The sequence below is a fragment of the Camponotus floridanus genome, unplaced genomic scaffold, assembly GCF_003227725.1.
Source record: "Camponotus floridanus strain SB8 unplaced genomic scaffold, Cflo_v7.5 scaffold126, whole genome shotgun sequence".
Taxonomy (NCBI): Eukaryota; Metazoa; Arthropoda; class Insecta; order Hymenoptera; family Formicidae; genus Camponotus; species Camponotus floridanus.
Window position 1 is genome coordinate 1 of NW_020229244.1, and position 50,512 is coordinate 50,512.

The 50,512-nt window shown below is 33.8% G+C and overlaps 5 protein-coding genes across 10 annotated transcripts; 2 read left to right on the forward strand and 3 right to left on the reverse strand.

The window, feature by feature from the left end:
• Positions 1-14,738: 14,738 nt before the first annotated feature.
• Positions 14,739-25,930, reverse strand: LOC105250521 (sodium-coupled monocarboxylate transporter 1-like). Of its 5 annotated transcripts, none has more exons than XM_025405906.1 (15): positions 25,858-25,930; positions 24,302-24,660; positions 22,909-23,123; positions 22,763-22,814; positions 22,576-22,643; positions 21,819-21,973; positions 21,209-21,349; positions 20,773-20,881; positions 20,603-20,712; positions 19,571-19,757; positions 19,415-19,501; positions 19,219-19,307; positions 18,996-19,106; positions 15,398-15,599; positions 14,739-15,096 (listed from the first exon to the last, which is right to left on the reverse strand). In XM_025405906.1, the coding sequence occupies exons 2-15, from the start codon at positions 24,564-24,566 to the stop codon at positions 15,013-15,015; spliced, it is 1,875 nt and encodes a 624-aa protein (XP_025261691.1). In that variant the 5' UTR covers positions 24,567-24,660; positions 25,858-25,930; the 3' UTR covers positions 14,739-15,012. The 5 variants fall into 5 exon arrangements, with proteins under 5 accessions (XP_025261691.1, XP_025261694.1, XP_025261690.1 ...); XM_025405909.1 differs by having other exon boundaries at positions 25,744-25,922; XM_025405905.1 differs by having other exon boundaries at positions 25,738-25,922.
• A 728-nt stretch (positions 25,931-26,658) lies between these two features.
• Positions 26,659-28,676, reverse strand: LOC105250486 (proteasome subunit beta type-6). The gene is made up of 5 exons (XM_011256624.3): positions 28,487-28,676; positions 27,652-27,719; positions 27,451-27,582; positions 26,970-27,244; positions 26,659-26,902 (listed from the first exon to the last, which is right to left on the reverse strand). Exons 1-5 carry the CDS (start codon positions 28,586-28,588, stop codon positions 26,775-26,777), a joined length of 705 nt encoding a protein of 234 aa, XP_011254926.1. The 5' UTR covers positions 28,589-28,676; the 3' UTR covers positions 26,659-26,774.
• A 1,193-nt stretch (positions 28,677-29,869) lies between these two features.
• Positions 29,870-37,316, forward strand: LOC105250493. 2 transcript variants are annotated; one of them, XM_011256636.3, is made up of 11 exons: positions 29,870-29,954; positions 30,121-30,291; positions 30,413-30,710; positions 30,787-32,587; positions 33,253-33,513; positions 34,675-34,795; positions 34,873-35,046; positions 35,116-35,383; positions 35,456-35,608; positions 35,683-35,825; positions 36,861-37,316. In XM_011256636.3, exons 2-11 carry the CDS (start codon positions 30,128-30,130, stop codon positions 37,066-37,068), a joined length of 3,591 nt encoding a protein of 1,196 aa, XP_011254938.1. In that variant the 5' UTR covers positions 29,870-29,954; positions 30,121-30,127; the 3' UTR covers positions 37,069-37,316. The 2 variants fall into 2 exon arrangements, with proteins under 2 accessions (XP_011254938.1, XP_011254943.1); XM_011256641.3 differs by having other exon boundaries at positions 30,790-32,587.
• A 3,473-nt stretch (positions 37,317-40,789) lies between these two features.
• On the reverse strand, positions 40,790-46,439 carry LOC105250504 (serine/threonine-protein kinase PINK1, mitochondrial). The gene is made up of 7 exons (XM_011256654.3): positions 46,125-46,439; positions 44,542-44,825; positions 43,899-44,437; positions 43,676-43,798; positions 42,269-42,686; positions 41,935-42,033; positions 40,790-41,857 (listed from the first exon to the last, which is right to left on the reverse strand). Exons 1-7 carry the CDS (start codon positions 46,252-46,254, stop codon positions 41,612-41,614), a joined length of 1,839 nt encoding a protein of 612 aa, XP_011254956.1. The 5' UTR covers positions 46,255-46,439; the 3' UTR covers positions 40,790-41,611.
• Positions 46,440-47,829: 1,390 nt separating this feature from the next.
• LOC105250513 (ribosome production factor 2 homolog) lies at positions 47,830-49,421 on the forward strand. Its single transcript, XM_011256665.3, has 5 exons — positions 47,830-48,024; positions 48,125-48,257; positions 48,420-48,859; positions 48,935-49,079; positions 49,163-49,421. The coding sequence occupies exons 1-5, from the start codon at positions 48,005-48,007 to the stop codon at positions 49,376-49,378; spliced, it is 954 nt and encodes a 317-aa protein (XP_011254967.1). The 5' UTR covers positions 47,830-48,004; the 3' UTR covers positions 49,379-49,421.
• The last annotated feature ends 1,091 nt before the right edge of the window (positions 49,422-50,512 follow it).

The window sequence follows — 50,512 nt, forward strand, 5'->3', positions numbered from 1 at the left end:
TATAATTTATTATAAAGTTTTAGTCTGCGAATTTTTTCGACAAATTGATAATTTTAATATAGCACATATTGATTATTATTATTATTACCCCTCACAATTTTTATTATTATTACATTACACATGGTCTATAATTAATTTTATCTCTTTTTTACGTTTCCGAAAAATATATACATTATTCGTGTCATATAGTGCTTAACTGTGCAATTATGTATAAATATTCCTATCGTATAAATATTCCTTACGTAATAATATTCCTATCGTACATTTAAAGAATTTGCACAAGTGACAAGATATTTACAACTTGCCTGCTTATCTAATCTAATTTATTATCATCTAGATATAAAATTGTGATTTGTCATGGAAAAAAATCATGATTAGATGGAAATTTTCCATCATGCATAAGCATATGCAACATGGCAAATAAAATATATATAAAGATGTTGCATTAGAAACTGGGCTTCTCACAATAATTAATAACCTATAAAAAGAAGACTATATAAACATTAGTCTATTTTTCAATCATGCTTGACAAATATAGATACAGTATCGGCCAAAATATACTTTATGTTTTTTGAGGGTACTTATTAATTCAAAATGTACTATAATATATTTAATCAATTTTTCTTGAGTTGCTGTTTTTATTATTGATGAAAAGTTTATTATTCAGTAATTTACATACTTAGTATTAAACATATTATCTAAATAGAAAATATATGCCCTTGTTAAATTAGTTATTTTCAAAAAGCATAAAGGTGATACAGTTTTTGACTGGTACTGTAAATTCGAAAATAAAAATAAATAAATGAAGAATTAATAAATAAATAAGTTGAAGTAATCACACTGACAATATACAAATTTTTTTCGAATTGTTCTTATTTTATCAAGATATAAATGTACTGTGACGTGGCCGTCCCGTCGCGTCTATCCGCCCCGGCAATTTTGACGGGGCGAGCCGAGTGGCCGCGCCAAGGTCAAGAGAGAGAGAGAGCTATCGTACTCCCCGGAGAGCGAGCGAGTAATACTAATGGCGTGTAATATTAATTCTTTTTTTTACTATTTTATTGTATCGAGTCTGGATTGAGGCACCTCACCACCGAACACCGAAGAACAGGGGAGAGCAGCATCGCCTCCCCGCGACAGCTAAAGAACAGCCGAGGGAAATTCATAAGAGCGAGGATCCTGTCCCAGAAGCCCTGCATCGTGAATCCGGACAGGGGAGCAGCATGGCCTCCTCGACAGCCGGGAACGACAGCCGCTGCGACAGCCATCCTCCAGGAGAGGATACGTCCGGGAAGGACCTCACCCGGGCCAACAAGGGCCCGCGCAGCGTTCAAGTTTGGCGCTATTTCGCGCGGGGCGCGATAATGCCTCGCGTGGCGCGCGAGGCGCCAGGACCTCGCGCGTGTCGGGCCGCTAATTGGCCGGGGGTCCGCGCATCCCCCTGCGCGGCCCAACGACCCCGCTATCGACCCTGGATCGCGAGATCCAGGGATCACTTTGCCGCGGCCGCTCGACGAAGCAACAAAAAATATTATCGTGTATCTGTCGCGTGAGTGGGCTCGGAACGAGACGGACCGGGAAGGACGAGACCGAGGATCATCCCCGCAGCCGGGGAGAAGCCTTCATCGGTGAGGTTGCCCACGTAATTTTGTACTCCGCGAGCGTGATTGTGTCCGCTCGCCGGCCGTTCTATCGCCGTCGTCATTACGGCGTTTATCGCGACCGCTCGAGCCTTCTGCTGAGTCGGTCGATTTTGGTGCATTTCGGGCGACAGGAGACAAGCGGCTGAGGAAGCGCGGACACTGGCGACGGAAGTGCGTATCGTAGGGTAATTCTCGTCTCTCTCCGGGTATCAGGGTGCGTAAGACGCATAGCATTCGACGTTGGGTATCGACCGCGTGCGTCGTAAATCGCGAGCGATGCGTAGTTCGCACGGGCTGTCGTTTGGTTGTCGAAGCCGCGTCTCGCACCTCTGAAATATGTCTCAGAGCGAGTCTGTGGAACGTAATTGGTCGTGATTAATGAGTCTTCGTGTAGTATCCATCGTCATTCGTGAATATTGCGTGAAACTGCGTATTATTGTCGCGTCCATTGTGTGCGTGCGAGTTGTTCGTCTCGAAAAAAGAAACTTAATTCCTCGAAATTGTCGCGGTGTGCGGGTATCGCACGATTCTAAGTATCGATATCTGAGATCAGGAAATTCCTGGCAAAATATTGCGGCTATCGAAGGAGGCACGGTGCGGGACTGTCGCCCGGCCTTCCTTATTACCTTGAGACCGAGAAGATAATTAATTCTCACGCTGTTGGAGGTATCGGGGGTGTGACACGACATTGTCGCATCGCCCAGATTGCCAGAAAAATTTAAGTTGCGAGCGTCGCAGAAAAAAGGCGGAAAAATCTTCGACCGCCGCCGGCTATCGAACTTCGCCGGTATCGTCCGCCAATCGTATGCGAGATCTCTCCTCGCGAAACTAATATCTTTTCGCTTATTGCGTACTAATCGGCTGTCTTATTTCTGGGTTGTCGACTTCGAGTACGCTCGGAGGAAATTGCGAGATACGCAATTAATTAGTAAGATCTCCGCGAGGCTGTCGAAGCTGCGAATGATAGACCGGTACTATCGCTCTCTCTCTCTCTATCGCGTATGGTACGACCGTTAGCAAGAATTCGAATTACCAAAATTCCGTTATAGAAATTATTGTTCTCAGGAGCTTCGACTTTAGGAAGCCTCCGTAATAGACGCTCTTTGTTAGACCGACTTAGAATATCGCGCGTTTTTCTAGCGTTTCGAGATTTATTGTCAGTTCGTGGCTAGTACATTATTTCTGTTTCCATTCTGTATCGAATGTTATTTCTTTTCTGTTAATACTTTCTTACTCTCTTAATAAATCTGTTATTTTTTTTATTAAAGCTCGCGTTCTTTATTTGGCTGGCGATCATCTGTGATTTCTGTGTCCGTCTTTGTCTGTCAATTTAGTAAGCTCGCTCAATCAATTAACTTTTTCTTTCAAACCCCGCCCCTCTACCGTTAGGCGAGCTAGCCAGCCCGTGGCGAAGCGGGCTGTCGTATTCTTTCGCGCTTCTCGAAAAATTCGTGAAAACTGGTACGTGAGAGACCGTGCCTGGCGCCCATTTCCGAGGTATCGAGACGGCCTTCGCTCCGCCGCGGCTCGCGCGCGGACACCCTCCATCCCTGTCCCGCCGATCGCGAGTACACCAAAACCCTTGTGTTTTTGACGGCGCTTCCGCTCCCCCGCGAGAATAAAAATTAGAATTGAAAAAGCGTCGCAAAAATTTGGCGCCCAACGTGGGGCCACGTTTCAAAGAAAATATCGCGCATAGGCCACGTAATTTTGTTTAACATAGGTCAGGTCGTGAAAGTTTAGCGTAGAGCCACGTTGCAAAATTCGACATAGAGCAACGTCGCAAAAATTTGGGCGTAGGTTTCGTTGCAAAAATAAATTAATTATTCTAACAGAGATTATTTTGCAAAATTTAACGTTTGAAAAAAAAAAACCAAGGACTTCGCGTTAAGTAAGAAAAAGTTCGAGGAGCTTGTGCGAGCTAAAATTATTTATTGAGTTAGTTCAAAGTCATTTTTTCTTATGATTGTGTATTCGTTTCGTGCGTGATTATTATTTTCGTTGGTCGTGTATTCGTTTCTGGTGTGATTTAGACTTTCGTTGGAAATTTCTGTTGCCAACCTTCACATATTTGTTGTCAATTCTAGGATATTCGAACAATAACGGCTTTGTCTCGTGTTCTTGAGCTGTCGACGGTTATTATAGTGTTGTCGAGGCCACATCTGGCCGAGTTCGAACATATTTATTTTGTTTCAAGTTTTTCTGTCGGTATCGTATGAGTCAAGTCGATCCAGAGGACGACTGGATTTTCGTATTAAATCGCGAACAATTATTCGAAAAATTAGAGCGGCGGAAACTTCCAACGGAAGGAAGTTATTCTATTCAGACCGCACGTTTGCTGCGTCGCGTACGTGAAGAGCGAAAATTTAAAGCGATTAAAATGTCGAACGAGGAACTTTTGGAAGTCCCCGTCGACGCGATAGCCAGACCGGATAGCCCCATGGACCAAGCAAGATTTCGCGCACCCTCAGGCTCTCGCGATACTCCTCGCTCTGAAAGTCGAGATTTTTCGCGCGACAATAATGGAAATTCCGCAATGACTGCGTATAACGTCATGCGGAAGTGGAACCTGAAGTTCTCGGGTACGAAAGGGGAGGACGCGGAGACGTTTTTGCTGCGCATTGAGGAAGGTCGCGAGTTAGTTCCTATATCGGATGAGGATATTTTGCGTTGCTTGCCATTTTTTCTAACGGGCATGGCTCTCTATTGGTTCCGCAGTAGGCGTAATAGGCTGTCGAACTGGGCTGTCTTTAAAGACGCGTGGAGAACGCGCTTTGGCGACCCAGATTTTCAGTACGCTCTGCGCGAGGAAATCATGAGAAAGACTCAGGGTGAACATGAGCCTGTCACCGATTATTTTACGTGTTTGAGAACCATGTTAGATCGATTATCGCCGCTGTGGACGGAATCGGAGCAAGTCAGCTGCGCGTTTAGGAACTTATTACCGCGACTCCAACAATCTCTTCGTCGAGATGAAGTACGAGAATTAGACGCCTTAGAAAATTTAGCGATTCGCGTCGAAGCCAGTTATTCGCTATCGCAACGATATCGGGCTCCTCCGACTCCGGAGAAATCGTTCCCCGATCTCGCTTATCACGCGCCGCGTAATACGAAGCCGGCGACCCGAGGCCGCGAGACCCTGGCCGCGTTAAGCACCTCGGAGGAGGGGACGGAGGCAAAATCAAAGTCGCGAAGAAATAAAAATCGCACAGCTCAGGCCGCGACCGAGGCCGCGCAGAGTGGTTCGTCGTCGTCAGGGGCGACAGCCGTAGAGTCGACAGTCGCGCGTAATTCTACAATTAAATGTTGGAATTGCGAGGGTGTCGGACACATCTCGCGAAATTGCAAAGCCGCTCCGCGGAAGCACTGCTATAGATGCGGTCGAGCGGAGGTAACTTTACGTACGTGTCCTGACTGTTCGGGAAAAGAATAAAGGAGTCGAATAATGGGGGGGACCCGACTGAAAACCCTCCTGAACAACCCCAACCCCCTGTTCGTGTCGTTAATTGTCGTGAATTTTCGTTCAGTGCTTTTAGTAGTCGGGACATTCCGTCAATGTTATTTGTTCGAATTAATTTATTAGGTAAAGAAATTGGCGCTTTAGTGGATTGTGGTTCGACTCGTACGTTTTTAGGCTCTAGCGTTATAGAATTGGTAAAGAAATCGAATACGAATTTTCGAAAGTCAGATGGCCGACGAGTCGTTACGGCAACCGGCCAGACGACACGGGTTAGGGGGGAGGTGAATCTTCCTTTTACATTAAATAGTAGAACTCATAATGTGAGAGCGTATGCGTTGCCGTCATTAGCTATTCCGTGTATAGTAGGGCTAGATTTTTTAAGTTTATTTAGTATGACGGTCAATTTTTCGCGACAAGAATGGTACTTCGAAAATGAACCAGCCAAGGTGTATCGCTTTGAGAATCAACCGTTAGATCCCGTTTTTCATTTGAATGTTATTGAGAATACGGCCACTCGTAATTTAAGTAGCTCTTTCGTGTCGATAGGTGAGAGAGTAGCGGAAACGAAATTAGATGTTGATAGGCCGGAAAATGGGCTGTCTGTCGCAAAAGCGACGCGTAATCGCAAGGCCAAGAAAATTCGGCTGTCGAAATCTGATCCGCTTATTTGTTGTGGTTTAAATGAATTATCGTCGCGCGAAGATCAGATATTGGCGAAATTTCTAAAGAAACATATAATAGGCGATCCGGATAAACCGGGAGCAACGAATTTGACGGAACATAGGATCGATGTAGCCGGACATCGTCCAATTAAACAGCGATATTATCCCGTTTCGCCGAAAATCCAAGAAGCTATCTACGCGGAGGTAGATAAAATGTTAGCGGCAAAAATAATAGAACCGTCGAAGAGCGAATGGTCTAGTCCGATAGTCATGATCAAAAAGCCGAATGGTAGCTATAGATTTTGTCTGGATTTCCGTAAGTTAAATAGCGTTTCGAAAAAGGATGTGTACCCGCTACCGTACATGAACGTCATCCTTGATAAATTGCGATCGGCCAGTTATATTTCGACGATCGATTTGAGCCAGGCTTATTTCTAGATTCCGCTGGAAAGAAATAGTCGCGAATTAACGGCATTCACGGTACCGGGGAAAGGGTTATTTCATTTCACCCGCATGCCGTACGGGCTCACCGGTGCCCCCGCGACATTTCAGCGATTGCTCGATCGACTTATAGGTCCCGAGATGGAACCTCACGCTTTCGCTTATTTAGACGACATCGTGGTCGTAACGCGCACTTTTGACGAACATTTAATTTGGTTGAAACGAGTATTAGAACGGATTAGAGAGGCAGGTCTAACGATAAACCCGGAAAAGAGCAAATTCTGTCGGTCTCAAGTTAAATATCTTGGGTTTCTAATTCAACAGGAAGGGCTTAAGGTAGACCCTGACAAAACCGCGCCGATAGTCGAGTATCCGCCGCCGAAAAATATAAAACAGTTAAGACGGTTTATTGGAATGGCGTCATGGTATCGCCGATTTATACCACAATGTGCAACTCAGTTAGAACCGCTAACCCGTCTCCTAAGAAAGAATTTCTCTTGGGAGTGGGGGGATGAACAAAAAAATGCATTCGAGACAATTAAATCCTGCATTACGTCCCCGCCTATGCTGTCGTGTCCGAATTTCGGACTGCCGTTCACCTTGCAGACGGATGCGAGCTCGGTTGGTTTAGGAGCGGTCTTAACGCAAGAATCGGAAGGCGTAGAACATGTCATCGCGTTCGCGAGTAGAGCGCTGTCGGAGGCCGAGAAGAAATACTCCACGACAGAACAGAAGTGTTTGGCTGTCGTTTGGTCCATCAAAAAGTTCCGACCGTACCTCGAAGGGTATAGTTTTAAAGTTATCACGGACCATAGTAGCTTGAGATGGCTTCACAACTTAAAGAATCCGACTGGCCGCTTAGCGCGATGGGCATTAGAACTCTTAGAGTACGATTATAAGATCGAACATCGGAAGGGAGCGTTGCACCATGTTCCAGACGCGTTGTCGCGCATGTACGAGGATACCGCTGAATTATGCGCTGTAGCGATTACCGGAGACGCTTGGTACGATGCACGCGTTCTAAACGTGGAAAACGAGCCACGCAACAATCCGGGCTGGAGAATTAATAACGACCAGCTTTATTACCGAACGCAGTCGTTTCACAGGTTGTCGACGATCTCGAGCAGTGGAAGTTGGTCCTGCCGAGAGAAGCGCGCGCGAACGTCATTAGAGAGGCTCACAATACTCCACAAGCCGGTCACCTCGGAGTGGAGAAAACCTATCAGAGGGTAGCGACGCGTTATTTCTGGCCGCGAATGTTCAAAGAAATTGCCGGTTATGTTCGACATTGCGATGTTTGCCAAAGAACAAAGGTAGAACAAAATTTGCCGATGGGTTTGATGGGGCGTAGGGCTGTCGAAACTCCGTGGACGGTGGTCGCCACGGATATTATGGGGCCGTTTCCGCCGAGTAAGAGCGGGAACGCGTACATCTTGGTCATACAAGACCTATTCACGAAGTGGATTGAATGTTGCCCCCTACGAAAAGCAACCGGCAAAAAGATCCGCGAACTCTTAACGGAATTGATCGTGAATCGGTGGGGCGCGCCGCGAGTACTTCTGACGGATAACGGCACGGAATTCATTAATCGCGAACTGCAGGCTTTTGCGGAGGAGCACGGCATAACTCATACGACCGTGCCATCCTCAGGCAAACCCTGTGGAACGCGTCAATAGGGTGATTAAGACTATGATAACGGCCTTTCTTGAAAGCGATCACCGCGAGTGGGATTTACACTTGGCTGAGTTCAGATTCGCGTATAACACTGCGTACCATACTTCGCTACAGGCAACCCCTGCGTTTTTAAATTTTGGTAGGGAACCGCAGCCGATAAATACCGTGCGTGGAAGGCATGAGCAGGCACGAGCTGTCGAGGTCGCGGAGACGAATCCCGCGAATTGGAAAGAACGCATGGAGAGGATAAAAGCTTTACACGAATGGATAATAGAAAATTTAGAAGCTGCGCATGAAAAACAGTCGCGATATTACAATCTGCGTAGGAGAGATCAACGTTTTGCGATTGGCGAGCGAGTTTTGAAGCGGCAACATATCTTGTCGTCGGCCGCTCAGAACGTATCGGCTAAATTAGCGACAAAATTCCACGGTCCCTACTATCGCGAAAATATTATAGCCCGTGGTTTATGAGTTGCATGATGACGCGGGTAGATCATTAGGCAAAGTACACATAAAGGATTTAAAATTGTATAATGTACCACCTCCTACCCTTCCCTTAGGCAATTAACGAAAAAGAGAAAGAGAAGCGACGATGTCTCGCAGGTTCCTGGAGCAATACCGGGACGTATTCGACGAGACGCGTCCAGGATTCGGGACGGCGCTGGCCGAGGAAGCGCGAGGGATAATAGAGAGCCGCACAACTACCAGAGGCGCGATAGTGCGCGATTTCCCGGCCCAACTTGAAATCGGGATACAGGCTGTCGTGGCGACAAGGGACGCTGAGTCCCAGGTGGCTGTCGGGAGCCGAAGTGAGGTGGCGGTGCAGGTGTCACCCAGATACCCCGAACCGGACTCTACGTCCCCGGATGTGCGGGAGATCTCCCCCGCCTGCCGGGAGAGCCTAAGTCCGACCGCCGGGCCCTCCCCCTCATCACCGGTTCCGCGTCGGCGTCGAGGCTGCTGGAACTGCGGTTCCAGGAGACATGTCGCCGGTGCGTGCCCGGCAGAGGAAAAGAGGCTCTTCTGTTTTCGTTGCGGGACTCCGGGGGTCACGATCAAAGCGTGCCCCCGTTGCCGTGAGGGATGGCGGGCGCAGGGCCCCTATAAAGAAGGAAAGGACCATGACCGGCCCCGCTCCTCGGGAAGTCGCAAGGCTCGGAAGAATGGCCGCCCGAGGCCCTATTGAAAACGGCTGTCGTCGGCTCGCCTAAGAGCTGCCTCCCGGGCTATCGACCCCCTGTCCAACAGGCGAGGATTATGTATCATTAGGCCTTATAGTTAGTTAGCCTAATAAATAATTGTAGTTTAATCTGTACTCGGCGTTACTTTATCTTTTCTTTCTCTCCTCCTTTCCCCCCCCCCCAAGTAGGTTAACACAGACCGCTGAATAGTAGCCCCGTAAAGATCGCGCGAAGTCAAACGCGGTAGGACGGGCCCAGAACCCCAACGAGAGACGAAATCGCGACGTACACTCGCAAGAAGCCGGTTGAACGGCTCGCCAAGTATCGTAGGCCTCAGTTTCTTAATTATCGTTAATTTTTTGTTTGTTTGTTTTTTTTTGTGTTTAATGTTTTATTTGACGTGTTTCCTCGGCTCCGGGGACTTCGGTCGCCCGAACCACGGCGGGCGGACGGAATAGTCCGCCTTAGCGGCTGTAATGGGTAGCCGAAGCCGGTGGGCTCTCTCCTGGCATGGGGGGATGTGACGTGGCCGTCACGTCGCGTACATTCGCCCCGGCAATTTTGACGGGCAAAGCCGAGTGGCCGCGCCCAAGGTCAAGAGAGAGAGAGAGCTATCGTACTCCCCGGAGAGCCGAGCGAGTAATACTAAATGGCGTGTAATATTAATTCTTTTTTTTTACTATCTTGTATTTGTATCGAGTCTGGATTGAGGCACCTCACCACCGAACACCGAAGAACAAGGGAGAGCAGCATCGCCTCCCCGCGACCGCTAAAAACGACAGCTGAGGGAAATTTATAAGAGCCGAGGATCCTGTCCCAGAGAGCCCTGCATCGTGAATCCGGACAGGGGAGAGCAGCATGGCCTCCCCCCGACAACCGGGAACGACAGCCGCTGCGACAGCCATCCTCCAGGAGAGGATACGTCCGGGAAGGACCTCACCCGGGCCATACAAGGGCCCGCGACAGCGTTTAGATTTGGCGCTATTTCGCGCGGGGCGCGATAATGCCTCGCATGGGGCGCGAGGCGCTAGGACCTCGCGCGTGTCGGCCGCTAATTGGCCGGGGGTCCGCGCATCCCCCTGCGCGGCCAACGACCCCGCTATCGACCCTGGATCGCGAGATCCAGGGATCACTTTGCCGCGGCCGCTCGACGGAAGCAGTCAAAATATATATCGTGTATTGTCGCGTGAGTGGGCTCGGGAACGAGACGGACCGGGAAGGACGAGACCGAGGATCATCCCCGCAGCCGGGAGAAGCCTTCATCGGTGAGGTTGCCCACGTAATTTTGTACTCCGCGAGCGTGATTGTGTCCGCTCGCCGGCCATTCTGTCGCCGTCGTCATTACGGCGTTTATCGCGACCGCTCGAGCCTTCTGCTGAGTCGGTCGATTTTGTGCATTTCGGGCGACAGGAGACAAGCGGCTGGGGAAGCGCGGACACTGGCGACGGAAGTGCGTATCATAGGGTAATTCTCGTCTCTCTCCGGGTATCAGGGTGCGTAAGACGCGTAGCGTTCGATCGTTGGGTATCGACCGCGTGCGTCGTAAATCGCGAGCGATGCGTAGTTCGCACGGGCTGTCGTTTGGTTGTCGAAGCCGCGTCTCGCACCTCTGAAATATGTCTCAGAGCGAGTCTGTGGAACGTAATTGGTCGTGATTAATGAGTCTTCGTGTAGTATCATCGTCGTTCGTGAATATTGCGTGAAACTGCGTATTATTGTCGCGTCCATTGTGTGCGTGCGAGTTGTTCGTCTCGAAAAAAAGAAACTTAATTCCTCGAAATTGTCGCGGTGTGCGGGTATCGCACGATTCTAAGTATCGATATCTGAGATCAGGAAATTCCTGGCAAATATTGCGGCTATCGAAGGAGGCACGGTGCGGGAAGGTCGCCCGGCCTTCCTTATTACCTTGAGACCGAGAAGATAATTAATTCTCACGCTGTTGAAGGTATCGGGGGTGTGACACGACATTGTCGCATCGCCCAGATTGCCAGAAAAATTTAAGTTGCGAGCGTCGCAGAAAAAGGCGGAAAAATCTTCGACCGCCGCCGGCTATCGAACTTCGCCGGTATCGTCCGCCAATCGTATGCGAGATCTCTCCTCGCGAAACTAATATCTTTTCGCTTATTGCGTCACTAATCGGCTGTCTTATTTCTGGGTTGTCGACTTCGAGTACGCTCGGAGGAAATTGCGAGATACGCAATTAATTAGTAAGATCTCCGCGAGGCTGTCGAAGCTGCGAATGATAGACCGGTACTATCGCTCTCTCTCTCTATCGCGTATGGTACGACCGTTAGCAAGAATTCGAATTACCAAAATTCCGTTATAGAAATTATTGTTCTCAGGAGCTTCGACTTTAGGAAGCCTCCGTAATAGACGCTCTTTGTTAGATCGACTTAGAATATCGCGCGTTTTTCTAGCGTTTCGAGATTTATTGTCAGTTCGTGGCTAGTACATTATTTCTGTTTCCATTCTGTATCGAATGTTATTTCTTTTCTGTTAATACTTTCTTACTCTCTTAATAAATCTGTTATTTTTTTTATTAAAGCTCGCGTTCTTTATTTGGCTGGCGATCATCTGTGATTTCTGTGTCCGTCTTTGTCTGTCAATTTAGTAAGCTCGCTCAATCAATTAACTTTTTCTTTCAAACCCCGTCCCTCTACCGTTAGGCGAGCTAGCCAGCCCGTGGCGAAGCGGGCTGTCGTATTCTTTCGCGCTTTTCGAAAAATTCGTGAAAACTGGTACGTGAGAGACCGTGCCTGGCGCCCATTTCCGAGGTATCGAGACGGCCTTCGCTCCGCCGCGGCTCGCGCGCGGACACCCTCCATCCCTGTCCCGCCGATCGCGAGTACACCAAAACCCTTGTGTTTTTGACGGCGCTTCCGCTCCCCCGCGAGAATAAAAATTAGAATTGAAAAAGCGTCGCAGTACATTATACACATGTTCTGATATTTTTTATCTCTAATGATCGCAGCAGAGAATAAAATTAATAGAATACGAAAATGTAGCTCTATCCGATATGAAGCTCGTTATCAGGCTAAGGTTGACCGGAAACGTCTTCATGTTCGTTCCGCCGACCAGGTACTCGTCTTCACCCGAGGACTTTTTTATAAAGCCGAAGTAGATGCTGACGATGCCACAGGCAACTAGCATTATCGCGAACATGGTATAATTCAATGTACCAAAATTCTGCATCGACTCGCTGATTTCTTATACGGTGGGCATTTCCGGCAACCAGTTAGCCAAGCCTAGATCATCCGACGTACCGTCCGAAGTCTTTTTGTTGCAAAACGGAATCTCGTCGATCTTATAGAGTACCGCAGTGGAAAAATGTATATTGTTGTCGAGAATAAAATCTTCCGATCGTTCTAATCTAAATTCATCGCTTTTTATTATCGTCACGAAAATAGCAGTGGACGGTCACGCAATGATTTATCATGAAGAATAGGGGTAAACAGTATAGTGATTGGCCACTTAAGCAAGATCGCAAAACAAAAATTGAATTATTAACCTGAATTTAATAATTTAGAAAAAAAAATTACTACTAATAGTTGTAAAAAATAATAATGATTCATAATAAAATAAAAACCATCATAAAAATTTAGGAATTAATAAAAATTATGTAAAAAACACTTATCCTATCAAAAAAGTTAGTCATTGGCCATATTAACACAGTTATTGTCTAACAGTTTGACAGTGATTATCCTCTATCCATGCAAGAATGAGTACATAATTAAACAGTGACAAAGAAATTATTTGGCATCAAAAAACTAAAATTATTAAATCAATATATATTTTATTACATATATTTAACATAAGAGATAAACATTATTATTAATTGTATATTAATTATAATATAAACAAGAGAAACAAATTTTGTTTAACAAGTATTATTTTTAATTAGACGAACTTTTTTTGGAAATATTTCATTTTTCAAAATTTTTGGTTTTAAAATTGCTTTCTTTCTTTTTCCTTGTTCTTTTTGGTTTTCCATCAGTATTTTCTTTATTGTCAATTTTTTCTTTTTTAACTTTTTGTGACATCATTTTTTTTCCTGTTGTTTTTGTAATCTTGCTAATTTTTTTTGTTCTTTTAATTTTTCAGCAAGTTTTTTCTTTTCTAATATTGTTACAGCTGAAAAATATATCTTTTTAGTAATAACAAATATAACTTACTGTCTTATCTGTCACTCGATGTAAGAGGTCAATAACTATAACATAGTTTCCATAACCACAAAACAATAATTGGCCGAATGGCCAATTACTGTTGTAAAACGTATGTTAGTCGTTGGCATAACATAATTTTTAAAATATATATGTTATTTTCACCGATATGAATTTTTTTTACAAAATTTAAACTTTATTAATGCATGTCTATCACGAAAACAAAAATTATATGTCATAAAAACATTAAACAATTTGCAAATTGTTGGTTCCACTCTTAGGGTTTTTTAATTGAATGGCGACAATTTTCAAGTATGTTACCAAAGTCATTTTAATCCTTATTTATATAAATTATAATATATAGAAAATAATTAAATATTAATTGTATTTGAAGCAGAAAAATGTATTAAATATTTTTTTGTAATTAAAAACATTTTAATAGTATTTCCTTTTAATCTTTAATTTTTTAAAATGTGGCCAATCATTGTAGAGTGGCTAATAACTGTACTGTTTACCCCTACGGGTTAGCGAAAAAATCTGCGGGTTGCGCTATTGCAATTTAATAATCTATACAATAGAATTCCTCGATGTTAATTGGTATTAAAATTTTGTTAATATTTAAAAGTGTTTAAATTATTATTTATTTGCTACCCAGGTAACACATATTCGTTTCAAAAACGTCACAAATGTTTCTTCGAAGCGTTTCATAACTGACTCTTGAAAATGTTTCTACATGATTAAAATGTCCACTTGAAAAACGTTAAGAAATACGTTTCTTTTCTGATAAAAAAACGTTTAAAAACCATTTAAAAAACGTTTAAAATATGTGTTCTTTTTTACGTTAACCGTTTGTTGTACGTTCGTTATACGTTTAAAATACATTTTTTACGTTTGTTTTCTAGTTGAATTAATAAAACAATGCATTCATACACACTCTAAAAATGAATCAATATATCATCAGTGAAAACAGTAAATAGAGTCACTGATACAACAGTTATAAGTAATTATAGCACTGTAAATCAATAATATTTCACTAAAAGAATTAATAATATTGACTGTTTTAATCAGTATATATTATCAGTACTTATCTCTTCTGTTATTTATCATAAAAATGTAAGAATAACATTTTCTTTTAATTAAATTCAACATTATAAATATATTAATTTAACATAAACTTTATTTCCAAATAAAGTTTAAGTGTTACACTTTTTGTATTAATTTTTAAACATATTACTTGTGTTATTTATTTACATACTTGCCTTCTGTTAAATTAACTTTAAAATTAGAGTGGATAAATTGAGACATGTGAAATATGTTAATTTTAACACAAAATTTTTTATTGTGTAGACTTGTTTTTAATAATTCAAAATTCAAATTCTTTACTTTCAAATTCTATTTATTTTTGAAAAATACAGCATCAATTATCATATTTATATTTTCCAGTATTTCTTTGAATCATTGTACAATTTAAAATAAAAAATTAATGAAATCTATTATTAATTAGTAAAACTATACACTCTCGTTGTATCCTTATTTATTACAGCGTTTAAGTAAAAACAATATGCACAACGACCTATAACAATTTTTACAATATACATGTTACAACACTATCAAGAATATATAGTATCACATGTATAAACTTCATATACAAAGCTTCTGTTAGTATAATTCTACACTTTAGTACACAAAACGATATGCCACATTAGTGTCGAATTACACACTATCTTTTTAATACATTCAGGAATTCGGAAATTCAATAATACAATTAATGTAACTTAATTATATTACACATCATGTCAAAGTCGCTTCTAAAAATTTATCATCTTCGTTGATAGCGCGAGATGCCATCTTCTCATCCTTTTCAGATTTTGTAATCTATAATAGAAACAATAAATCAAATGTATTAAAAAATTATTTTTTTATTTTTTATTAATATTAATATATTTAAAAAAATATTTTATTAATAGAAAAACATTTTAATATATTTATATATTAAAACACACAATGCATATTCCCAATAGTAAATAAACTACCAATATATTCCTAGTAATATATTGATAATTCAGCAGAATTTTTGAACAGAAAGTAGACTGACATGAAACCATGGTTATTTTTAATAGGAAAAGATTCAATTAAAAATGATAAAATGAATTAATTTAAAAAAATAATAAAATACCTTGATCTGAAGTTCTTCAGACAGAACATCTTTGCTCGAAGTCTTCAAGTATTTTCTCATAAACGGCGCCAGGAGCATTGGATCTAACTTTTCAACATTTTGGGAAGTAATGAGAGTTACGATAAGCCCGACTGTTATAGTCGTCAAGGCACCGGTCATGGTATACCAAAGATAACTGAGACGGTATAATGCCCATGGTTCCCTATTATATGTTTTATTATAAAACGTTTATATTTTATTCTAAATCGCACGATTCTATCTTAATTCCTTATCTTAATAAGCTGCACAAAATTATTAGTTATCCATCTACACCAAATTGATATACAGTGTACTTCATTTAATTCTCACACCAAAAATAACTCTATTACTTCTATAAAAAGTATCCAGTAATAACTGTATCACTTTCATGTGCAGATATAAAGCAAATTAAACTGAATAGAGAAGTCCTGTGCTGTTTTGCTATTTTCATAATAATTAATAAAAGAAATTAATTAATAAAGATCAATCAATTCATATGAATATTTGCATGCGGCGAAAAGAGACGGTCCATTGTCATGTGGTTGTTATTAGGTGCATAACGAAGTATTGAGAGAGGCATTTCTCAAATAACAACAATTACGTATATAAATTATATGCATCATGTTTGTTCCTCTCGATTTAGCAACCACGTAACATCGAACTGTCTCTTTTTGTTTCATTGTATTCATTCGTATGAATTAATCGATTTTTTAAAATTAATTTCATATTAATTTTTTTTGTTGCAAAAATCGTAAAATGGTAGAGGACTTTTGTACTGATTATTAATTTAAAATGCTCTACACAAGAGAGTTGATACAGTTATTACCGGCCTTTAAATATGTGAAAAAAATGATAAAAAAAGAAGTTATGAATCTAAAGAAAAGATACAATCAACTTGAAAGCACAATATTTCAAAGTTATCGATATTTTTTGAAACTATATAGTTTTAGACACATGATATTTTACTTGATTTCAAAAGGGATTCAATCATGTATGTATAATAACAAGACCTTCAAATAATCTCATGCTCCAAATTTACACTATAATAACATGGGATGAACAATATATCTTAATTATATAGGTTTGAGAGAATTAGTTACAAAAAGTAGAGCATATAAATCTGATAGATTTTTTGACGCTAAAAATGAATCTGACCACAAAATTTTTCCAGCACATCAGGTTTTTGAATAATTTGTAGTTAAATGATTCAAAAATTGCTATTTGGACCAATTTCATAATTTTATTATAGGCCAGCTTAATTTTTTAAAATAATTTATCAATGGCTATATATAATATAGTACTTTATCTTATATAATAGTACTTAGTCTTTATCTTTCAATTCTATTTTCAGACAATTTTTTTTATTGAGATATAGATGCTATAAGTTAATATGGAGTTATAATATATAAAGTTATATATGAAAATTTATGTTGAGGGAAAGAAATTTGCATAATTATCAATATGGCAAATCCGCCATTTTGAAATTTCACTTCTGTCAGGTTCGATTCTCGAAAAAAGTCCTATAAAAATATATCTAATACAGTTGTTACACTTTTTGATGAATTTTTCTAAATTTTACACTTTTTTATTGTGGTTCTGCATACATTGGATGCGCAATTTTTACCCATACAGCACAGAAGCTTGCATCAACATTGCTGGAAAGTTACAATATTGCTCACTGCAGTGTAATGTTACAGAAATAATGCATGCAGAGACATTATTTTGTAATATTACTTTGGCAATGTTGCAGCAATTTTTAACATAGCGAAAATGTATAACATGTGTTTGTTTACTTGCCGCTACGCGGCAACACCCAATTTAACTAACTACTACCCAACTTAACTAACTTTCGTATTCGAATTCATCTAAGATGGATATAAGGTCTACAAAGGATTAATGTAGTAATTATATTTCTTTTCTTGTGTCAGTTTGATTTCCGGCGATGAACTGACTTGATTTATTTAATATTCTGAATTCTAATGAGGGATCAAGATTATTAAACAAATAATTTGTTTAATAATCTGGATCCTTCATTGGGTTTCAGGATATTAAAGAGATTTTTCTTAATTGAATAGGTAAATAGGAAATAATTCATTTATTGCACGTATTAAAATATTCTTGTGTCGAATGTATGTAAAATAATTCTATGTAATATTATTGAGATAAATATTTAAGAAACATCTAATAAAAACACTAATAGATGTTTTTTTAAAGGCATTTTTTCCTATCTTTCTTAAACATTTTTTTTATATTTTCAAAGTTTATTTATTAAATTTAAAACAATATCCGCATTTGTAGCAAAACGAGTTTTAATATTATAAATACGTTGCACCGTCATATTACTGCAATGTTGCATTGCAATATTTCTACAAGCGGACATTTTACAAGCCTGCAATATTGCGTTGCTGCAATATTGCGTTGCACCAACATCTGCAATCTTTTCGCAATGTTGCAATCTTGCAAAGAAATATTTCTGCAATGTTGCTGCAATATTTCTGTGCCGTATGAGTAATTTCGAAAAGTGACATACGGTGTACAAAAATTTATGCTCTACCCAAATTTTGATTCGTGATGAGACAGAAGGATAGCACGGTTGACTTGGAATGGTTTATTACACTCCTATATTCTTATAACTTGTATCTGAAAAAAAATCGTCCGGCATCAATCGATAATAGATTTGAAAGATAAAAATCTAGATAGCCAAGCTTGATATAACATAATCAATCAACAAATGCATTGCATGTATTATTATATATTTGCAGTATACTTGCTGACATCGGAATATAATGCGTTACGAATGCAGTTATATGTATTTCTACATGCAATTAACGAAGCAAATGGAATCTGCAATATTGGTATATTACATTGTCTATAGTCTATAACATGCAACAATATGCTGATACGTTACAATCAATTTGCTGTTATTAGCACATGAATTCATGTGAGTTCAATGTAAGAGACATAATGTTGTCTTACCTTGTCTCTAGTTTGTTAAAATTAGTTGCTACAACAATTATTGGCAACATGACAACAATCTCATTGCATTTGGCTATCTGGGGACTAGTACTATACAATGTCATTGGCAAAAATATATCAAAAAATTAAGTTCCCCATAATAAATTCATAAAATTGGTCGAAATAGCCATTATTGACTATTTAACCACAATTACTCAAAAACCTGACTTGCTAGAGAAATATTGTGATATTCCAAATCCATCTTCTGCGTCAAAAAATCTATCATATACCTACTCTGTTTTTTGTAATAATTAAAAAGTAACGTTTTTATATAAATCTAAAATTTCGCTTGTTATTATACATACACATGGATTCATTTGGAAATTAGTTAAAACATCACTACCTAAAATCATGATCTCATTTTAAAAAAATATCGGTCTTAAAATAACATTTAAAATGACTAATACGATTTTTTAATTTCATTATCGTGTTTGCCTTTTTAATTCATAGAACTTCTTCCTTCACCATTTTTTCGTATATGTAAAAGTAACGGAGTTATTTGAGGTGTAAGAAATCAATAAAACATCCTGTATAATTAAATTTAACGACATTCTCTAAAACTTACTCTCCATTCGCGTCATCCAGAATCGAATCCGGCGGTACAGAGAGTAGTAAATTTTCCACTTGTGGAAACGAGTAGGTGCACCCCTCCGTAGTGACGGGTTTTACATCGAATCTGAAAGAAAAAATATGTGATTGTGTTTTTTGAAAGGAAACAACATGATATATAACATGGTATATATAAAAGTATTTTTTCGGAACATTTTTATGACAATTTTAATACTAACTTAATTTGTCCACTGGCGATGGCCGCTTCAGCGGAAAGGCCGAGCCAACCCATAAAGCTCAGACCTGCGAGTCCTCCGATCAGGGCACCCTAGCAAATTAAAAACGCGCAAGGACTTTTATTCTTATGGATACAGATTCGGATAATATAATTTCTATTAAGTTAAAGTATTATAAAATTATCGTTAAAACACATGCCTTGCCATTAACCCACGGTAACAATATTCCCATGATAAAAATGCCGAGAGACGGTCCGTTAGTGATAGCGCCCAGGCTCATGGATAACTATAAAAGAGTACAGGAGACAAAAAATTCGGATTACATTATTTAACAGATTACTTCCGATTTATTTACCTGGAGCACATGAAGACCCGCTTGCTCGACAACAAAAACGAGAGCGACACAGATCGTGCCGAAAACAACGACTGTAAGCTTCATGAAGCGATCGGCGGTTTTGCGTGTAAACGGCGTTTTAATGAAGGGTTTGACGAAATCCTCCAGTACTACTGCCGACATGGAGTTTAAACCGGTTGACAACGAGCTAAATAGAAATCCAAAATAATAATAATAATATATATATATATATATATATATATATATATATATATATATACACAAGGTAGGCCATTTTAATCTAGACACTAAAATATCTCAAAATCCATAAGTTTAAGACAAAAATGTTTCAGACTAAAGTTGTATGGCTTGAAGAAAGACATAAGCTGGTGCCATTAGTTTGACCTTGAAGAATCAACTGAAGGTCACGTGAAGGTCACCTCCAACTTTTTAAATGAGACATACTTTTACATATTCTTGTAGCTTATCACGAGAGCTTTCCAAAACACTATAATAAAGTATTCTTTCATTGAGTACTTTTCGAGTTATGAGGCTTGAAATTTTTCAATTTTACATAAACCATAAAATATCTAATAAAATATTCATTTTTTTATTATCTTACCTTAATACTTTTATGTACAAAATAATGAGAAGAATTAACCGGTGTAAAGAAAACACGCAGTTGTTTTTAAGAAAAAAATATGTAATTGTTAATTGCAAATTGCATATTTTTCTTCGAAACAATTATGTGTTTCTTTACACCAATTGATTTCTCTCATTATTTTGTACATAAAAGTATTAAGGAAAGATAAAAAAATGAATATTTTACCAGATATTTTATGGTTTATGTAAAATTAAGATATTACATATAGTTCAATATGTATTCAAAAATATACACGTCTTTTTTTTATCTTTTTTTAATGTCTTTAACATCTTCTTTCAATATCTTTTAATATATTTATAAACATCTTCTTTAATATCTTCTTCTAATATCTTTTATTATAATTATAATATAAATATCATTTTATTTTGATTAATTATAAATGTGAATACCTGAGTGCAGCGCTGAACACGCCGGCCACAAAAACACCGGGCAATCCTGGAAATTCTCCTAAAACATTCATGACCAACAGTGGCAGCAGTTGATCCTTGGCACGTGCCAGCTGTATCATGCATTATATACGTTAATCGATGTTCAGTGTTCGGGGTTAAATAAACGTTACCTTAGTCGTGAGTGGATCGCATTCATGATACCAAGCGTAAATCAGTAGACCGGAGTATCCGCACATGCCAATTAGTGTTAAAACTCCGAATATAAAACACCAGAGTGCTCTAAAACACATAATTGTCAAAAACGAAGCTGTATGTATACACATATAAAAGAGCGTAGAAATTAATTTATATAACTTATTACATGTCCAATATATTACATGTACAATATATATTTGTAATTATCAATTGTATATAAGACACATGAAATAAATTTATTTATTTAATTTAAAAACACAAAAATTTTTACATAATAGTTATAATAAATAATAATTATTATAATTAATAAATTTAAATTGATATATAATTATGTATACTAAAGGTAAACATAATGTTATTCTTGTAAAAAATGTTCTTTATATTTTAATTTATAAAAAAGTAAAATATTACCTTCTAGCTGATTGTACAGTAGGAAGGGACAAGTACCGTTGAATCATATTTTGATTGATACCAGCGATTTGTAACCAGTGTACGAAACCGCCTATCGTGAGCGCCCAAATTGTATGTCTTGTCAAAGGGCTCCAATCTGTCCTGTTAAGTGAGATAATTGTATTACTCCAAAAATTTATAAATCGATAAATAAATACAGATAAATTAAATTAGATTTAATTATTAATGAAAACTGATTTACATAAAACATAAACGAAAAATATACAAAAAACAAAAAATATACAAAATAAAGAGCATAATAAATAAAATAAAAAGTTGTATAAAATAAAATAAAATGGATATGTATGAGTAATCTTAAAAATATCGACTTTTAAAAAGCGTTTCCAAATTTTTAGTTTAGAGTGTGTTTTTTCAACTGACATACAATATTTTTAATCATTCGGGTATTTTATGAAATAAAAAAATACATCTGTTTCTTTAAACAATATTTAAAAACTGTAATTTTTATCATTTATAAATCTCCAATCTTTTTTTTTCATATAAAGCTAGGCTTATTCGAATGTCAAGATAACGGAATGAGGACTTCTGTATTAACATTGAATGTACACACGTAGGTAATTCGATTCTTCCGGATTCTAGATTTCTCCGAATCACTAAAGATACTCCACCAACGTCGACTGTGCCCTTAATTACAATTAACAACATGGAGCCAAACATGACGAAAGTCTGAATAAAATCCGTCCACACTACTGCCTTGAGACCGCCCTGAATGCAATAAAGAAATTATTTCAGTAAAGGATTAAATTATTTTCCTAGTGCTATTAATAGAATTCATTAGTTGGATCAATCTAATCTGACTATGAAATGTAATTCCGTAAGATATATATACATATATACATATAAGACATTTTAAACCAGACATCCTTTCAGCAGATTTTTTTGATCGATTTTAAAGAGGATTTTTTTCTTGACGAAAATATGGAGGGAATAATTTCGGAATTATAAAAGCGATTGAAGAAAAGACATTTTTTATAAACTATACTTCAAAAATATTCTTCAGTTAATTTTAGATAAAATTTATTTTAATATAATAGAATTAATTTAATGTTAAAAAAAATATATAATTAGAAGCTTGCAAAACATGATAAACATTCTGACTAATTGATCAAAGAATTCGCTTTAAAAAGATCTGCGTTAAAAAAGATTTGGTCTAATTTTAAAATACTCTAAATATATTTTTTTATAATAAAAATAAATATATGTACAAGACAAACACAATTGTATATTATGTTTTAAATTGAATATTCGCGTCCGTATCTGAGTTTGTCTTGCATTTATATTCCTCTCTTAAATCTCGATCAACTTACCACACAGGTGTAGAATATGCAAACAATGCACACAAAAGGCGTGATTATGTGTACATTCACTCCCGTAACTGAAAATAAAGATGTCGAAAATGATTTTTCACGCATAGTTTCTTATATTTTGCAAGTCAATTTAATTAATTTTTAATTCAATTAATTTTCTTATTAAACTTTTTTGCGGAAGATGCACCTTGATTGAAGGCTAATGCGGGTACGTAGATGACAATCGGGAGCCAAGTCATCTAAAAATATATCGTATATATATTTATATCATTCAAGATAGTAAATATGCGAAAAAAGAAATTTATACAATTCTTTCTTTGAGGGTTTACTTACGATACCGATGGCGAAGAGGAGTGAACCTAGCAATCTCATTCTTTTGTCGAAACGCTTCTCGAGATATTCGTATGTGCTAGTGAGCTTGAGATCATGGAAGACTGGCAGGAATACGTTGGACATGACGAAACCGACGACGATGACCGCGCAAGTGATGAAAAGGAAACTCGTACCATGCACATATACCTCCGTCGGAGTACCCAGCAATGAGATACCTGTATTGTTCGATCAATTTTAGAAAAACTTAGCTCATAATATATTCCCAACATTGAATAATTATTATAACTCAAGTTACATTCAAATCGAATTTATCCCTGAAATTATATATACGTACAATAATATATTTGTTAAATTAAATTAAATTAAGAATAGAATAAAAAATGTATGGAAAAAATTTCAGTCTATGCTTATTAAGCATAATTTATTATAAAGTTTTAGTCTTGGAATTTTTCGACAAATTGATATTTTATATAGCACATATTGATTATTATTATTATTACCCCCTCACAATTTTTATTATTATTACATTACACAAGCTCTATAATTAATTTTATCTCTTTTTTTTTTACGTTTCCAAAAATATATACATTATTCGTGTCATACAGTGCTTAACTGTGCAATTATGTATAAATATTCCTATCGTATAAATATTCCTTACGTATAAATATTCCTATCGTACATTTAAAGAATTTGCACAAGTGACAAGATATTTACAACTTGCCTGCTTATCTAATCTAATTTATTATCATCTAGAATAAAACTGTCACGTGTCATGGAAAAAAATCATGATTAGATGGAAATTTTCCATCATGCATAAGCATATGCAACATGGCAAATAAATGTATATAAAGATGTTGCATTAGAAACTGGGCTTCTCACATAATTAAAAACCTATAAAAAAAAGACTATAAAACATTAGTCTATTTTTCATCATGCTTGACAAATATAGATACAGTATCGGCCAAAAATATACCTTTACGTTTTTTGAGGGTAACTTATTAATTCAAAGTGTATTATATATATTTAATCAATTTTTCTTGCGTTGCTGTTTTCATTATTGAATGAAAAGTTTATTGTTCAGTAATTTACATACTTGGTATTAAACATATTTAACTAAATAGAAATATATGCCCTTTAAATTAAGTTATTTTCAAAAAGCATAAAGATGATACATTTTTGACCGGTACTGTAAATTCGAAATAAAAATAAATAAATCGAAGAATTAATAAATAAATAAGTTGAAGAAATCAAACTGACAATATACAAATTTTTTTTCGAATTGTTCTTATTTTATCAAAATATAAATGTACATTATACACATGTTTTGATATTTTTTATCTCTAATGATCGCAGCAGAGAATAAAATTAATAGAATACGAAAATATAGCTCTACCCGATATGAAGCTCGCTATCAGGCTGAGGCTGACCGGAAACATCTTCATGTTCCTTCCGCCGACCAGGTACTCGTCTTCACCCGAGGACTTTTTTATAAAGCCGAAGTAGATGCCGACGATGCCACAGGCAAATAACATTATCGCGAACATGGTATAATCCAATGTACCAAAATTCTGCATCGACTCGCTGATTTCTTGTACAGTGGGCATTTCCGGCACCCAATTAGGCAAGCCTAGATCATCCGACGTACCCTCCGAAGTCATTTTGTTGCAAAACGGAATCTCGTCGATCTTATAGAGTACCGCAGTGGAAAAATGTATATTGTTGTCGAGAATAAAATCTTCCGATCGTTCTAATCTAAATTCAACGCTTTTTATTATCGTCACGAAAATAGCAGTGGACGGTCACGCAATGATTTATCATGAAGAATATGGGGTAGCGAAAAAATCTGCGGGATGCGCTACCACAATTTGATAATTCATACTCTCTAGAAATGAATCAGTGAAAATATCATTAATTTAAACAGTAAAATACGATTTTACTGAAAATTAGTGAATATTTTATTGATTTTCAATCAAACGCTTATTTTTTTGTTATTTTATCTTATATCTCATTGATTATGATCAGTTAATATAAAATTCACTGTAAAATCAGTAAATTTTACTAAAACCAGTAATTGCTAGTTCATTCATTTACCGTTACAATCGCTATCTTTCTCGTATTTAATTTTAATTATAAGAATTATATAAAGTTTGCAAAGAGACATTTAAAATTAGAAGTATTACTCCGATTTAATTTCTGATACAAGCTCAATAGAGAGGCTTCAGATATTAAATCGATATTTATAAGTCGGACAAATAAATGTCTGGCGACTTAATGAAAATTATTCGTTCGTTATCTATTTAAATACCATTATCTATCGTATTAAAATACCGTTATCTATTTAAATAACAAGTTCAATATGCATCTAATATAAATAAAATAAAATTTTTAATATAATAAATATTTAGTAAATATAAATAAAATTTTTAATTTTATATGAAATAGATAGAGAAATGAATTATAGTTTAATATTACTGACAATAACGAAAGAAATATTACTGATATTGAGAAATATTACCGATTGAAACAGTCAAAATTATTAACTGATTCTTTCAATAAGATATCACACTGATTTACAGTGCTGTACTTATAACTGCTGTAATCAGTGACTATTTACTATTTTTCAGTGATAATACACTGATTCACTTTTAGAGAGTACAATAAAATTCCTCGATATTAAAATTTCGTTATTAAAATCGTTATTAAAATTTTGTTAACATTTGAAAGTGTTTTACATAAATTTGAAAGAGTTATAATAATTTTGTTAACATTTGAAAGTGTTTTACATTAATTTGAAAGAGTTATAATAATTTTAATGATTATTTTACCAACTTTTACATTAAAATCGAATTTAATCTCCAAATTGTACTGTATCCTCAATAATGTCAAGTTAAGTACGCGAATATCAAATGATTCGAGGTTTACAAGAGTTCGAATAAAATAGTACTATACACTTTCAAGTCAACCAGGCGCAAAATAGGTAACTCTATCGCGGAAGCCGAGACACGACTACCTTGACGCGAATTGCAGCATAGCAGGGTGAGGAAGAGAATCACACCGCGCTGCGATTACACGCGTCACGATAGTGTCATTGCGACAATCTTCTAATTAAGCCTAACAATGAGCATAAAGTACAGAGTACGACCGACCGACGGGTTATACCCCCACGGCCAGAAAATATAAGTGGATAATACGACCTAAATTTAGCATTGGCGGTACGAATATATATTTGGGGATCGGCAACAATTCCAGCACTCCAAATCCTATACAAAAATAATCTAAGAGGTCTCGTGACCAAAATTGTCGCGGCTTACAATACTGATACCAGCGGGATTGATGATTTTTCCAATCACTTCTAAGTCTTTTATGACATTGTAATGCGCTATTTGTTTACTTTATTCTTTGTTCCCGAAACTTATTTTACATGCTTAGATTTTTACTTCCATTATTGTTATTAAACATTGATAAGGATCCGAACGGGATCAAAACGCAGCGTTTGTCATATTTAAATGTAATGTAAAATACATATACTTCAGTGTAATTTATTATAGCATACTTTCACCATTGCTCTGATCCTCTAAGCCTTTGATTAATTTTGTTGACTTGTAAGTCTTTTTCAATTAGCGAATTGTGTTTTTGAGTCAATATTTTCTGTACTGACTGAAAAACACCTCATTTTCGCAACATATCACAGAATAAAAATACCTCGTAATTTCAGGATAAATATTGAGGGATAAAGAAGAAAAGCAATTATATGATTTTCTCTTTAAGTTTAATTAGTAAATGCATAGCATATTTATCCCGCGCTTAATTTCTACGAATATATACTTTATGTTAAATATATCACGACAAACAAAGATAATGATTTTTCATCCTTCGTAGAAGCGTGGCAATTCATTGCCCAATATGACTTTCCTCTCAATTCCCTTTTCTGTGATCACTCCAGTCCGTATGACACCGCCGCTGCTTCCGTCGCGAGCCATAGCTAATGCGAGAGCTGAAACATAAAAAATCCAAATTATTACTAAGAGTTGGATCTCCTTTGCCTTTCACGATGTACTTACTGTTTTCCACCAACTTGAGACACTCATCCTTTGGCATGTTGGATTTATATTGCGCGTCTACGTAACCATACACGTATGTCGAACCGGAACCGCCTATCGAGATTGGCTGTCTTACGCACATACCACCTATGGGAATACTGTAGACTTGACCACCTTTTTGTTTATCCCATCCCGCCACTAGGATTCCAGCCATGAGGGAGTCCCGATAGTTGTAGCATATCTCGCGAAACACATTGGCAGCCGTTTCCACCAAGGGTGGTGTTCCGAGCTCCATTCTGATATGAAAACGAATTATGTATCTTATAACTATTGATAAAATAAAGCAATTATTTATTAATACATTGTATTAATAAACAAAATTTCTGGCTAGTTTGGTCGACTACACTTTTTTCAACGATCCTTGGATTATTTGACTAGCGACATTAAGTTATTTTATAATTTTTAACAATTATTTATTGATATCCCCCTGATGATATCTTACTGATGCAATCCCAAATGGTAAGCTACAATATCAGCGATCGCTTGAGTGTCCGCTGCTGAACCGGAACGACAACAGTAAATATAATCCGTCACTCGTGTCAATTTGTCGGCGTACCGGTTGGAAACATAAGCTCTAGAATAATTATTTGAATTAATTACAAGAGATAAGAATTTTCGTTAAATTATAATTATAATTATTTACCCCGTTGTACCCCGAGAATCGGCACCAATTACGACACCACCGTCAAATTCGCATGCCATGATTGACGTCTGTAAATAAGTCATAAGATGATACCAAATATTGTCAGATTCAATTGACATAAAAAATTCAATCGCAAAGTTATAAATCAAGATAAGGAAATATGTGATAAACCTATAATTCTCTTTATCTGAATCTCATAAATTAGAATTTTTTAATAGAACCTCAAATCTCAAACCAATAAAGGAAGTTTAAACGTAATATTTCATACCATACTTATAAAAATTGTTTTTTGATTACGTTTAACTGCTTCTCACTCATTTCCTCCTTTTTAAATATGACTTTCTATAAATCTCTTTGACATTTTCAACACTTTTTCTAAATATACTTCTACAAAAAGTAAACTGTTACAAGTGTAAACTGCATAAAGTAAATTGTTACATTTTTATAAAAGTTGTCACAAAAAAAATATTGGATCAAAACTATAAATAAAAAATTTTTTTTTATAATTTTAGCTTTACTTTTATATTATTAAACAATTAATATACAGAATTAAATTTAAAAACTATAAATAACCAGAACTTTCTGCAAGAAATTCAGATTAAATTGCAATTTAAAGTATATTCTCGGATATCGGTAAGAAAAATTTTTTTTATTTTCAAAAAAAAAGCAGATAAATATATCTTAATTGTCTAATGAAATATTCATCTATTTAAATAAATCTCCAAGATATTGTTCGTAAATAATAATTTTTGTTTCCTAATCATGACTTTGCAGTGTCATCATAACCTAATAATGCTGCATCATCATCATCATTATGCTCGAAACGGGAACTTACCCCAGTACTCTGCTCCGAATTTAGCCAGTCTGGCATCATATTTTCCGAAATCGTAGCCGCTTGTGACTGCAGAGAAAAATCTGACATCGTTCTAACGGGCATATTATTCTGATGCGTCGCCTAAGAAAGCGGACATGAACCAGAGAACTAGAGAGACCCGTATTCGAAGCGCCTCTATGTTCACAAAATGTAATATTGAACTACATAGCCATGTCCATGAAACTTCTCAAAGGATAAAAATGCTTTCGCACATGAATTGCCATAATCATAAATGTAAAACGTAAACGTAAACCAATCAGAAAGACCAATCTGAAAAACCAATCAGAATATTGCTTTAGCTTTATGGCCAGTATTCATAGTCCGATCTTATATTTAAGATCGTCTTAAGTCTGCTTGGAGGTTGACTTAAGATCTCATTCAACCAATCAAATAGCTGCGTAGCATTTCAAGCTCGAACTTAAGACGATCTCAAATATAAGATCGGACTATGAATACCGGCCTGGGAGTTTTCAATACTGCCAACTTTATCTTTTTTCCCAACACCGAACAAAACTTCTTACTATCTTAGTGCGTTCGAAAATATGTTTGGTTGGTGTTGGGAAAAAAGATAAAGTTGGCAGTATTGAAAACTCCCAGTGCTGCGTTTCGTTTCTCCCACTGAAATCACTAGGATTAAAAAAATTTGCTACTTGAGATATTAAAAGAGGTAAATAAGTAGTTAAATATATTTTATAATAATATGTTTAATAACATCACATATATTATTATTAATACGAACGTGTGTTTTATATTAATAATGCTATAATTATAATAAAGTGACATGATTTACCTAAAATGTGATTTAAATTAAATATTTGCATATCTGGTAACAACATTTTCCAAATAATCTGTTATTTTTGGTACTATTTTCTTTTCACCTCTATTGTTATTACCTCTATTTTCGAATAAAATATTTTGTAATTCTTCATTATTATCATCACTATCTGAAGAAGAACTAATCGAAGATTCAAAAATGATGTTTTCGAGTAAAATATATTGTTCCATAATAATAATTAATGTAATTGCAACACTTTCATATATCGTACACTCCGCGACAACGATTCGTTCCGTGGCTCCTCTCTCGCGGGGCAAGGGGAGCGTAGAAGTGACCAATCAGCTGGCAGCGTGGCAGTGGCTGATTGGTTAGAGGCTACGCTCCCCTTGCCCCGCGAGAGGGACCACGGAACGAATCGTTGTCGCGCAGTGTACATACAGTTTAATATAATCCTAATGATCCCAGTGGGAGAAACGAAACACAGCACTGGGAGTTTTCAATACTGCCAACTTTATCTTTTTTCCCAACACCGACCAAACATATTTTCGAACGCACTAAGAGAGTTGCGCTACTATATATACTGTGAACTAGGATCAGTTTTAAAATAATTCGACAATAATTATACATCGATGTTATCAACATTTATTTTAATATGTAAAAACAACTTTTATTGCTTCTTTCAATCTCAATAAATCCAATAATATTAATTTTGCTAATTTCAATTTTTTTTATCTGTGAATTTTACTGCAAGTCACACAATATATTTTGCAATGTGATTCAAGAACCTCCAAGATCGAATAATATATATTTTCATTTTTAGATGAAAGATGATGTTAAATCGTAAACGACCACTTCGAACATATGAAAGAAAAACTGCTAAGAAGCCCTTCACAAATTTACTGCCGTCTCCTATTATATTAATCAGTAAATATGATTCTTTATGTGATGATCCATTTGAAACCACATTTGACAGAATTGCTAAGGGAGCAGTGTAAGAAAATTTTTAATATCAAATATATCTAAATATATACATACTTATTATGTTTGAACTTGAATCTTAGATTTAATACAAACACATACTTAATTTTCAACTTACATTCTCAAATTTATAGAGTGCCTCCTATACCGCCAGATACATATCAAAACGATTCGTGGAAAGGTAGCAGTAGTGACAGCGATATCAACAATTCAACAACAAATATTACAAAAGCACATAGTCATAAAGCTTCTGATCTTATATGTGATGGTCCAGATACACTTAATTCATCATGTAGTTATATATCTAAGTTAACACACAGGAGCAATAAATTGCCTCGTAAATGCAGAGGACTACAAAGAAACAAATCAGAAGTTGTCTTTAAGAAAATAGCATCTAAGAAGACAATAACAACACCAAAAAATAAAATACAGGTAGGGAAAACACAAGAAAAAATATGAATAGTTTATATAAGCAATCTGATAATTTCTAATAATATATAATAAATAGCAGTGCAGGAGACAACGAAACAAGCGAAAGAAAACACAATCTAAAAGAGCTAGTCGCACATGCAATAAACAAACATCTCATGAAAATTCTGATACAAATTTAGAGGATATGAAAAATGATACTTCATACAATAATAACAATAAGCATCTGTATAAAAGAGTTTCAAAGATCAAAAATATATCGCAAACTGAATGGAATAAAACTAACAGCCCCATTGCAGCTTTCAAATATGCTTCTAAGTGTCAACAGAATATTAAACCATGTTTTGTTGAGTTAGATGCTTGCACTGTTCAGAAATATGTAGTAGATCATGGGAAAATTATGGGAGCCAAGCAAGATACACTTCATGACATAAAATGTACAGGTACTTCACGTGCTAAAAGAGACATTTCTAAAGAATATAATGATATTTCTCAACCAATCTCAAGTGAATATAACAATATCATTGAAAGATTCAAACATTTGTCGATTAAACAATGCTTTGTAGCATTGCGTGACATTGATATTGTCAAAAATCGACTATCGAGGACTGAGAAAAGTATAAATGATTCTGTTGATACAAAAAATAAGTCAAATAAATCACATTTAATTCCCTATAATTCGTCTGCATCTTTCAATAGTGCTAAGCTTGTGCCATATAATACAAAGAGAGAAAGCTGGGAAGAAAAGCTAATAAAAGATAGCGTTGTCAAGGTGGAAAAATTAAAAGTCCAGGAATTTATAAAGAAAGATAGCATGGTATTTACAGGAAGAGAGAGAGACATAATTTCTAGTACTCCTATTAGCAAATATGTAAAATCTCATGCCTGTTCGACATCATTCTCCCCCATCAATAATACTCGCGATACCCTATATCCCATATATAAATATTCAAACGTGAGGAAAGACATTTCCGACATTGTGCTTCCCAATCGAAATAATTCTCCTTCATTGATTATGCCATCGAAGTGCGATTCTGATATTGTAGACGTACACGAACAATCGACGCAAGTTTTGCTGTCGTCTTGGAAAATGCAAACCAGAGATTCCTTAAAGATCGGAGCCTCCTTGTCTTCTGAGGAAAATATTCACACATTGCCTACACAAAAGTACAACGTAAAGAGCGATGTGATAAGGGAAGCACCTGCGCGTTCCTTGAATATCTCATCTATCGCAGACACCGATCCATCATTGTTCAGCGATTACTCGTCGAAGAATATAGAATGTCAAGTGCAAAAGATACATTCCACGAATACGTCGACATGCGATAAAATTGCACACACGACGGATTCGTTCGTTGATCTAGGTCTGGAACGAAAGCGAATAAATACAAATACGGAAGATGAAATTGTTAACAATGATAAGAGCAGCTCTTTCAGCGAAGATCAGGACGTCAACATCAACAACACCGTGTTTCTCGCACGATTGCAGGATTCGTTGAAAATTACAGGAAGGAGAACGCGATATTCCAAGTGGCTCAGCAATCAATTAAGCAGCTTCAAAAGCTCGATTGACGAAGCAGAATCAAATAGCGAGATATTTCGTTGCGAAATCGATGAAATTCGCGACATTCCTTCGGAAATATGTAATTTCGAATGTTCAACGAATGCGATGAAGAAATCGCTCGATTTCACACAGTTGCTCGATGATGAGAATAAACGAGTCGAAAAATCCGTTTTTCTGAAACCGGGCAAATATTGGGCCAGATCCTTGTCAATATTACATCGCATAAACGATGGATCTAATTTAGACAAATTGAGCCTCGGGAAAGGAAAAAGATGGAGACATAGCGTCAAAGATATATTGGATATGCAAAAACAAGGTAATTTTACATCGAGTTTTACGGCTAACTTTTTTGACGAGGTTTTAAGGTGCTAAGTCTGCATAAATTGTTACGTTTTGAAAAAAATCTGTAATTTGTAGAAATGAAATTCTGCTTATTTCATACAAATTTTTGGTTACTTTCGTAATAAGCAATACATTTTTGCATTATTTATTGGCATGAAACAACTGAAGGCAATCTCTATTGAACAGAATTTTGTCTAAAAAGCGCTAACCAAGATAATATTTCATAAATGAGCACCATCGCGAATCTCATATATTAATATTTAATATATTTCAATCTTAATACTACACTTTTTTATCAAATCTTTTATTTTATTTAATATATTTCAATCTTTTAATATTATTTTATTTAATATATTTCAATCTTTTAATATTATTTTATTTAATATATTTCAATCTTTTAATATCTTTTAATATTTTGTATTTTTATACTCTTATTTTTTCAAGTGACGAGGAAGTGTTTTAATGAGATTTCGAGCGCATTTTCATAATATGATGAAATGAGATTGAACAAATATAAAAAGATACTTCGCACTTGCATTTAGCGTGTTTGGTAAATGGGTAGGCTTTTCGCAATATTCGCGTAATTAGGCAACATTGATTACAGTCAGCTATTGAAATTGTAGCAATTGTTATGCGCAGGAATTTTCCAAAGCTGCTTGAAAAAAGATAAGGATGACGCGGATTTGTCCTGCAAAGAGCTCGATGCATCGGATATCGTATTGTCATTCGACGATGACAAGCATAAAACGTTTAATTCGGAAAACCATGCTAGACTTTCTAAGAGAATCTCGGTGCGAGTCGTGCCTAACAATACGAGTACTGGATGCAAGATCAAAGACACCTCGTTTCTCGAGGCGTTTGGAATAAAATCGGAAAAGTCTTCGAGTTTGGAACTGTCACGTGAGTATTTTTCATTCGCATATTTCATGTATACGAAAAATATTATTATACAGAGTGTCTGTTAAACATGCGGCAAAAATTCAGGGGGTGATTTATTGGGTTATTTTAAGACTTTTTTGTTATCTGATGATTTTCGAAAAAATGCTTTGTTTCGAAAATAAAAGCAATAAAAGTTTTTTGACCAATTTTTTATTCCATAGATAACAGGCGATATAGGTTTTTTAACAAAATTATTGAAAATTACAAGAAAAAAAAAAAAATTGGTCAAAAAACTTTTATTGCTTTTATTTTCGAAACAAAGCATTTTTTCGAAAAATTGATCAAAAAACTTTTATTGCTTTTATTTTCGAAACAAAGCATTTTTTCGAAAATCATTAGATAACAAAAAAGTCTTAAAATAACCCAATAAATCACCCCCTGAATTTTTGCCGCATGTTTAGCAGACACCCTGTATAAAAATATTATACAGTTGTTAAAAAAGTATGAACACGGTCGAATATCTCAATAAGGAAGAGTTTTAGAAAATGTTTCAAACAGAAGTTGCATGGCTTGAAGGGGCCCATCAGATGGTGTCATTAATTTGATCTTGAATAGTTACTTGAAGATCACGCGAAGGTCACCTACAATCTTTTAAATAGAACCACCTACTTTTTATTGCATATTCTTACAGTTCGTCTCGAGAGCTTTCCAAAACGCTATAATTAATTATTTATTCCTCTCATTACTTTGTACGTAAAAGTATTAAGGTAAGATAATCGAAAAATGAATATTTTGCTAAATATTTTACGGTTTATGTAAAATTAAGAAATGACTTCAAGCCTCCTGACTCGGAAAGTACTTGATGAAAACCAACTTAATTATAGTGTTTTGGAAAGCTCTCAAGATGAGCTACAAGAATATGTAAAAGCATATTGGGTGTCCCATTTAAGAAATTGAAGGTGACCTTCATGTGACCTTCAAATAACTCTTTAAGGTCAAACCAATGGTACCATGTTATGTTCCCCTCGAAGCCACACAACTTTTGTCTGAAACACTTTCTAGTAAAACTCTTCCTTATCGAAATATTGAGATATTCGATCGTGTCCAGGCTTTTAACACAGTGTATTGAATAAATGAATTAAATATTTATATTATATTTACAATATATTATTATATTTACAGTTCACGAAAAATCGCACAATAATCGAATTAGCAAAAGGCATTCCACAACTGCGAAAGATCTTGTTTTGCAAAGATGTTTGCAAAAATCTTACTTATCTTTTTCCCACTGCTTCCCAGATTCGTACGTAGATTCTTAGTACGCGATTTTTTACACATAGGCTGTTTCTACAAATATCGTTAATCGTTCTATTTCTACAGATATTTGAAATATTGCTGCAAAATTGGTGAAGGCGTTTACGGAGAGGTTTTTCTTTACGAATATCTCGATAAAAAGTCAGTTCTAAAAATTATTCCTATAGAGGGCGACAAGTTGGTCAATGGCGAGCCGCAAAAAAAATTCAACGAGATACTGTCAGAAATTGTGATTGCAAAGTGAGTAGAGATGTATGATGAATTACAGATGATTATCGAACATAACTTGATATTATTAAATATTCGTAGAGAATTGGATAATCTGAGATTAAATACTGTGTATAAGACTAGCGGATTTGTCGAAGTACGAAGTATCAAATGTATCATTGGAAAATATCCGAAGAGGCTTGTAGAGCTATGGAATATTTACGATGACAATAAGACCTCTGACAATGATTGTCCATCGATGTTTGAAGAAAATCAATTGTACATTGCTCTCGAACTCGGTGACGGTGGAGAAGACATGGAGGCGTTTGTCTTTCAAACGGCGGAGGAAGCCCGCGCTTTGTTTTTACAAGTCAGACAAGTTTACATCTGTAACTTTTTCTCGATGATTAATCATTAGTTATTCGCCGTTCTTTTTTTACAGACTGCATTTGCATTAGCGATTGCCGAAAAAGCACTTGAATTTGAACACAGAGATTTGCATTGGGGTAATGTACTAATATCGAGAACGAAAGAACCATACATATACTATACTCTCAACGGGAGAGAAATTAAATTACCTAGCAACGGTGTAAAGGTAATATTCTATCAGGAAATGTTCTATATAATAATCCTATTGATTCTCATAGCATGATCTTTCTTTCTCGCAAGGTGTCGATTATAGATTTCACCCTGTCAAGAATGTTGTATCAAGGATGTTGCATATACAACGATCTTGCACTGGATCCGGCCTTATTTACCGCATATGGCGAATATCAATTTGAGATTTATCGTCTAATGCGCGAGAAAATTCAGTAAGTTTATGTTTATATACAGAGTGTCCCAAAAGTTCCGGAACGGCCAAATATTTCGAAAATAAAGTATTTAAGAAAAAATGTTTCCTACAAAAAAGTAGGCTCAATTGATGATGACTTTGACTTTGATCTAGGGGTCAAATTTTGAGGTCATTTCAACTTGAAATGAAACTCCCTATTTTTTATTATATATTCTTGTAGCTTTTCTAGAGAGCTTTCCAAAACACTATAATAAAGTATTTTTTCATTGAGTACTTTTCGAATTATGAAGCTTAAAATATCTTAATTTTACATAAACCATAAAATATCTAGTAAAATATTCATTTTTGATTATCTTACTTTAATACTTTTATGTATAAAATAATGGGAGGAATCAGTTGGTGTAAAGAAAACACATAATTATTTCGAAGAAAAAAAATATGTAAAATATGTAATTTGCAATTAACAATTATATATATATATTTTTAAAACATCTTTGTGTTTTTTACACCAATTGATTACTCTCAATATTTTGTACATAAAAGTATTAAGATAAAATAATAAAAAAAATGAATATTTTATTTTTTATTTATGATTGATTTATTTGATGATATTTTATATTTTATGATTTACATAAAAGTAAGATATTATTTTAAGTCTCCTAAATCGAAAAGTACTTAATGAAAAAATACTTTATTATAGTGTTTCGGAAAGCTCTCAAGATAAGCTACAAGAATATAATAAAAAATAGGGGATTCTATTTAAAAATTTCAAATTGACCTTGAAATGACCTCTAAATTTGACCCCTAGTTAAAGTCAAGGTCATCGTCATGTGCCTTATTTTGAGCCGTACAACTTTTGTACGAAACATTTTTCTCTAAAATGCTTTATTTTCGAAATATTTGGCCGTTCCGGAACTTTTGGGACACTGTATATACTATATATATATATATATATATATATATATATATATATATATATATTCTTGTTTTTTTACTTAGTTATTTTTCCTTTAAAAAAATAAATAATTAATTTATCTTTGCTTCGGTCTTGTAGAAATAATTGGAATAAATTCGAACCATACACAAATATCTTATGGTTACATTACATTTTGGATAAGATGATCACAGCAGTAAGATACAAAAGGAAGAACGTAAAAGTACATAAACATGCTATTGTCAGATTAAAAGAATTTAGGGATATAATTTTAAACTATGACAATGCATTTGATTTTGTGACCGATTCCAGCGTCGTGCATTTGTAAGTTGGCGACAGGAGATCTCTCGGTAACGAATCAAACTTTGCAAAACTTTAAAAATTTTTTTATATGTCACTTGATCACATATGTACAGATCAATAACGTTTGTACTGTTACAAGACTGAAAAATTACCAATAATCTTTCTTAAACTTTTACACTATTTACATCTCTATTAAGTTTATTTATAATTAAAATTGAATAACTTCGTTCTTCATTTATCGTTTTTATGCATGTGATAATAATAATTAACAAAAATTAAATAATAATTTTATATAATTTATTCGTGCAATTCTTTCATTATTCAATGTTTATTATTTAATGGCCTCTTTTTTTATTTTATTAATATAATAATTATCCATCTTCATTACATAATAAAGTGATCTTATATGAATTAATTTTAATATAAGTTTTGATTTTTTCTTTTTCCAATATGTACTTCCCCTGATTCCATATATTTTCTTTTTAGTGTTAGGATTTATCATTTTCTTAAAATTATTTTTTCAATGTTCTTTCATATTGTTAAACGAAAATTATATTTTTGACAAAATGCATTTACTTAAAATTAACTTATCCTCTTGTTTCTATATGTAACATATCCAACTTAAAAATAATTTGTGAACAAATAAATCATATCAAAACAATATTTCGATTTTATAACTTGTAAGATATATAATAAACTAATGTTCAATTCTTGCTTAATGAAAAAATTATTTAAATTGCAGGTTATCAAAATTATTTTTTCTATAATAATCTCTCTATTAAATTATAATTTATCTGCAATTTATTTTTATTCTTTAAATAAAAATTTATTTTCTTTTATAAAAATTATCATTTACTTTATTCTTACTTAATAAAATGTATTTTTTATTGTGTCATTGTTTCTCTTTTACCAACGTTAAATTAAAAATAAATGAACACACATTTCTTTCTATGGCTGCGTTCCGTTTCACGCATATGCGCGCATTTATCTATAGTATACGTTACGCATACTATAAATAATGCGCACATATGCGTGAAACGGAACGCAGCCTATATTTTTGAGAAAACATTTTCAGAAAAATTATTTTAAAGATTTCTTAGATTTTTTCTTTTCTTTTTAATTTCCTTAAATATTTTAGTTGAGAAAAAAACAATAATATTAGAAAATAACCGAAAAATATGAGAAAAAATATTTGTTATCTCTTTAACAGAAAATTAATTTTATTTATTAAATCCTTTCTTATTTAACATGTTCCAATTCATTCACAATTCCGATTGTAACTAGAAAATACAAAATTGTTTTCTTCGAATGATAAAAATAAATTTGTTAAATCATGTGGTTCATTATTTTAAAGGATTTTAGAGATCTATCATAGCATATGATGCATATTTATTATGTCGTACATCATACATTATGATAATTAATTAATATTAACAAATTATAATATAATAGACAACATTTAATTATTTTTTAAATAACAATTTAAATAATTGTTTAATTATTATATTTAAATAGAGTTATATATAATGTTTTTACATGTTTTCATATCTGAAAAATAAGATATATTTTTTTAAAGAAATAATTACAGAAAATAATCTATATTATCATTATAAAATAAAATTAAAAAATAAAACCAGCTGTGCAGTAAAAATCAATATTACTTGAAATGAAAAAATCAATACCAGATGACGGATCATCATGTATAAAACAATCTTGATAATAAATTAATCTATAATTGAGTCCTTTTGATAACATTCATATGAGTAAAAAAAAGATATAAGAACCAAACAACAAGGACCAAACCCCAGTAAAACGAGTGTAAAATTCTTAAAGGATATTTCTCATTTTAAAAATTTCGCTTGTTTTACTGTGATTGATTTTTAAGGTGCCATTTTATACATCGCTCTATCGCTAGATTTTAGCGACATAATGACGTCACGTAGTCACCAGCGACGGGATTTTGTAATTGGATTTTTCCAATTACAAGCGACATTCACGAGCGATAATTTTGAAATTTTAAGACTCAAATGAATAATCAAAGAGTAAGTATATAATTTTGTAATAAATATTAAATATATATAATAATATTTTATAATTTAATAATAATGTAATTATTTTTATCCTGTATGTAGAATGTTTGTATTTATAAATTTTATACTCGTATAAAAAAAATGCATTAAAATCCACTTTTAAAGTAAAACATATTTTCGAACATATTTCAAACATATTTTCGAATGCACTGTTGGTCAATAGATAAAGTTGGCAGTATTGAAAACTCCCAGTGCTGCGTTTCGTTTCTCCCACTGGGATCATTAGGATTGTATTAAACCGTATGTACGATATATGAAAGTGTTGCAATTACACTAATTATTATTATGGAACAATATATTTTACTCGAAAACATCATTTTTGAATCTTCGAGTAGTTCTTCTTCAGATAGTGATGATAATAATGAAGAATTACAAAATATTTTATTCGAAAATAGAGGTAATAACAATAGAGATGAAAGGAAAATGGTACCAAAAATAACAGATTATCTGGAAAATGTTGTTACCAGATATACAAATATTGAATTTAAATCACATTTAGGTAAATTATGTCACTTTATTATAATTATAGCATTATTAATATAAAACACACGTTCGTATTAATAATAATATATGTGATGTTATTAAACATATTATTATAAAATATATTTAACTACTTATTTACCTCTTTTAATATCTCAAGTAGCAAATTTTTTAAATCCTAGTGATCCCAGTGGGAGAAACGAAACGCAGCACTGGGAGTTTTCAATACTGCCAACTTTATCTTTTTTCCCAACACCAACCAAACATATTTTCGAACGCACTATAAATCGTTGCTGGAGTCCTTTTCATGTTCAATAGCTAGTCGCTAGCGATAATCTAATCACGTGACTTTTTTTATCGTTCAAAACGAGCGATGAGCGACACATGAAAAGGTACCTTAATAACTGAGCAACGCGATTGGTCGAAACCTTATTGTTATGTTTTATGGAAGGTGTGTGCGACCAGCTTAACAAGTAATATAAATTGTAGAACCAAAAAAATTTTCCAATTAAAAAAAAGCTACAATTATCGATTCTTATTTACAAATTCCGTTTCTTTGATTAATGTTATATTTTTTGAAAGCGATAAATTCATGTAAATTATATAACCATTCGATATCAATCGATAATATACTCATCGAAACGCGCGCGATGTTCAATTTATTAAATATATAAAATATTTATAAAATATTATTTATAACATCATTACAACTATGCATAGTGTAACGAAAAGAAGCGACGAGTTAAAAATTATACCGTTGGAAGAAATGTTTGCAGGTATTTTCAAAATTATTCATCCATGTGTTTCAATCTCGTTTACATATATAGTTTATAATTGCAAAAATAATTGTTGCACAGCATATTGCAGCATGGATCCTGTATCCCAACGTATGGGTGTGTCACTCATACCTCTTTCGCAGAGCAATAAGTGGTTGATGTCCGCAGGTATATTGGATATGATTAAATTGACGACGACGGATACAGGCCTTGCCTTTTTTAAATTTCGTAAACGTGCTCTGTCATATGTTGAATATCTGACTTATCTAAAAGATCTGGCTACGTCATATAATTTAAATTTTGAGGACATGAAATACCGAATGCAAATATGTGGCAAACCTTCCATCATGCGCGAGGATATAAAGACGTAAGATACTCTATGTTTAAAATTTAAACCATGTCACATTGACTCTATTTACAAACTTTATTTTGCACTTGAATATGTACATGTAAGTTCGTTAACAATATGTACTCATTTTTAATTTTTTATACACATTTAGAAATTGATATTTCATCGATTCTACCTTCTCATTCCTTGAGATACTCTAAGTACGATCGCGAGTTCTCTTAATAGCGCATTCGATAGAGAACGCAAGAATAAATAGAGAAAAGATAAATAAAAAATATATTTTTGAATTTTCAAAATTGATATTATATATCATGCGCAATATTTTTTTCTAACATAGTCGACTTAAATTTTCAGCCTAATCAAACAGTTTCATGATTCGAAATATACATTTGACACATACACTTGTGATTATAATGTCCATTTTCTTGCATATGTCTCAATAATTATAGAGCTCGCCAAATAAATGTAAAACGATACACAAATTAAATTCATACAAATAAAAACAATTTATAATTATTCTCCAAATCAAGGCATTGGAATCACAAAAGGGCTCAGACAAAAGTGCTTTCTGAAAATCGTCAATTTCAGAGCAAAACTAGTTATTTACGTTACATTTTTACGTTTCGAAATTGCTTCTCCGCCCTTTTGTGTTTCTTCAAGTATCAAAAATAAAATACCGGAAATTAAATATGTAAATAACAATAGCAATAATCTTTTAAGAGAGAAACAATAAAAAAAAAACTTCAGAAAAGGGGCCGAATTTGAGTTACGCGATGTTATTTTAAACTACTGCTCCGAGGACAGTAAACAACTTTCCGAAGCTTTGATGGTATTATTTTTTTTTCTTCGATGTAATACTATTACTATCCTCAGTTATATGTTTCGTTGCATCCATTTTAACGCACTTCTAACATTAGCGAGCGTTACCCTGCTAAGGAAGCTTGCGATCAATTGATATTCCGGCATTGTACGCCTTCCGAAAGAACGCGTGGAAAGCATTCGTTTGTATGCTTGATGTCTATCGATATCGACGAAGAACGATCCGTGCGATGGGGTCAAATTTGCATTCCGTCCTTCACAAAGAACTTTTGTGGTCAAGCACAAAAGCCATTGCATAATCTATGATTGTGCATGCGTAACAATATTATTATTTGAATCAATTTGACGAACGTTATTTATGTAAACTCGCTGCTTACCTCGTTGCTTGACGGCAAATATCCTTCCTTTTTTATCCACGAGCTAGGTGCCCACAGGTATAATTGTAGTATTGTTGCCGCTAGTTCAGTGTCGAGTCGCTACACATTAAGAAACAAAAACATCTTAATGTGGTTTCTTAATTTAAAGAATGTAATAAATATAATTATAAAAGTACATTTATTAAGTATATTTGATATACTTGTAATAACATAAATATAATTTTAAATTATAAATATTATAAATATAATTATAAATTTAAATTATAAATATAATTTTAAAAAAAGATTTTTCTTTTCGAACAAATTACCATCTATCATACTCTCTTTTACACACCTTGTATACACTTTTTACTAATGAGTTCTTTATAACGGCGTTGATAATCGACGGCAGATTGTCCGGTAAAGCAGGAAGTGCGTCCTCCGTATAATTATAATTCTTCAAAGCGGCTTTCTCGCCTTTCTCGCCATAAAACGGATTCTTCATCCCGAATATCTCATATGCAATAGTACCCGCCGTCCACAGATCAGCCTTGGTGTAATTTATACTGGTAAAGGGACCAGGTTCCGCTGTTATCACCTCCGGAGCCATTAATGCAACATTGCCGCCTTTATTGATGTCGTGAGTGTTAAAAGGTAGATACAATCCGTGATTCTTATCGGCCAAACAACAGCCAAAATCCGTTACGACCAAAGATGGACAATTGTCAGATTCTTCCGACAGGTCGAGTAGGATGTTGTCACTTTTCAGATCTCTAATTTGGAAACACACAAAAAAATTGTAAGACGAATCTTATCTACAGGGTTAGGAAAAAGTCTGGATACCCCTTAATTTCGAAAAATAAGGATTTTTAAAAAAAATGTTTCATACAAAAGTTATAGGGTTTTATGTGGCGCATTACACAGCAACATTATTATGACCTCGAATAGCGTTGTCAAGATTATGTGAAGGTCAGCTTTAATTTTTTAAATGAAACCCCCTATTTTTCATTGCATATTCTTGTAAACTTACCTCGAGAGCTTTCCAAAACACTATAATAAATTATCTTTCCATGAAGTACTTTTCGAGTTATGAAACTTGAAATCATTTCTTAATTTTACATAAACCATAAAATATCTTGTAAAATATTCATTTTTCGATTATCTTACTTTAATATTTTTATGTACGAAATAATGAGAGGAATCAATTAGTGTAAAGAAAACACATAGTTGTTTCTAAAAAATATGTAATTTGCAAATAACAATTCCATATTTTTTCTTAAAAACAACTGTATGTTTTCTTTACCAATTGATTCCTCTCATTATTTTGTACATAAAAGCATTAAGGAAAGATAATCGAAAAATGAATATTTTACAAGATATTTTATGGTTTATGTAAAATTAAGAAATGATTTCAAACCTTATAATTCGAAAAGTACTTCATGGAAAAATAATTTATTATAGTGTTTTGGAAAGCTCTCGAGGTAAGCTACAAGAATATGCAATGAAAAATAGGGGGTTCTATTTTTAAAAAAATTGAAGCTGACCTTCACGTAATCTTGATAACGCTATTCGAGGTCATAATAATGTTGCTGTGTAATGCGCCACATAAAACCCTATAACTTTTGTATGAAACATTTCTTTTAAAAATGCGTATTTTTCGAAATATTAAGGGGTATCCAGACTTTTTCCTAGCCCTGTATATTGAATGCCATTGTGTATGTAAACAATATGTAATAGATTAACAATGTAACCGACATCTTACCGATGCGCAACGCCGTTTGCATTCATATGAGCTACCGCTTCCAGCAACTGTGCAAGCAATAGTATCGATACTCGCATATTGACATTTTGATTCACCAAATATTGCTTCAACGTAATATCATATCTAAAATCGATATGCGATACGTTAAATATTATGCAAAGTGTATAAAATTACGACCGCAATTCTATCCAATAATAATTAAATTCTGTCCAATAATAATGACCTTTTCATCACTAAAAATAAACTCATATTCCTTCCCGATCCACTAGGATTGATTCTAGTTGGTAAAGCATCTGGATACATTCCCCAAGAATCGGGTAATATCGGTATTCTATCAGCAAAGACGTAATACATTGCCACAATGTTTGAATGAGATGGTAACATTACTGTATTTTCTGCCAGTCTCTGCTCCCAGATAGCCAATTCATCGTTTCCGTAATGTCTTCTAGCAGGTACCATTTCTCTATACATGGCTCTCAGAATAGCAGAAGCGTTAGATTCCGCATCATAATTGAACATCATTTTTATAGCTAACGGAAACGCAGTCACTTCTTCTTTCGTTTTTCCATCGACATTTGCCAGATCGTTATTTTCGTCCTGTGTAGCATCGACGAATCGTGCCGCGTATACAGCAGCAGAGCAACCCTTAGCAATGATAGGTCCGATTGCGAAATCTCGTAAACTCACATTCTCGTTGATGGGCATAGTCTCATAATTTTTGTCATTCTGCGGCGCATTCCATCGCAATTTTGAAACCGCTTCCTACATAACATATAATATTTCTAATATAATATTTCAAACCAAATTACAAGTCTAATTAAAGATTGTTTATCGATTTAAATCTTATTTAAATATCTAATTTATACCCGAATTTCCCAGCACACCCCTTCCAGCTCGTCATCCTTGGTCAATATCCCAGTACCTGACGCTAACGAGACTCCAACAAGAGCAAAGAACGGCGCGGAATCGCCAAAGACAAGCCTGCTTGCCGCACGCCTTCGTAAATCCGCTGCGAGACTGTTGGTGACCCTCTTTAGGATATTGTCGACGAAGATGCGTCGGGCATGCGCTCCTAGATAACCGAGATGTCTCCCCGTGCTCCATACATTGCCACTATTCTGGCAAGGAAGCCCGCCGTTCTGGGACTTGCCTGTTACAAACATCAACATGAAATCACAAACATCTAATAACACCGTTTGCCCGCTAATAGTGCTTTGCAAAATATTTACAAGTCAAATTCTATATATAAATTTGAAAATCAAACCAACCATACTGATTGTTTTCTAAAATTGTACAACAATCAATACAATTTCATTCTTATCATCTCATCTCCCAAAGATGATTAATTTAAAATTTGATGAAATTGTCTTGAAAAAAATACTAATATATCTTAATAAATGTTATAAGTAATATTTTATATATATATATTATTATTTTATTATAATATTCTTAATATAATATTTTATATATATATATATATATATATATATATATATATATATAGGGTGTCTCAGAGGATATAAATATAATATTTTATATATATATATATATATATATATATATATATATATAGGGTGTCTCAGAGGACTATATACAAGTGCTTGTGAGGAGGTAGAGTGCAGTAAACTGAATAGAAAAGTCTTATACCATTTTACGATTTTCGCAATAATAACAGAAATATTTAAATAATAAAATATTTAAATAATTAAATATTAAAATCGGAAGACAAACGCTTCTATCTATTTGAGCTATAAGCCAACCGTGTTACAATTTTTGTAATGATAACAGAAATATTAAATATTAAAAACAGACGAATGAAAGGAGCGCTCCTTTTTTAATATTTAAATCCGATTTTAATATTTAATATTTCTGTTATTATTGCGAAAATTGTAAAATAGTATAAGACTTTTCTGTTCAGTTTACTGGTCTTTTCCTCCTCACAAGTGTTTGTATATAGTGTTCTGAGACACCCTGTATATATGAAGTATATTGTTGAAGTATATTATTATACTACATATATTAAGATGATTAAGTATATTAAATATATTAAGTTCAAATATATTTAGTCCACTAATATATATATGTATTAAATAATATATATAATAATAATAATAATAATAATAATAATAATAATAATATTATAAGTATAAATAGCAATATTCCAAAGTAAAAAAATATAAGTAAAAAAATATATATTAATATAAGTAAAAATACATGAATATATATTTTTTTACTTATATAAGTAAAAAAATATATATTAATATATTTTTACTTATATTAAAGTAAAAAAAATATAAGTAAAAAATATATATATAATAATAAAATATATATATATAATAAAAAAATATATATAATAATAATACTCTAACAATATTCTAAGTAGTCTAAATAATATTAATATATATCTTAGACGACAGGATAAGAGAAGATTGCGACGTATGTAATTTACCTATCTGCGCGACGTGTATCTTGTCAAAATGCTCGTATCCTCTTGAGTAGAAGCGCTCGTTATTCCGTAATGAGCGCAATATGACGCGACCATTTTGCACGAGACGATGGACCACCGTCCGTATTGACATCTCTCCGCTCTCCTGGACCGGGACAGCCCAGCGGACGAGCCCGTGCGTCAGATACGCCTTGAGGGCCGGTGGTAAAGCCGCCACGAAGGTCTCAATCTTTGTGCCGTTTATCCCTTAACTGCGCAACGCAAAACAAAAGCGACATGATGCGTGACACAACGCACGTCGCACGTCATAGACATGTCAAACTCGTAGAAGCGGCGATTCCAGATGTTTCTTATGTCAACACACGACAGCCAATCGACTTACAGCTTCAGCTTTGACAAAAAGAGAATCCAACATTGATTCGATATATTGAGATTTAGGCTCCGCCCCGATGACTAAAAAGCGGGAATTCAAACATAGATTATATTTAATGTAGAAATCTTTGACTCAAAGGGAAAAATAAAATACACACTTTCGAGTATTTATTTATATAACTTATTTCTTTTTATTTTTCTGACCCTTAAACAGAACGATTTTTGTACAAATATGTCTTACAAAATTATCATGCTCTTTCAGAGAAATAATCTTAGCTTCATATTTTAATTTTATTTCTAAGTATTTACAATTAGATGCAATATTTATAATTATAAATATTTTAATTAGTATATTATACAAATATTCCTGTGTTATATAGGAATCTACTGTACTTTATTTCTTAGATTATTAATAAGGAATTAAATATTAAATCTAATTAAAATTTAATCAAATTAGATTAAATCTAATTGTAATGTAATCTAATTAGATTTAATATTTATAATTCCTTATTAATAATATAAGAAATAATATAAGAATTAAAATACAGTAGATTTAGAACAGAATCTTCAAATATACTTACCCATAAAATATGTTTCTTTGTTAACATTTTTATCATTTTTTTTCTTATATTTTGTTGATTCACATCCTTCCACAAAACAATAAATTACCATTTTAAATAAAATAATTTTCAAAAATATGTAAATGATACACTGTGGAATTTTTGTATGATACCAAAGTATGACACACTTCACAAGAATTAGTTTCTACGTTTACCACTTGGTCATTGATGTCGCAACATATCTTCACTTTCGATATCTCGCGATATCAATTAGTACTAGCAGTTTATATTTATATAGTTAAAGCAGCTCATTTTATAAAAGCGAGAAGCTTATTGGTTAGCACATCACAAGAGAGATTACAGATTAGAATTTAATTAATCAGAAGAAAATTAAAATTTCTTTTTTCTGATTAGTCAAAAATTTCAATCTTTTATCTATTTATTTTAGTCTATAATTGTTTTGATTATTTTTTGATAAGATTTTTATTATATAAATTTATTATAATATATTATAAATTTATTAATTAATATTTATTAATATTATATATTGTAATTTATTATAATTTATTATATTTTTTATTACTAATTTTTATTATTTATATTTTTTTAATAACATTTTTTATCATTTTGATTGGTTTAAAATTGATCTCTCTTTCTCTCTCTCTTTTTCTTTCTTCCTGTTTTTCTTCTTTTCTCTCTCTTTTTAACTTGTATACATACAAAATACATAATACATACAAAAAACTATGAGGTGGAAAGAGAGAAAGAGAGATAGTGAGAGGGTGGGAGGGATGGAGGAAAGAAGAGTGGGGGAGAGAGAGATTCCTTTGCACACGTGTAATCGAGAATTATAAACACCGAGGTTATTTGCAATAGTGATACAATAATTGCTTTCATCGTGATATTTACGTTCTGAATAAGAAGGCAATTTAAAAAAAAAAAGAATTTACCATGCCAGCCATAAATAGGATGTAAGTTATTTGTTTTCTGAATACATTTGGGGTGTATTAATAATGTGTATTAGAAGTATTATGTATATATACTGTAATTATGAATAATATTTTCACATAGAAAGCCAGTTACACATAAGGGCAAGAAAGCTCTATTAAAAAAAGAACCTCAATTGGTAGAAAATGCCAAAGAAACTTTGTGCTTCAAAGGTAAAAATGCTTCACAGATTGTCATTGATTTTATGAAGGATTTGGTGAGTGAAGTAATTTGTATTGATTATATAATTATTATATTTAACTTGAGATAATTCTTTGAAAATATTGATGAAATTTTAAAATTATAATTTGAAACTGAACATACTATGATAAATATACTTTGTATTATCTAATGTATTATTCATTCATATATTTTATAGTATGATCTGAAGAAACCTAATGCACAAATGATGCAAAAGAAAAATGACATACTACCATTTGAGAATATTGTACCTGTTGAAAAATTTACAGTAAAGTATGAAGCACCTCTTTTCATTATGGCTTTGCATAATAAGAAGCGTCCACACAATCTTATTATGGGTCGAATGTATGAGCATACATTATTAGATATGATAGAGTTTGGTGTAGAAAATTACAAAGGATTAAAAGACTTCAAAATTGAGAAGATCACTTCTGGAATAAAACCCTTATTGATCTTTAATGGTGAACTCTTTGAAAATAATTATGAATACGGAAGAATTAAAAACTTACTTGTTGATATGTTTCAAAGAGAAGTGGTTGAAAAAATCAGATTGCAAGGTCTTGAACATGTCTTAAGTTTTACAGCTGTTGAAAATAAAATACTTATGCGTAGTTACAGGTAGAGAGATATAAAAATTGAAATAAAATGATACAATTATTTTAAAAATGCTTTTTAAAAATTTTTATATTATAGAATACTTTTGAAAAAATCCAACACAAGGATACCTAGAATAGAACTTGAGGAAATAGGACCACGTGCTGATTTACTATGCAGACGTAACAAGTTGGCCTCTGAAGATTTATTCAAGCAAGCTTGTAAGAAACCCAAAGAACTCAAGGTATTTTTATAAATTACACGCACATATATAATATATATATATAATGCAAAAGACAAATATTAAGTACAATATTATGATTATAGATGAAGAAGAAGAAAAATATCTCTACAGATACGCTTGGAACGACACATGGTCGTATACATATTGGAACACAAAATATTGATAAAATTCAAACAAGAAAAATGAAAGGTTTAAAGAAAACATTATCCGAAAAGAAGAATCAAAAAAGAAAAATAGTTGACGACAATAATGACAGTGTAACAAAACTTAGAAAAGTTGAAAATTCATTAATTGCTTGATAGTGTAATATATTGTGTTAAGAAAATTTTAATAAATTTTTATTTAACCTCTAATTACGTAGATTATTTTTATATGCTACTTCCAACTTCTACTAGTAATGCTTTACTAGTCCTATAATATATAATAATTGATAATGTAAATCTTATATCAAACTTATGAATATTTTTAACATTATTTTTAATATGCAATTTTTTATCTTTATTATAATTTTAAGTAAACATTCACTCTGATGTTATCATATTATTTTAGGAAAAAAATTGTATTTTTTGGATTTTATTTTAGTGGTTCTGATAGTCATTCTGAAGTTAAGAAGATTATCGATAAGATTTTTAATTTCTCAATTTTTTGCTCTTGACATAATTGTGAAATGTTAAGTTTTGAAAGAGTATTTGAAATATAATTTGCAACAGTACTTACTCTCTTATTGAGGAGTTATCTACAATTTAAGTTTAGTTAAATAATTACTAAGTAATTGAAATATTAGAATAATATAATGCAATGAAAAAATATGTACATTTGATAGATAGGGAGAGAGAGATATATAGATATTATTAATATTTATTATTATAATAATACATTTCTCTTATATACACAAATAACTTATATTACTTTAGTACAGCATTTTATTTTCTAATAAGATTTATGATACATGTATAGCCTTTGAAGTATTAAAAGCATTTATAATGGATAATGTGGAATAAACTTTATTTCTTGTATCATGTAACTTTATTAATTGTACCTTAAAGGTATTTAAATTATAACTTTTGTTTGACACATATATAAGATATGTAGTTATATAATTATTTATCTCTGTAATTCAAAAAAATAAATAGGAGCGTAGCAATTTTAAATGATTCTAACAATAAGCTGAAGGTATAGTATAAGGACTTCGATTGAAAATAATAATACAGTAATCTTTACAAATATAAATTGTCAGAGAGCACACATTTATTTAGAAGAATTTCTTAAACTAATGAATCGGTCACTTTTGTTTACAGCAATTCTTCGAAATTTTGCCTTTTTTGCTAGTTCTATATGTCTTATCTGTCTTGCTTGATCCAAGTGCTCGCCTGGCACTGTACGGTTTGGATCCAACCTTTGATTTGTTGGTCCACACGTGAAACTGGGAATTG

What these genes read in the sequence shown, in the direction of transcription:
- LOC105250493 (XM_011256636.3), top strand. Translation starts at nt 30,128, where the DNA reads ATGATGTTAAATCGTAAACGACCACTTCGAACATATGAAAGAAAAACT. An exon ending in ATTGGATATGCAAAAACAAG is followed by an intron (nt 32,588 to 33,252) that starts GTAATTTTACAT and finishes TGTTATGCGCAG; the next exon opens with GAATTTTCCAAAGCTGCTTG. An exon ending in TTCGAGTTTGGAACTGTCAC is followed by an intron (nt 33,514 to 34,674) that starts GTGAGTATTTTT and finishes TTATATTTACAG; the next exon opens with TTCACGAAAAATCGCACAAT.
- LOC105250504 (XM_011256654.3), bottom strand. Translation starts at nt 46,254, where the DNA reads ATGTCAATACGGACGGTGGTCCATCGTCTCGTGCAAAATGGTCGCGTC. An exon ending in TTATTTTTAGTGATGAAAAG is followed by an intron (nt 43,799 to 43,898) that starts GTCATTATTATT and finishes TATCGATTTTAG; the next exon opens with ATATGATATTACGTTGAAGC. An exon ending in ATTTGCCGTCAAGCAACGAG is followed by an intron (nt 41,858 to 41,934) that starts GTAAGCAGCGAG and finishes GCACAATCATAG; the next exon opens with ATTATGCAATGGCTTTTGTG.
- LOC105250486 (XM_011256624.3), bottom strand. Translation starts at nt 28,588, where the DNA reads ATGCCCGTTAGAACGATGTCAGATTTTTCTCTGCAGTCACAAGCGGCT. An exon ending in TACCATTTGGGATTGCATCA is followed by an intron (nt 27,245 to 27,450) that starts GTAAGATATCAT and finishes TTTTCATATCAG; the next exon opens with AATGGAGCTCGGAACACCAC. An exon ending in TCTCAAGTTGGTGGAAAACA is followed by an intron (nt 26,903 to 26,969) that starts GTAAGTACATCG and finishes TTTATGTTTCAG; the next exon opens with CTCTCGCATTAGCTATGGCT.
- LOC105250513 (XM_011256665.3), top strand. Translation starts at nt 48,005, where the DNA reads ATGCCAGCCATAAATAGGAT. An exon ending in TTGATTTTATGAAGGATTTG is followed by an intron (nt 48,258 to 48,419) that starts GTGAGTGAAGTA and finishes TATATTTTATAG; the next exon opens with TATGATCTGAAGAAACCTAA. An exon ending in ATACTTATGCGTAGTTACAG is followed by an intron (nt 48,860 to 48,934) that starts GTAGAGAGATAT and finishes TTTATATTATAG; the next exon opens with AATACTTTTGAAAAAATCCA.
- LOC105250521 (XM_025405906.1), bottom strand. Translation starts at nt 24,566, where the DNA reads ATGACTTCGGAGGGTACGTCGGATGATCTAGGCTTGCCTAATTGGGTG. An exon ending in TCCTCTTCGCCATCGGTATC is followed by an intron (nt 22,815 to 22,908) that starts GTAAGTAAACCC and finishes ATATATTTTTAG; the next exon opens with ATGACTTGGCTCCCGATTGT. An exon ending in GTGTTCAGCGCTGCACTCAG is followed by an intron (nt 19,758 to 20,602) that starts GTATTCACATTT and finishes ATTTCTATTTAG; the next exon opens with CTCGTTGTCAACCGGTTTAA.